The sequence below is a fragment of the Ruditapes philippinarum genome, unplaced genomic scaffold (genome assembly GCF_026571515.1).
Source record: "Ruditapes philippinarum isolate M1 unplaced genomic scaffold, ASM2657151v2 ctg2957_1_1_1_1, whole genome shotgun sequence".
NCBI lineage: Eukaryota > Metazoa > Mollusca > Bivalvia > Venerida > Veneridae > Ruditapes > Ruditapes philippinarum.
Genome location: NW_026856989.1, coordinates 4685 through 76773, shown reverse-complemented (window position 1 = coordinate 76773; position 72089 = coordinate 4685). Strand labels below are relative to the sequence as shown.

At 34.3% G+C, this 72089-nt stretch overlaps 3 protein-coding genes and 1 long non-coding RNA gene across 6 annotated transcripts; 2 read left to right on the top strand and 2 right to left on the bottom strand.

Moving 5' to 3' along the window:
- Positions 1-7093: 7093 nt before the first annotated feature.
- On the top strand, positions 7094-8853 carry LOC132748407 (membrane progestin receptor beta-like). 2 transcript variants are annotated; one of them, XM_060738013.1, is made up of 2 exons: positions 7094-7277; positions 7631-8853. In XM_060738013.1, exon 2 carries the CDS (start codon positions 7707-7709, stop codon positions 8715-8717), a length of 1011 nt encoding a protein of 336 aa, XP_060593996.1. In that variant the 5' UTR covers positions 7094-7277; positions 7631-7706; the 3' UTR covers positions 8718-8853. The 2 variants fall into 2 exon arrangements, with proteins under 2 accessions (XP_060593996.1, XP_060593997.1); XM_060738014.1 differs by lacking the exon at positions 7094-7277 and adding an exon at positions 7322-7376.
- A 6496-nt stretch (positions 8854-15349) lies between these two features.
- On the bottom strand, positions 15350-18140 carry LOC132748406 (uncharacterized). Its single transcript, XM_060738012.1, has 3 exons — positions 17843-18140; positions 17205-17293; positions 15350-16892 (listed from the first exon to the last, which is right to left on the bottom strand). Exons 1-3 carry the CDS (start codon positions 17961-17963, stop codon positions 16719-16721), a joined length of 384 nt encoding a protein of 127 aa, XP_060593995.1. The 5' UTR covers positions 17964-18140; the 3' UTR covers positions 15350-16718.
- A 6811-nt stretch (positions 18141-24951) lies between these two features.
- On the top strand, positions 24952-41689 carry LOC132748405 (uncharacterized). Of its 2 annotated transcripts, XM_060738010.1 has the most exons (6): positions 24952-25148; positions 30827-30978; positions 31584-31771; positions 36722-36749; positions 37125-37383; positions 37616-41689. In XM_060738010.1, the coding sequence occupies exons 1-6, from the start codon at positions 25103-25105 to the stop codon at positions 38131-38133; spliced, it is 1191 nt and encodes a 396-aa protein (XP_060593993.1). In that variant the 5' UTR covers positions 24952-25102; the 3' UTR covers positions 38134-41689. The 2 variants fall into 2 exon arrangements, with proteins under 2 accessions (XP_060593993.1, XP_060593994.1); XM_060738011.1 differs by lacking the exons at positions 24952-25148; positions 30827-30978 and adding an exon at positions 30988-31067.
- A 15312-nt stretch (positions 41690-57001) lies between these two features.
- On the bottom strand, positions 57002-58304 carry LOC132748404 (uncharacterized). The gene is made up of 3 exons (XR_009628251.1): positions 57832-58304; positions 57481-57581; positions 57002-57063 (listed from the first exon to the last, which is right to left on the bottom strand). It is a non-coding gene; the product is annotated as an uncharacterized LOC132748404 (long non-coding RNA).
- Between the last annotated feature and the right edge of the window lie 13785 nt (positions 58305-72089).

Sequence of the window (72089 nt, the reverse complement as noted above, 5' to 3'; positions counted from 1 at the left end):
TTTTAGATGATTTGGTTTTGGGATAGCTAATATTTCTTGGTAATGACCACTCCTTCCATTGCTTCCAAAGTAATAGGATCACTTAAACGTTTATAATATCTTCATTGTCTCAGTTATTTCTTGATAAGAAATACTTGATATTTATATTTAATTTATTACATAAGATTTCTTCTATTTCAAAGCCTGGTATGTATATATATTTATTATTTGAGATATTGTTTTTATTGTAATTTGAATTGTTGTATACTATTTTGTATTATAAAATTATATTTGTGAAATGTATTTGTCTTGTAGAATATTTGTTTTGTAATGTGATGTCTTATTGTTATTTTATTTGTTACAGTTTTTTTTTATAGAATAAACATATAAACATCACCAAGTGTTTATTGTTGAAAAACCCAACCACTACAATGATGATAAAAAGATTTTCAGATTGGCTAGACCATGTTGTTTTTAAATTAATGTCCTTGTGTCAGAATTGGTCCCGCGGTAGAAGAATTAGGGTTTCCTTATTTGTACTTTGTACAAACTTCAAAAATCCTCTCCTTTAAAACAGCAACAGCATGTTAGAGTTTGAACTTAAAATTTATCTTGTTATTTTCACCGGGGTATAACCACCTAAATAGATGTATCTTTAGCATAAGTAGCACTACAAATAAGTTCAGTGTAACTAATTCATTCATTCTATAGTTAGTCTGACTAATAATTATCTTATTTTGTTAAAAATAACCAATAATAATCCTTGTAACAACGAGAAATATAGAGTTTTCCAGTGGTAGATAACATGCGAAAATGGAAGACTGCATATAAAAAAGATATGCACCAAGTTAAACACCGAAAATATTATCCAATCTATTTACACATTACATTTTCGGAAAGAATGATATTTAAAATACAATAATAAAAAGCTTTATTAAGTTATTAAAATATGTGACCAAAAAAATAAAAAGCTTACCTGTCAATGTTTACACGTTATCCAAAAATATATAGTGTAAAAACGTTCCCTTTCAGTATACATTACATATAGATCTATATGATTTAAAAATATCGATTTTCGGCGACTGATTTGTAAAGTAAATTTTATTTGCATTAAACATTAATACCATTAATACAAGAAGTTTGAATTTAGTTTAGATTTGTTTAGGATATGACTTATAAACAAATGGTAGATAAGAAGATTTCTTCGCTGTTCCATGATTTTCTTAATATGTATGAAGTTTGAACTTGGGCGAGCAGTGAGCATAAAAGTAGCATGTCTCATGTATGCTATTTGCAGTGCATAAACATGACAGCCACGTTAATGTTGCAACGCACGCTCAACGTATAACCTCCCCCCCCCCCAAACAAAAGAACAAAAGGCCTAAATGGGTCGTAACCGTACCTCAAATCTTGTCATTTAAAACATAAAAAGCAGACAAATCAATTTCAGAAAACGTTTTGTTTATTATTTATGTGAAGTTTAAAAACAATTAGATCTATAACGCCTCTAAATGTTTTTGTCTGAAATTGATTTCAATTTGTAAATAGTTTTTGTTTCTTTTTGTCAAAAAGGAGGCATTTTTCGACTAAAGGGTAGTTTTAATAGCCTCCATTTTGAAGTTGCATGCCGTTTTCTATGGTCGCATGAAATTTGCGAAGACAACCAATCAAATCAGTGTAAGGAATTTGTCATTGCTCATAATCGATAGAAGTGGACGTGTACACGATCAAATGAAATAAATAACTCAACAAAAAGCAACATGTGTCTTTTCCTTACCTAAAATAAAAACAAACAAACACCATTCTAGTTTGACCAGACTGGGTACGTATATAGATAACTATCAAAAGAACAGGCTAAATGCCGAAAGGCACACTTAAATACTTTTTGTTATAAACCTAGCTGTTTGGTGACCACTAACCTTCTGTCTAAAGAATCGGCAACATAGCCGTCAATTTCAACGATTGTGACGATTCCGACAACGATCGCTGACGGAAGTATTTGCAGCAACCGTTGTAACACTGCTTCTTAAAAAATGTAGCCCGAAATCAACATTGCCTGCGATTTTACGTAATCTATGTAAAAGCGTGTCTAGATAAAGTATGGTTGCGTTCACCGCGCTTTCATGTTTTTCTATGGGATACTGAAGATTGTTTAAAGAATGTACCCATTTGATTCCATAAACAGTTGAGGATATCATGTGGTTAGAACAATCTCTGTTCATCAAGTGTTAGTCAGTTAGATACAAAGCTTTAATACACTTGTTACTATATATAGTAACAAAATCGCCTATGATTTCAACTGATTCAGAGTGTCACGTGCCCTGTTATCAGTTTGCGGTCCGAGAACTAGTTATCAGCACGCTGAACATATGCACGTGCACAAACTGAAACAATGACGTCATATTTTACGTCATCAAACAGTTAACTGTGAAAGTGAAAGTAGGTTTTAAGCACGAATCGCTTGATTTTGTTATGAGAGCTTAAGCGTATTTCGTACAAACACAGTTTTATTGGATCTACTATTGAAATTTAAAGAAATTATTGGACAAATTCATTCCGAAAAAAAAATGAAAATGAAACTTGCTTCTAGGTTCTACACGCAAAGGGAGCTACTGTACTGTACAGTAGAAATGCAGACGGGAATTTCAACGAAAGAAGTTTCAAAGTATTATTTTTTTTAGAAAAAAATGCTACAATTTGATCTACCAAGTGTATTAAAGACATAAATAGACGTCATAGTTGTGCCAGAAGGTGATAATCGGCCCTGAAATGAATAATGCCCTCGGGCTAAAGCTCTCGGGGGCCATTATTCATTTTGCGGGCCGATTATCACTTTCCGGCCCTACTCTGCCGTGTATTAATCTCATAATACAAACTGGTGAAGCAGGTAAAGCACTACAACATTTAGACGTAATGAATGCTTTCCATTTCATGAAATATGAGAAATATTTATTGACAGTAGTGTCACATTTAGAGTCTAACAGTTTATCAGCCATTTGAGATGCAAGATTCTACAAAATTGTGACATCAATCCGGGTCCTCTATCTGCGTCAATCTCAAGTCTGAATAAGAAGTATACAACAATGCAGAAACATGAGGAAAGTGTTTATACAATTCTTAAAGCTATAAAACCAAACTTCAATGGTCTACCGTCAAATATTCCGTTTCTCCTCCTGCGCCTTTTGTACAAAATCGGCTTGATAATTTCCATCAGGAAACAAAACGGGCCAGTACGGTGCCGACCGAAACATGAGTACAACTAAAGTGCATGTTCATTTTTCCTCTTCAAATTTGTTCAAAGTAATTAGAACTAATCTTGGGGGCGGAAAGACCGGATATTTTCACTACCCCATTCTTGTGAATTTCAAACATTTACTATAATCGTAAGTGAAAATAATGAGGACCCCTATTTCGACTCAAGTATATCGAACACCTAGTCTGTAACTGTCAAGTCGTCACTTGGAAAATCAGCCTCAAAGTTATCTGCCCTTGGAATCCAGTTAGGAAACAAAAATATGTCATGCTTCATGCAAACATCATAAATGTGCAAAGATATATACCTTTCAAATTAGGCTTTTGCTCCTTACCTCTTGTTCTTGTTGCTGGATCATGAGGTGGTTGCGTTCATTGAACGCGTCTTTCCTTGTTGATCTTGCTTTTTCATATTTTCAAAATTGAACAAACATTTCTGTTGTCTGAATTTATTAAAACTTTATTTTCCAGCTGATATTGCACAGAAGAATAAAAAGACTTCGGTACAACCTCTAGCTCTCGCCACGTGGAGTTAAAAATCTGCTCAGATTCTGACTACATACCAAAAACTATTGTCAATACCATCAACATAACTACCGAATTCAGATTCATTGGCGTCAACAAAGACGTTTTTTTTTACTTCACAGACGTCAAAGGAGACGCTTGTGTCAAGTACCGTGTGGCATCTGTAAAATGTTGCCCCGTACTTCACTTCAGTGTTGTTATATTTTTTTCTGCTTCGGGATGACCGATGCCAGCACTATTAAGTGTTGAGAATTAAGTACCGCTCAAGCCGGTGCTAGGGGCGTGAAGGATGTTGCACTTATTCATATGTTCAGACTCAATCAAACCACCGAGTCTGAAATTTCCATGTAATTTTGTTGTGATTAATGCTTCCGAGAGATCACTTTGTTTCCAGATTGTTTTAAACTTAAACGGACAACTGGACCTAATACACATTGCTTAGACAATAATTGACCTGTTAAACATGTGAGCATACTGTCTGGAATGGAATGAAAACTTATAATAAGCTTAACAGCTCTCTCTAATCTATCCTCCGTTACTCTCAAAATTCCTGTTCCATGTCCCAGAGGTAATCTAACCATGTTAAAAATAAACAAGGTTGCCAAATGCATCCGCTTTTAAGAACCCAAACTGCATCAAGTCCTGTCTAACGATTCATAGGTTCAGCAAAAGTGTGATTGCCACTAAGGCCGTCATCTAAAAATAAAACGACTTTGAAACCCAAGCTACGCCATTGTTCTACAAGTACCCTAAAAACCTTTGTAATAATATAACCTGCTGTGGACATCACCAAAGGCAAGACGTTGAACACATAATACTTTTTGTGAACATTTTGTGTCCAATGAAAACCTAGCTATAGGTTTGTTCTATGTGACCGACCAATTATTATGTGGTGGTATGCGCTTTGAATGTCAATCGGAAACATTGTCAAACGGAAACATATAATTGCGTTAAAAAGTTGCCTTCGTACCAACTTTCTGATTTCAATAAAACAGGTTTGACATGTCTGAATCAAGTATCAGTTTGGCTTTATTTGAAGTATGTAAAGCTACAGTCAAAGGGTTAACAACTAATGGAACCGACTTTACCTTTAGCTAACAAATTTTGTATTTCAACAGTAACAAAGGTAGAATTCGCTTAAGCAGAACTTTCATTCTTTATTTCAGTAGTAGCAGAAAAATTCATGAAAGGCAGTGTATAGCCTTGGTCGATAACATCAATAATATAATCATTAGAACATACTTCCTTCCAATGTTTAAAATTTCTCCTTAATCTACCTGCCGGAGTGACTAACGCTGCTAGACCGTAATTATTATTTTCGTAGGTTTTATTCCATATCTCAAGTTTATTAGTATTTTCAATATTTTCATTAATCCGACAAAATGAAATTTTACTTATCTGATCAGATTTCTCAGTTCTAGTACTCTCAACCATCCCGCGTGCTCTACAATCAGCACGCCAGTGACCAGGCCTTCCACACTTGAAGCAGGAACCGGGTTTCCTAGAGGTCGTCCATGTTGGTCTGCCCTACTGCTGCGCTGAATGTCCGGAAACGGTAGAATAAGAAAACTGGTTCATACCTGAAAACGGAGAAGAACCAAAACGTGCGGTTAGAAGACTGCCTAACCTTTCTGACTGCCTGTATTAACGCACGTGCGATTATCTTCTCATCTTCGTTGTCGTCTGCTAACAGGTGAGATTCATACTCTTGTACCACCTTCCACCCGTGCTCAGAAGAATTAGTAAGTTTAAAATAATTCATTTTTGCTGATAATTTAATGTGTTCATACCTTCTGCACTTTCTGCAGCGCCCTCCGAATAATCATTGAGTAGTCGTCTGCTTGCTGCATTTTATCAAGCACGTATATTATAGTCGGAAACCAAGTCTCTCGGATAGCCTAAATTTGCGCTTGCGACAATTCACGCTGAGTAGAATTTATGTTTTAACGCTCAAATCTTAACGCTCAAATGTCTGAAACTTTGCATTGATAAGCTCTTCCATTCGCGAAAAACGTTCATTTTCTTCAGACATGGCTGCCCAACTAACACGTGGTCGGATACATTATGAGATTGGAGATGTTAACTGCTGCATAATGACTGCGAATACCATGACAAATCACTATATAGAAAGCGATACGCAAAGACAAACATTTTACGATATACAGTAAAAACCCTCAGTTAAGAGCACCATCGGGACTAGTCCAAAGTGGTCTTAATTGATGGGTGGTCTTAATTGTGAAAATTCTTATTGCTTACATATACTTTATGACCATTGTCTATTTAAGTCATGTTGTATGAACAAACAATATGTATCTTACAATATAAAAGTATGTTATAATATTTAATCTGATGAGAGGTAAATATATTCTGAAAAAAATAAATATTAAATTTTCTTTGGTCTGATTTCAATATTATGATGTACATAATTCACATATCAAATAAGAAATTAATTTCTTCACAAAATAAAACTGAAAACAACATTAAACTACTCTAAAATTTACTTTCCCACCTTATTTTATATAATACCCCCCCCCCCCAAAAAAAAAAAAAAAAAAAACAACAACAAAAAACAACAACAATAAATAAAAAATAAAAAAAGTTTTTGACACATTGTGAAATCAAGTATCATACCTAAAAGCATTCAAGCAGATGAAAACAACAAATTTAAGAATTAGGTAGGTGTTGACTTTAATAATTATCTGGGGTCAAATAAAGAATATAAAGATAGATTGGGACTGAATCTGGTGGTCTTAAAAGTGGATAAGCGGGTCGTCTTAATTCTGGATCATGTAACCATTGATATAAAGAACAGAAAATTCTGTTCTTTTAAAATATGATATTAATAGCGGGGTGGTCTTAATTCCGGCCGGGGTGGTCTTAAGTAGGAATTCTACTGTACTAGCGAAACGCGTTAAATTTCAGTAATATCCTATTTGCCTAAATGCTTTATTATTAAGCGTAGGTATTATCTTTGTTGATTTAATATATATTATACATCTGTTTTATTGTTTAACCTGCCCTTATCCGAAAATTGACGGAAAGAGCCGAATAGTTGCGATTGCCGTGTAAAATTGGTTATGTTTAAACTTTTCATATTTTTAATTTGTGATAAATAAAATATCAGATTGGTATTACAAGTTAGAAATAAATATCTCTCCAGGGCTTTCTTATTTTTATTGCACCCTATTTTACCTGCTTTTCCTATATTTATTTGTAAACATTTGTAAAAATGTACATTGAAAATGCTCACACAAGGTTTAAACCTAAACGCTTCTTGATTTCAGTAAAGTAATTCGAATCTTCCATTTAAAACGTTTCATAATTGCATAAAATCGTAAGTTAAGTAATAAAATCCATTCATCATAAACAACACTAAATGCAACAAAATACACGTGGTGGTATCCTAACATAAATTTAGACTTTTACGCCTGGATGCACATAAACATATTAATAGTAAGGATATTACGAACAAGTTTACAAGTTTATACTTAAGTTACTTCAATCCGAGTGTGATATTTCCGGTATGTATGTTTTTATTTTTTTATTTTATTTCAGTTAGCATTTTTGCATGTCCACGTATTAAGAGAGCAGTTATTATTCTGATATCTACCAAATGTCATGTAAGGAAACAATTTGGTTGCTAGGGTCATTTTATCATGTCATGAAATATATTGATAACGTGTTATTTGCCTGTTTCAAAGTAAGAAAGACAAACGATTTAAATCACACGCTTCCTTGTTTATTACACTCACCCTAAGGGTAACATATCAACAATAAATACCACTGTATCTATAAAGTGATCTACGACAGGATTTAAGTAAACTATAACTTCAAATACACTGAAGTAAGCAAGCGTTTCTTATTTGTATTTCAGTTGTTGAAATTTTATGAAAAACCGCACGTTTGATATATGTGCGGAGTCGGATGTGTGATGACATTTTGAGTCACGGATGTACATTTGGGATACATTAAATAAAACAATAATGGTGACATACAGATTAAAAACATTAGAAGCAGGGAAGGTCCCCCTGGAAATGAGAGTTCCATATGTGAATACCGGTTATCGGAAGCTGTATCAGCCTTGGGAATATTACCTACACAGTTTATTTCACCTTCATAATGAAACTATAAACGTGTGGACGCATTTAATCGGCTGTGTTGTGATAATATTTCAAACATACACTTACTATAGGATATACGCAGACGAGGACGCTGCAATTAAAGGAACCGTTCTAGGGTTTGGACTGTGCTGTTTTATAACGTTATTTAATAGTGCAACAGCTCACTTGCTCCACTCCAAATCTTGCCACACCAATTTTCTCGTGTTTATGTTTGATTATATCGGAGTAGTGAGCTGGGGTTACGGAACTGCTATATTGTCACTGTACGGTGTTTCAAGTAAATCTATGTATGACTGGTTGGGATCGAACTTTGTCGTTATTCAAATTGTTTGGACATATCTGAATTTTATAAATATTTGCTTGGCAAAGCTTTGGTATGGACACGATTTATCACTTAGCCAACGAAAAATCATGATTGTCGTCGGTATATCTATTCAAGGTCTCTGGAACTTCATTCCATTCTTTCCACGTTATATAAATTGCTATAAAAGCCAAGTCTGTGAGTTGAGCTCACTAAATCACGTGACTATTGTTTGCGTTTCATTTGCATTTATGACTTTAACCTTTGTTCTTCATCAGCCAGAGAGATTGAAGCCAGGCATGTTTGATATTGTTGGACAAAGTCACCAGATCTTTCATGTTTTTGTTATCCTAACAATGACACTTCAATTCAGAGCACTTTATGTCGATTTTGAGACAAAATCCAACTTACACTGCAAACCAAATGTAACGGAGCTTTTATTTTGCATTTTCTTATTAAATTCTTCTTGTCTTGTAACTCTGTGTTATTTCAGAGAAAGAGTAAAGAGAAAACTGGATAACAACAATAAAGAGAAATGAAGATAAACTTAAGGAAATATAGTTTTGTATTGTATGCTTTACATAAATATGCTTACCACGGACAACAATTACTGATAATATACCATGTTTAATGGTTTAACAATTAACTTTGAAATTAGTAAAAAAATAAAATCAGCTTGTTCAAATTGTTTCATTTTTTTTAAAGTTACTGTGTACAATTGTCAAATTGCTATGCCCTGGGAAATATGTTTTGTGTGGGTGTGCGGGGACATGTATATCACTCGTTGAACTCCCGCACTCCACCACCACCCGTTTTCTTAAAGGTGGAAATCCTATTGATGGTCGGACAAACTCCCTCAGGTAGCACTTCGCACTAAATTTCAAGTTTTTGCCGTTAATGTCCGACAAGCAATATGTCTGATAAATCTGATCCCAAACTACAAAACCTGGAAAAAGAAAACACATTTTGTTAAGGACATATATGTCATACATTGCAAATCTATATTTTCAATAGTCAGGCACTTAAAGAAAATCCAATTTATTCCGTTAAAGCCCAAAATCTACAGTGGTCCGAGACCCAAAACACCACATTTCGTCCCTCTGCAAATATACGGGCTACAGAAACACTGTCACTACTTTTGCTACTCCCTATACATGCAAAATATCACTAAGAAATAGGTGCTTGGCCTAATTTTTGCTATTGCTTTATGTTTGTACCACCCTGTAAAATTGTACTTGTTTTTTTACCGAGCATGCTGTTTAAAAGCAATGATTACAAAAAAAATGGCGGCCTTGACATCTATAATTCACAACCATGTTTTCGTATTAGCCAATGATTATATTAGATGTCACAAAAACAAATTTCATGCTGACAATGCACTTTAAAGACAACCAGTCATTTAAATCAAGAATAGTCATTATATTCGAGAAATCATCCCTGGCCATCCGAAGTTAAGGCTTACATTACTGTGATGTGCTACCTCAGCAAAACAGACTAAATTCATTAGTGATAGTATTATCAATACATGACAATAAATACATCATGTGGTAATTTACAAAGAATATTGTGTGAAAAAATGATAGTTTCTAGTTTTTTATCAGATGTACTGTTATTGCACATCTTTCATAATTCTTATCTTATATAGGAAAAAATAGAAGTTGAAAATATTTCTAAAATGAATTTTCTAAACCAAAAAAATCTGTCTTTTTAAAAAAAAAATAAAAAAAATAGAGGATTGGATGATAGTAAGTTCAATACTGAATTTATTGAACGAATTGAATATAACTATATTTTGCGAGCTTCTTGGGAGTATAATATTATTTTATTGAACGAGTTCAATAAATTCAGTAATGAACCTATACGAATATAATATTTTATTTATCACATACCCAAAAGTGGAAGGTGCGGTTCTAACGCGCTTCTTACTACTCCCATATGAAGTTACGGTGGCACAAAGGTGACATGTGTGTGTTTTTATCTATCTCGTGGCCACGAGATACTATGTCGTGGCCACGAGTTACTAAGTCGTGGCCACGAGATAGCTAAGTCGTGGCCACGAGATACTATGTCGTGGCCACGAGTTACTAAGTCGTGGCCACGAGATCGCTAAGTCTTGGCCACGAGATACTATCTCGTGGCCACGAGTTACTATGTCGTGGCCACGAGTTACTAAGTCGTGGCCACGAGATAGCTATAAGTCGTGGCCACGAGTTACTATGTCGTTGCCACGAGTTACTAAGTCGTGGCCACGAGATAGCTAAGTCGTGGCCACGAGATACTATTTCGTGGCCAAGAGATACTATGTCGTGGCCACGAGATCGCTAAGTCTTGGCCACGAGATACTATCTAGTGGCCACGAGTTACTATGTCGTGGCCACGAGTTACTAAGTCGTGGCCACGAGATAGCTAAGTCGTGGCCACGAGTTACTTTTTCGTGGCCACGAGATACTATGTCGTGGCCACGAGTTACTATGTCATGGCCACGAGATAGCTAAGTCGTGGCCACGAGTTACAAAGTCGTGGCCACGAGATAGCTAAGTCGTGGCAACGAGATACTATGTCGTGGCCACGAGTTACTAAGTCGTGGCCACGAGATAGTTAAGTCGTGGCCACGAGATAAATAACCAATCAGATTTCACCATTTATATGAATTTCCCTAATTAACTAGACATGTGCTATAGTACAAGGATGTCCCTAATTCACTAGGCTGTAAAAGTGCCATTTAAACAACTTATTGACTGGTCAATAATTTTACATTTAGCGTCACTATGACCCTGATTTTTTACCCAATGACCTAGAAATTATTAGATGTCATCTACTGATCACGTGCTATGATCATTCTGGGTTACATTAACCGTGGCGTATCCCTTCTAAATTATTCATCTGACAAGGATTTACCTGATAGGCTATCTACTGTCCATGGGAAATGTCCCTTCCAAATAAAATAAACCAGAACTTTTTCCTTCTCATGTTATCGTAAACAAGGTTAACAGGGCCGTTAGTACGTATAAACTGACCAATTCGATCACAAAATTGTCCCAACAAAGAGATATAGTCAAAATTAATGTCTGATGGGCCTTGGAAGGTGACTTTCTAATATCATTCTAAAGACAAGTTCAAAGTGAATACCTTCAGTATTTTCAAAGATTAATGTTGCATGTAAAATTAAGTTATAAAGTTAAAAAAAATCATAATATATATGTAGTGTATTCTGATTGGTTAATTATCTCGTGGCCACGACTTAGTAACTCGTGGCCACGACATAGTATCTCGTGGCCACGACTTAGCTATTTTATAGCAATGGAAGTGGTCGAGGCATTGAACTGTATAACAATGGAAGAAGTCGAGGCATTGCACTTTATAACAATGGAAGTAGTCGAGGTATTGAACTTTATAACAATTGAAGTGGTCGAGGCATTTAACTTTATAACAATGGAAGTGGTCGAGGTATTGAACTTTATAACAATGGAAGTGGTCGAGGTATTGAACTTTATAACAATGGAAGTAGTCGAGGCATTTAACTTTATAACAATGGAAGTAGTCGAGGTATTGAACTTTATAACAATGGAAGTAGTCGAGGCATTGAACTTTATAACAATGGAAGTAGTCGAGGCATTGAACTTTATAACAATGGAAGTGGTCGAGGCATTGCACTTTATAACAATGGAAGTAGTCGAGGCATTGCACTTTATAACAATGGAAGTAGTCGAGGTATTGAAGTTTATAACAATGGAAGAAGCCGAGGCATTGAACTTTATAACAATGGAAGTGGTCGAGGCATTGCACTTTATAACAATGGAAGTAGTCGAGGTATTGAACTTTATAACAATGGAAGAAGCCAAGGCATTGAATTTCATAAGAATGGAAGTGGTCGAGGCATTGAACTTTATATCAATGGAAGTAGTCGAGGCATTGAACTTTATAACAATGGAAGTGGTCGAGGTATTAACTTTATTACAATGGAAGTGGTCGAGGCATTGAACTTTATAACAATGGAAGTATTCGAGGTATTAACTTTATAACAATGGAAGTAGTCGAGGCATTGAACTTTATAACAATGGAAGTAGTCGTGGCATTGAACTTTATAACAATGGTAGTAGTCGAGGCATTGAACTTTATAACAATGGAAGTAGTCGAGGTATTAACTTCAAAACAATGGAAGTGGCCGAGGCATTGAACTTTATAACAATGGAAGTAGTCGAGGTATTAACTTCATAACAATGGAAGTGGCCGAGGCATTGAACTTTTTAACAATGGAAGTAGTCGAGGCATTGTCCTTCATAAGAATGGAAGTAGTCGAGGCATTGAACTTTATAACAATGGAAGTAGTCGAGGTATTAACTTTATAACAATGGAAGTGGTCGAGGCATTGAACTTTATAACAATGGAAGTAGTCGAGGCATTGAACTTTATAACAATGGAAGTGGTCGAGGCATTGAACTTTATAACAATGGAAGTAGTCGAGGCATTGAACTTTTTAACAATGGAAGTAGTCGAGGCATTGTCCTTCATAAGAATGGAAGTGGTCGAGGCATTGAACTTTATAACAATGGAAGTAGTCGAGGCATTGAACTTCATAACAATGGAAGTGGTCGAGGCATTGAACTTTATAACAATGGAAGAAGTCGAGGCATTGAACTTTTTAACAATGGAAGTAGTCGAGGCATTGTCCTTCATAAGAATGGAAGTGGTCGAGGCATTGAACTTTATAACAATGGAAGTAGTCGAGGTATTAACTTTATAACAATGGAAGTGGTCGAGGCATTGAACGTTATAACAATGGAAGTAGTCGAGGCATTGAACTTTATAACAACGGAAGTAGTCGAGGCATTGAACTTTATAACAATGGAAGTAGCCGAGGCATGGATCTTTTTAACAATGAAAGTAGTCGAGGCATTGAACTTTATAACAATGGAAGTAGTCGTGGCATTGAATTTCATAACAATGGAAGTGGTCGAGGCATTGAACTTTATTACAATGGAAGTAGTCGTGGCATTGAACTTTATAACAATGGAAGTAGTCGAGGCATTGAACTTTATAACAATGGAAGTAGTCGTGGCATTGAACTTTATAACAATGCAAGTAGTCGAGGTATTGAACTTTATAACAATGGAAGTAGTCGAGGCATTGAACTTTTTAACAATGGAAGTAGTCGTGGCATTGAACTTCATAACAATGGAAGTGGTCGAGGCATTGGACTTTATTACAATGGAAGTAGTCGTGGCATTGAATTTATAACACTGGAAGTAGTCGTGGCATTGAACTTTATAACAATGGAAGTAGTCGAGGTATTGAACTTTATAACAATGGAAGTAGTCGAGGCATTGAACTTTTTAACAATGGAAGTAGTCGTGGCATTGAACTTCATAACAATGGAAGTGGTCGAGGCATTGAACTTTATTACAATGGAAGTAGTCGTGGCATTGAACTTTATAACAATGGAAGTAGTCGTGGCATTGAACTTTATAACAATGGAAGTAGTCGAGGCATTGAACTTTTTAACAATGGAAGTAGTCGAGGCATTGAACTTTATAACAATGGAAGTGGTCGAGGCATTGAACTTTATAACAATGGAAGTAGTCGATGTATTAACTTTATAACAATGGAAGAAGCCGAGGCATTGAACTTCATAACAATGGAAGTAGTCGAGGCATTGAACTTTATAACAATGGAAGTGGTCGAGGCATTGAACTTTATAACAATGGAAGTAGTCGAGGCATTGAACTTTATAAAAATGGAAGTGGCCGAGGCATTGAACTTTATAACAATGGAAGTAGTCGAGGCATTGTCCTTCATAAGAATGGAAGTAGTCGAGGTATTGAACTTTTTAACAATGGAAGTAGTCGAGGCATTGTCCTTCATAAGAATGGAAGTGGTCGAGGCATTGAACTTTATAACAATGGAAGTAGTCGAGGTATTAACTTTATAACAATGGAAGTGGTCGAGGCATTGAACTTTATAACAATGGTAGTAGTCGAGGTATTAACTTTATAACAATGGAAGTGGCCGAGGTATTAACTTTATAACAATGGAAGTAGTCGAGGTATTAACTTTATAACAATGGAAGTAGTCGAGGCATTGAACTTTATAACAATGGAAGTAGTCGAGGCATTGAACTTTATAACAATGGAAGTAGTCGAGGCATTGAACTTTATAACAATGGAAGTAGTCGTGGCATTGAACTTTATAACAATGGAAGTGGCTCACATAGAACTTGATAAAATCAAATCTCTTCTCAGTGACACATTTCTTATGACATCATCGTATCCTTGATTCCAAGTTGTTACAATAATAAAAATATGTGATAGAATATCACCCAATACCAACGTTACAACCCGAGTCATGCGATACTATAACCATAATATGAGAAAAACCTTTAAACGAGAGAATCAGTCGTCATTAACACGACACATGTAATTGTTTCAACTATATTTATGTATAATTTATACATTACCAGGAAGCTTTTGACATTTAACTACGTAGCCAGTTATACTTTAACACCAATTATGTTAACTGTAAAACATATTTTTAACATTTAAACGAAAGGAATGAAAGAAGAAAGAAAAAAGAACATGCTCAACAAAGGTATAAAATGGTGAATTATAGATAACATGCCTGACTCTGTTACGGGAAACGCTCATATCTGAAAAATATAATATTTGACATTAACTAAAACGTTAGCTTGGTATATGTAGTCTGTACAATGTAATATATAGTTATATACGTCCAGGCTTGTAACACCGCACTTTGGGGTCAAAATCGAGAAATTGACCTCAAAGTGCGTTAATATGCTAGATATCAACGCACTTTGGGTTTCCAGAGGTCTAAAGGTGTCATTTGAGTTCTGCTAAAATACTGAGTACTGACTAAATTTTCCGATCAGCGACATTGAAATATTTGAGGTGGAGTTCAAGATGGCGGTAGATACTTTGTTTTACTTAAGTGATAAAAGTTTCATTAATTTTACCACTTGAAATATCTAAATATTGTGTTCATATAACAAAGTACTCTAGTACATAAATTGTGAATGTAACTTGATAACTTTTGGTGCTATATTGAGCTCCATTTTAAATATGATGGGGATGTTATAAAATGCAGTTAATATGTTTTTCCAAAAACTGTAAATATGCTCTATTGCAATGTTCTGGCGAAATATCAAGTTTTTCGACCAGACTATAAATAGTGATTTTTTTTACAAATACAGTGAACTCGACAGTTCCGGGTCAGTAACGAAATTACCGAAGCGTGACGCTTTGAAACGAAAGTTGAGAGAAACTAAACTGCATAAATTGTGCAACAAATACTTCCCCCTTACTATGATATAATTCAACAATTCTAATAATTTGGTAAACTTATTTTTCAGAGTCTACATCTGCCCGCTGTATATTTGACAGTTTCGGGTCGCACTTGCCATTTCCGGGTCACGTGATAAAATGTTTATATTTGTCTTCGGGGGACATCTCAAACGATGTAACGATTCAACAAAACAGCTGTCATAATAACAACACTTTTATTGAGCATTTTTTTGTTCAATATAAAAAATAAAATGTAAATGAAAGAGGTAGAATATATCACAGGCAAAGAAAGAACAAAAATCACCTGCAATTACTTATTGCATATAAAAACATAAAATATTGCATATAAAAACATGGAAAAAAATAGACTGCAAGACATCAAATCAAATCAAATCAAATCAAAATTTATTTATTGTCGGTATACATATATAACACTTTACAAAACATAAGCTATGTATAGCTTATGACCGACATACATGCATATAAACATAAAACTCATAAAAGAAGCACATTAAGATAAACTTTGAAAGACAAATGATAAAAAAAGTTAAATTACTGTAATGTGGGATGTAGACACTAAATGTAATAATTTAAAGTAAAATAATAATAATAAATAAATAGTAATGATATGCTAAGGATAACATTTAATTACTGTATCATAAGTGAATAAAATAATATATATCTACATAAAAATGCGGAACATATTAGACCATACATAAAATAAGATTACAGTGGGTGGATTACAGTGGGTATTGGTTCTCCTGTGGCCTCGGCAAATATATATTACCGCCTTCATCTAATACAGAACGACACAACCCTGCCAAAGACCTAGGAACATGCCCTACAGGCAGATCAGCAATATCAAATAATTTTAAAAAAATATTTGGCATCTGTTACCATTGAGTGCATATTTTCATTGCACTGGTCTAATGGTGGTACACACACCAAACAAGCATTAATGTCTTTAATATTTGTGTATTCTTTATGTAATAGAAAGAGCACCGACACAATATAAAACCTCACTAAAAAGTAACCAATGAACTAGCATCTGAATAGGATATTTCCATCGCGTCGTCACAATATGACTGTAAACCCCGGACGAAATGAACCAATCAATGGGCATGCTCTGGAGTGCGGGTAACTAATACCTGCACTCAAGTTAACGCACTGTGCATGTATATGTAAACGATTTAACTCTGTCACATTTTCAACAGAAAGGTCCCCAAACTATGATACAACAACTCTTTAGCACATTGGAGGTACTGTATATGGTGGCCGAATCTTGTAAGCATGGTACCCCTTGATAACTGATTTCTGTATCTCAATGACTGAAATAGCTGGTCTATCATCATCATTACTGATACAAACACTCTCTGAACATCTTGTCTGTTGATCGTGTTCAACTGGATCGTTTATCGGCTGAAATAAAAAAAGTAATACAGTGCTATACTATTTTTTCTACTAAGAGCTGTCACATTCATTTTACAAATGCTGCACTTTGCACCACCGAAGTTATAACTCTATTATTTTTTATAATCCAATTAAAGTAAATACACAGCTGAGAAAAAGAGTAACATGCTGACAGATGGACAAGCTAGTGTAAGTATACTAAGAGTGCAACTACTTTATTTCCAATTACAGAACATACAGAATATATATTATAATCTTGTGAAAAACTTTATCTCAGTTCAGAAATATGTTTTAAAACAAATATTAATATCTTCGGTGTACAATCAGGACACTGGAATGGTTCATCTTCTCTAACAGGGTCTGCAATGTGAACAACAGGTATGTTCCGTTTTCTCTTCGGAGCCATATTCCTAAAAAAAGATCAATTTAATATTTATTCATACAGTAAATATAAAATGAAGCCAGCCCCAAACCCCCCCCCCCCCCCCCCAAAAAAAAAAAGAAATTCAAACAAACAACATCAACAAGTAAAACCGTACAAAAATCACTTGAAAAACACACACAAAAAATACATTTTGTTATCTAAGTACTGTAACAATATCAAAAACATACAACTTTTTAAGACTGGTTGAAACCATTGTAATAGTTCTATACAGAGGACACCATCCACATTTAAAGCATATCAAAATATATGTAGACACAAGTTTAAATGGATTAGTAACAAGGATTTACCTTAGATATATCAATATATACATTCAATTACTCTTCAAAAGTTACCAAAAACGTTTTTGAAAGACATCCCTAATTTTGAGAATTTCCCTCTGGCTGACCCGAAATTGGCATATGTAAACTAGGTCATATTGTCTGCTAGTTCTTCATAAAGACGTTTGACAAAAGCGATGAAAGTTTTAAATCTTGTTCAGTGATAAATAATCTTCAAATAATTGTGCAAAACATACCTGTATTACTTAAATTATTGATACAAATAACAGTTTTTGCGGTGGCATGTAAACAAATAATATCTGCTTTCACTTTCGTGGGAAATGATGCCGTCAAGCGTTTCGTGATTGCGACATCCATTCTTCAAATGACAACATCCGAAATCAACGTGAAAGTATCCTAGTTATTAGTCAGTATGATTTGATTATAAAATTTATGAAAACCTAAATCATTTCCAAATAATAAACATATTTTTCTGAATTTGACCCGGAATTGTCGACGACCCGGAACTGTCGAGTTCACTGTACAGCGAGTTAGCCAATAGCGGATCATAGCCAATAACGGGTCAGTCAGTAATTTAATAAATTATTTTACTTAATGCTTTAAACTTAAAAGTGTTATAACCTAACAGTCATGTGCATTTGGATGTTAGCTCCTCGACAGCGAAAAACAAATGTAAACATCCGGATAATTCTAATCAGATTCATTCAGATGCTTTACCAAGCGTTTCCGCTTGTCGCGAAATATTGCGCCAGTAACAACACAAATTCGCAGTCGCTGCTTTATTGCTGAAAAACCCCAAAAGATATAAGATCAAAGCTGGTAGGTATTTGATGACCAATATGTTAACTATCTGCAGCAGCAGTCGTTTAAAAAATGCATGAGGAATTATAGTGATAGCGCTGGTGAATTAAATTGCATCACGTTGCCCAATAGCGGGTCATGTAATTTTCCAGGAAGGGACCGCCTCAAAGTTATTCAACAGGTTTTAGAAAATATTTTTTAAAGCAAATTTTGGTTTGTATACAAATAAATATAAAATTTAATTTATTTATGTTATTATTGCAATTGAATTATGCAGTCCATGCTAAAATATGGTGTTTTATGTAGTATAAACTGCTGCAACATTGAAATTGTTCTAGACTAGATTCTAAAATATTATTTTTAACTGTACAGTAACTTCTTTATTTTTAAGTTATCCATTTTAAACTTCAAATACATGTTTTTTATCATCACCCACAGGATGTGTGACAAAATTTATTACTTTAGCACACATTTTTTTACAGAATTATTTCCCAATTGAGCTTAGAATTTTGTTTAAAATTTAAAACAAATTTATTATTATTATTATTTTTATTACTTCTTCATTTCTTGTGGTATCTACTTTTATCTTCAAATGTTTGTTACTTATTATCACACACATCACATGTGATAGATTTATCACTCTAGCATGAATATTTTTGTAATCACCCCCCCCCGGACTTTTGGTTATTGTTCTTTGTCATTACTCACATCATGACATGACAAGCTCATTTGTTTACTTGTTTTATTGTTTCAGATTCTAATGCCTAAGGGAAAGAGAAAAAGTGTTCAATGTAGTCCAGCCCAGAATGCAGCCTCCGCAGTGGTAAAAAAATACAGAGGGAAGCGAATGAGTCCTGGGAAAGTGCAGAGAGTGAGACGAGCCCTATACAGGTTGTAACAAGAGTATGTCACTAAGAAAAGCTGCATGTGACCATGTACTGTCATACGGGTTTTTGCAAAGGAGATACAGTGGGGAAACAGACATCAACACTATGAAAGGTCCTGCTACAGTTTTCACTGAACAGGAAGAAACATCTATGGCTGAGTGGTTAAGTGAGATGGCCCAGAGAGGCTTTGGCCACAGAATGTCTAACTGTAGAGCCTGAATATACAAATATCCATGATACTGATGCCTGCTTGGTGTGGTTGCCGCCACTTGAGTCATTCCAAACATTGTTACATGATAGTGTCACTGACCAAAAACGCCAGCTACGGTTGCGAGATGTAGCAGGACTTCCAATTAGCCATGTTCCACGAGGGATAGCTGGTTTTTTTCGTACCATTATGGACAAAGGACATATCGAAGCTGAAGTTACCGGTGAGCCCACTCAGAGTTTCCAACCATGGCCGGCTCCAAGTTCTGAAGGTGGTGGGGTTGTGTTGCCATGCAACTATATTATATTTCACCCAGATATTGAGAGTAATTTTCAAAAACTTTCTGTAATGTTAGATAAAATCCCAGAAGGCCCTGCTATGACACTGAACAAGGAATAAACATGTGTAAATTTTCAACTCTGTAAAAGCCAATTAAGCCTAACAATTCTATCATTATTTTTTTCAAAGTCTTGTTATTTTAAGGCTATCACTTTATTTTTTCAAAGCTTAGTTATTTTTAATGTCCATTTTGCACTTTCCAAAAGTTACTTATTGGTCATATTTCTGAACCATTTTTAGTTTCCTTTTTGCTTAGGTTTAGTACAGTAAAAGTTAATTAGTATTTTGTATTAATTTACTTGCTTTATTACAATGATTTTATATTCAAAGGTATTTTTATCAGATGATAAGCATCTCATATGATATAAATCCATATTACAACATATTTAAACTCATTTTTGCACTTTCGACAGAATTATTAATCTTTCATACACATAATGTGCCTGTAAGTGACTGAAAATTCATAATTTTTTGAACCAATCAAGTATTGTTTAATAATCTAGTCAATATTGTTTTACATCATTACATGTATTTTTTTAGGTTTGACATTGAACCAAGTCAATATTGTTTTACATAATTAAATGTTTTTTTTTTTAGGTTTGACGTTGAACCAAGTCAGTATTGTTTAATGATCGAGTCAATTTTGTTTTACATGATTACATGGGTTTTTCTTTAGGTTTGACTTTGAACCAAGTCAGTATTGTTTAATGATCTAGTCAATATTGTTTAACATTATTCACATGTGTTTTTTTAGGTTTGACGTTGAACCAAGTCAGTATTGTTAAATGATGTAGTCAATATTGTTTTACACCATTACATGTTTTTTGTTATAATTTTATTTGTTTATATCACAGAGTGTACTAAATAAGAGAAAATCAGTTGACACTTTTGTTTGTTTGTTATTCTTAGAAAGTGTTTCCTCATAATGACCACATAGAAGAACATGCAAATTTCTTGAGACTGCATTTTAACCTTTTGATTCACAACAAGAGACTTGTGTTACAGTTAATTAAATGGAATTTTACATAGAATGTGCACAAAATTGCTTCGATGAGCTGCTTTGTCCCCTGTAACCCTGAAAATGAAATAAATATGTTATCTACACAATTAACAATACATTGAGCAGATATCTAGATTAGCATTATTACAATCATTATTGTTTTTACCACAATCATGCAGCTGCCACTTGGATTCTTTACTTATTGGTACCCTTTTCACTTTAATACTCAGCGGTAACACATAGTTGTGTAATATTATCCTGGTTAAGGGAAGAATTTGACAGATAATTAATGTTTTGAGAAAACCCCACGTTCGTTTATCACGTGACCCGCTAATGGCCGATTTGACCCGCTATTGGCATGTTTACAAAGGGTTTGGAAACGGTAAATACACCACGATGCATTCAAAATATGAATTCACACGAAGTATACAGTAAAAGGGGAATAAAAATACTTCTTATCATCATACATTTATATATGAATCTAAAAATCGTTCGTTCATAAACACTAAAAGTATCGCTAGTGACCCGTTATCGGCCAACTCACTGTACATTATAAAGCTTATCAACAAACTTAAGTTTTTTTTTGTACGCTCCGTAACAATCGTTCGCCAGAGGCTGCTTTAATGGGAAATCTTGCATACTTCTTTAGAAAAAGCAAACATGTTAAAATAATGGTATCAGAGAAATGTTAGATGCTTGTAACCTGAAGTAGCGATAAAAGTGAAAAAATTTGTCATAAAAGTAGTCAAAACAATGTAGTATTTGACTTCCATATAAAATACTAAGTCACTATATATAACTGTACTCATCATTGCCAAAAAGCAACAGATGAAAAAAGGTAATAGGTCAATTTGATTTTTTGATATTATAGAAGAACACCAAAATAAATAAAAAAGCTTTCAAGAAAACAAATAAAAGCATAATGGGCCTTTAAAACGTTATTTTTAATTTATTTATTTTTGGCGAACAGATATAGCACGGAAAGAAGTTATGCTGATTAATGAAGGAAAATTGGCTAACAGGATATAGCTCGGACAGTAGTTATGCTGATTAAGCAAGGACAATTGGCGAACACATATAGCACGGACAGTAGTTATGCTGATTAAGCAAGGACAATTGGCGAACAGATATAGCACGGACAGTAGTTATGCTGATTAAGCAAGGACAATTGGCGAACAGATATAGCACGGACAGTAGTTATGCTGATTAAGCAAGGACAATTGGCGAACAGATATAGCACGGACAGTAGTTATGCTGATTAAGCAAGGACAATTGGCGAACAGATATAGCACGGACAGTAGTTATGCTGATTAAGCAAGGACAACTGGCGAACAGATATATCACGGACAGTAGTTATGCTGATAAAGCAAGGATAATTGGCGAACAGATATATCACGGACAATATTGAGAATTGTTGTATAGAATTATTATGGACACCAGTCGCATCTATATATGTACAACGGGCAAACGTGTTATTTAACCCTTTCCTTCATGAGCATATTGTAAAAAATGGCCGTTTTCATTGAAAAGCCTCCTGTTACAAGTTCAAACTGCTATAAAAAAAATGCTTCAATACTGATGAAACTTGTCACAAATGTTGACTGGAACATGGCCTCTCTAACAGCATGTTCAATCTTAAATTTCCTGTAACATTGGCAATGAGGGGAAGTCTCAAAATTGCCAAAAATCACAATTTTTAGCCTGTCTCATGTCCAAAATTTTCTTGGAGATGAGGGGGTCTGCCGCCCCCTTCAAACCCCCCGAAACAGAAGGGGGCACATCCCCTGGCAACCCCCTGATGTACCTTTTTGATGGGGAGGGGGGGGGGGGGGGGCGGCGCCGCAAAAGTGGTCACTTTTTTATCAACATTTCTCAAACGAAAAAAAAACAGTGTTTGGGGCCTAATTAATAGGGCATTTTTCATAGAATAGACAGTTTTTAGACAGGTATAGCACGGACAGTTGTTGGAATGGTATAGAATGGACAGTTGTTGGTCTGGTAAAGCACGGACAGTTGCTGGACTGGTATAGAATGGACAGTTGCTGGACTGGTATAGAATGGACAGTTGTTGGACTGATATAGAATGGACAGTTAAATTGTTGGACTGGTATAGCATGGACAGTTGTTGGACTGGTATAGAATGGACAGTTGCTGGACTGGTATAGAATGGAAAGTTGCTGGACTGGTATAGAATGGACAGTTGTTGGACTGGTATAGAATGGACAGTTGTTGGACTGGTATAGAATGGACAGTTGCTGGACTGGTATAGCACGGACAGTTGATGGACTGGTATAGAGTGGACAGTTGTTGGACTAGTATAGCACGGACAGTTGTTGGACTGGTAAAGCACGGATAGTTGTTGGACTGGTATAGAATGGACAGTTTTTGGACTGGTATAGCACGGACAGTTGCATGACTGGTATAGAATGGACAGTTGATGGACTGGTATAGAATGGACAGTTTTTGGACTGGTATAGCACGGACAGTTGCATGACTGGTATAGAATGGACAGTTGATGGACTGGTATAGAATGGACAGTTGATGGACTGGTATAGAATTGACAGTTGTTGGACTGGTATAGCAAGGATAGTTGCTGGACTGGTATAGAATGGACAGATGCTGGACTGGTATAGAATGGACAGTTGTTGGACTGATATAGAATGGACAGTTGCTGGACTGGGATAGAATGGACAGTTGTTGGACTGGTATAGAATGGACAGTTGTTGGGGACTGGTATAGCACGGACAGTTGTTGGACTGGTACAGCACGGATAGTTGTTGGACTGGTATAGAATGGACAGTTGCTGGACAGGTATAGAATGGACAGTTGATGGACTGGTATAGAATCGACAGTTGTTGGACTGCTATAGAATGGACAGTTGTTGGACTGGTATAGCACGGATAGTTGTTGGACTTGTATAGAATGGACAGTTGCTAGACTGGTATAGCACGGACAGTTGATGGACTGGTATAGAGTGGACAGTTGTTGGACTGGTATAGAATGGACTGTTGCTGGACTGGTATAGCACGGACAGTTGTTGACTGGTATAAAAATGAACAGTTGCTGGACTGGTATAGAATGGACAGTTTTTTTGGACTGGTATAGCACGGACAGTTGCATGACTGGTATAGAATGGACAGTTGTTGGACTGGTATAGAATGGACTGTTGCTGGACTGGTATAGCACGGACAGTTGTTGGACTGGTATAAAATGAACAGTTGCTGGACTGGTATAGAATGGACAGTCGTTGGACTGGTATAGCACGGACAGTCGTTGGACTGGTATAGAATGGACAGGTGTTGGACTGGTATAGAATAGACAGTTGTTGGTTCAGATAAAATGAACCAATACCATCTAATGCTGTCGTAAACTACCTTACAGCTTTTCATAATAAGGCAGTTTCGCTGCCACCAAAAAAAAAAAGAAAAAAGAAAAAGAAAGAAAAAAAAACCGAATTAAAACAACAAGATGTGCAACCCTTGAACATTTAAAGAGACGGATTGTAAACTGGTATCTTGTGGAGAAATTAATATTGATTCAAGATTTAAGGACTTTTCAAGCGCAAATTATTTATTCAGCGGATGTACGTTTTTATTTTAGCAGTTGTATATATGAGAATAAATTTTATTTCATTGATATTATTCGGAATGTTCGTTACCGATGCCCCATTTGAGCCTAGCAGGTGCTAAAATGCAGTGTTGAAGTGTACTGAGTATAATGGGCAGTTCGAAACCATGCGATAATATGTTATGTAATGCCCATTGACAGTGATAAAGACTGACCACATGTTAAATATTCCAGAACGTGAGAGAACATAACATACCTGATTTATTCGTGACGCAAAAGATCAACTTTACATTGTTTACTTAATAAGGATGTGTTTACAAGTTTACCGCTTAAGTCAGAAGAAAAAAAATACATATTGAAAGCCAGAAATTAAATAATGTTTGAGATGTAAGTGTGATATCTGAGGTTATTTTGTAATAAGATCACAGAATTGATTATGAATAATTTGACCACTCAATAAGTCGTACCCTCCGACAAATACGCTCCTGTACTTGGATACGCATACCTAAAAATCGATACCCGTGTACGGTAGATCTATACAAGATATATATTTAATGTAGCTATAAATAGAATAATTTAACAGATCATTTATAAGTTGAAGCAAAAACAAAATTTCATGTTTGACGCATACGGAATGAGGACACATCGGTCACCTGTTTTATACTTATTTACTTACATGTGATTTTAATCGAAAATGGGATGCGTATCTAGCACGGAGGTGAGGTCGCCACCCTTTAGACGTGAGTAATTGTTTATTGTTATATATGTAACCTATAGTTACTGTAATTTGTTTTGGTTTATTTTCTACAGAACAGACCCTGCTTCCTAACATGCGCCACCACGCCCTGACAATCTCCGTTATTTACATTATATAACACGAATGTGGGGTATCCGTACAGCATACAGAATATATATCATTAAACTTTTTCGTGCCCTCAAAAACATTATTTATCCCCAAAAATACAGTGTATCGTACAAGTCTTTTGGAGAACGCATGCTCTACTAGAAAACATATAATATGTTCGTATCACTGAAGTTAGTGGGAAAACAACAAAACATATAAATCGTTGTTATGATCAGTTAAACGGGGGCGTAGCAAGCAACGAAATTACGCAGGCGTAACTCCGCTTGACAGTTTCACGGTATGTATCCAGGTCTAGAAGGCTTGATCGTAATGATAAAATAACAGGCTCGAAGTCTTGAGAATAGTCTCGAGAATAGTGAAAATACCGGAAGTATTTCTACTTTTGTCTGTATATACACGCTGATTTCCATCTCAACTGTTGTTTTTTGTTTTTTTTTTAAGAAAGCCCCAGCATCATGGTGAAAATAACAAAGACAGTAGAAATATTGACCCACCACACAAATTTTGACATTTTTCCACCTCTTTTAAGGAAGTTATGTAAATAAACTATAACCTGTCTGGTCCTTTATTGTGCACCTCTGTTGCTTAACGGTTACGTTACTTTAAATCAAAAAGCGAGACGGATAATCGCTGGCTCCCTTGAAATATATGAAAGATAATACACAATGTAGAAGGCTCAAACTGAAAAATGACATGAAATTATTTTTTATCTTCAAGAAAATGTATCAATAATGATTTTTAATCAATTTTCAACTGTGAAATTACATTTTTATTTGTTTGGGTCGTCAGACCAAACAAATAATGGTAGCGAAATTTCAGAGTCTAATGTTGCTAATTGCAAATGCCGAAAGTAGTCCACTTTTTTTGGAGCGGTTACTTCCCTTTTGTATGTACACTAAAGCCGAAAAATTCAGGGGAGATCACTGCGTAAAGATGGTCAAAGACAGGCTCATCAATTTTCAAGCAAAGTAATTCCCGAATGGTCAAAGATTTCTAATATTGTTTTATTGTATTTTCTGATCGAAAATAACTAAATACAAAGCGGACATTCAATCTCTGACACAGAAGTTTACTACAAACCTAACAACAAGTAGTTCTCAAAACAGCTTAAAACTAGCGATTTAAAAGAAAGAAATATTTTATTTTGTTACAAGTATCCAACAAATTACAACGCATTTAAAGTTAAGCAATAGCGTTGGCTTATAGAATTGTCAATAAATGCACAATCACAAATTACGCGGATGAATATGATTTTATCAATGAAAATACTATTTTTAGCCATGTAGATTACCGAATACTACACAAACCGAGTAGTGGAATATATCACGGACTTTAATTGACATTTAATTTAAATCCGTGAATATATAGATTCTACATGCCGGACTGTTTGGGCGAGAGGATTTTCGCTACAATATTTACTTCAATTATAAACAACAGGTTTACCCTGAACAAAATACCACGAAATTAATAAGGATTACAAACCCGAACTGCAATGGAAGTTCTAAATTTAGAATGACTTGATATTATTCAGCCTTACTGTGTATAACTTCTCCGTAGTACAGTGGTAAAGCGCTCGCTTCGTGAGTGAGAGGTCTCGAGTTCGAATCCCACTCCAAGAAACTTTTTTTTTTTTGTTAAATTCTTTTTTTTAAGTGTTTTTGTTAAGGAAGTAGCCATGATATACAAAGATAAAGTGTGGCTGTCGTAAAAATAAGAACATAAATGATTTTTTGACGCAACTCTAGTTATGCAGAATTCCGTATGTTTCAAACTCTGGTGCCTTACAAAAGGAATTATAATACATAAAAATAAACTTATACAGGAAAATGCATACAGATATACAGTACGATTTAGATTGCAAAGATCAGAAAATACCACAGAACTTGCAGCCGTTTGATTCTTTATAAATATACATGCTTATAGTAAGCTGCAGGATTATTTACATCTGTGTTAAACAACAGTTAAAAGTCGTTACAAGCCCTAATTTAGAATAATATGGTTTTCTTCAGGCCGTTCACATATTAATTCACCGTGGCTGAAGGGTTTTCGGGCTCGCTTAGGAAGCGAGAGGTCTGGAGTTCAAATCCTAGTAAAGGTAACTTATTTTTTTTAATTGTTAAAGTCAAATAAACATTGGATTGAATATCAGTGTTGCAAATAGTCTTATAGCCAATTTACTACAATTAAAACGCTGGAAAGCATTGGTGGCACTAAACATATAATCTCACAACCTGCACCTTTCTTACATTCTGAGACCCAAACAAATGCAGCGCCTTCTGTGCTTTGATTTTCTAACCCTTTGTCTGTACGGCACGGTGCGTGAGTATGTTAACAATTTCTGAGGACGACACTTCATCGATGGACTAATTGTATAAAAGTGTTAAAAGCATTTATTTTCATGAATTTAATACTTTTAGAACCTTGCAGGTTTTTTTCAAAATGCCCTACGAAAGATGCAAAATTTGGAGATTTAGCTCAAGTTCACGCATATATTCTGAAGAAAATAAATACTGTCAGAATATTCAAATACATGCACCGAAATAATTGTTCTATGCTAAAGATTTATTCCAATTTTCAAAGCAAAAAACATGTTAAACCGTGGTAATATTACGCCCGTATGATTATTACGCGACACCGGTCCATACTACACGTAGTTTGTGCTTTGCTTGTAAGGAACTGGATCCGGTATCTAGTCATATACTTCTTCCGACCCTTGCATCGCAGTATTATCTCTATATTGTCTCATAAATGTGCTGATTTGACAGATTGAAAATTCGAATCGAGAGACCAACGCATTTTCCCCCCATTCTATCATTATTTAAGCATGCCTACAAAAGTAAGCCTACAAAACGTTAGTGTTTAGAAACGTTAATAAAAGTAAATTACCAGTTGAACCTATTTTCCTGTTCGTCAAATGCGATTGAAAAAATAAACAATGTTACAGTATAGAGCTATGTGAATTGTGGAGGGTTACAGCATAGATTTTTATCCGATTTTGTTACAGTTTATAACCAGATTTCGGTTACAGATACATCTCTACTCAGCTGTTTATTGGCCCGATGGCTATTCGTCCGTCTGTCATACACAAGTGTGTCCAATCTCATCCGCTCAGAAACTACTTGACCGAATTTGATGAAATTTACATGAATTTCTACCAAAGTTGTTCAAATGGTTTCGGTTGCAATCTGGGATACGAAAACCAAAAATCTGGATTTCAAAAAAGGGAATGTTTAAAAATCCTACTGTCGAACCAAAAAGCATTCAAATCAAATCATGACCCAGGCGTCATTTCGGAATGCTTCTTTGTTGAAGTGAAGATTATTTTGTCATTATTAGATTAAAAGTCGTTTTTTATTTATTTCAGACATCCTATATAGAAGTTTTCATGTTTCTGAAAAGAAAAAAAAATATTGAAATATATAGAGTATAAAGGTCAGACAATTACAATATCTTTTCCATAGAGTCTGGTGGAGGTACATAATAGTGGCAGAGTCAGGATAAGGTCGCCGACTTTAAATCATCTTTCCTTTACTGCGGTGGTTGAAATCCAATCATGACTTTGGATTCTTTGTATGTGAGGAATCTATCAAGCTAGTTTAGGAAGGTCAGTGGTTCTAGTCAGATGCCCGCTCGTGTCTGAAATATTTCACAAAGGGATATCTGTGGGGTCTTTCTTTACAGTAAAGCATGAATATGTTTACATGACCTCAATGTCGGCGAAACTTAAAATCCAAGAAAACCAAAAGTAACAAACCCTTTTTAAATACTTACAAAATACATAATTGTTGATGGAAATTCCAACTTAAAACAAGGTTGCATTATTTCTCACTTGAATACTGTTTAATCATCATTAGGGTATGCTGCCTGCTTTTTAATTGTGTCTTTTGACAGCTTATCTGTGGTATGCAGGCTTCATAACCTCGGATCCCCTTTCAAAATTCCATTTTATTTAGTTTCACCCATTGTATTCTCACAAAAACTTCTTTTAGAAACTAAACTACTTGTAGTATGGACCGGAATAACAATCACCTACCTGTCTTCCTCATCTAAGCGCGATGCTGTAGCACGTTCCCTACGGTGTTTACCATAATGTGATTGTTTACCAACGAGGAAGACAGTAAAAATGGTGAAAATCTATCGAAATTTATGAAGTAGGTCAAAATGGTGATTTTCACCATGTTTGCAAAAACCGATAGCAGTTTTATATTGCTAATGTTCACTTCGGGAAAAAAACGGGATGGAAATCAACTTAAATAAAAAATACACACGATATTTTCACTATTCACACGACTTGGAGCCTGTTATTATCATAAGAGTCTGACATTATCATCAAACCCTGATGATCTGGATACATACCCTGGTGTATATTATCAAGGATAAGTCTTCCATAAACATATTCAAAAATTTTAGGAAAAATGGACTAAATGAAAATATTAGTTTTCGTTTATGTTTCTTTCCGAAATAGGTTTTATACGGTATGTTATATATCAAACATTGGCTGACGTGATAAACGGGAATCTCTAGCTCTCGGGTAACTGTGTTTAGCCGAAACTCGACAAAGCCACGTTACAGTAAACAGTTACCCTCGAGCTGAGCTAGATATTCCGACGGACAGTCGATGTAAGATTCTTACAACATAATTATGCCGTTTTAAAAAATATGCACTGACCTATGTTGGCTGATTTCTACGGTGGAAAAGATGTGACATTTGCAGTATATTTTAATCTCGTGGCCACGACTTATTATCTTGTGGCCATGACTTATTTTCTTGTGACCTCACGATGTTATCTTGTGGCCGCGACTTATTATATAGAGTCCTTGAGCAAGATATTATCTCGCGGCCACGACTTATTTTCTTGTGGCCTCACGATGTTATCTTGTGGCCGTGACTTATTATATTGTGTCCTCAAGATGTTATCTTGTGGCCGCGACTTATTTTTTGTGTGTCCTCAAGATATTATCTTGTGGCCACGACTTATTATATTTAATATATTATCTCGTGACCAGATTTATTATCGTGTGACCACAACTTATTATTTTGCGGTCACAACTCATTTTAGCCAATGAAAATAATCGTTTCATCTTAAACGAAAGTTAATATCACACTGGTAATAGCTTTCGCAAAAACGTTGAGTTAAACGCTGTGGCAGTGGTGCATTCGCCACAGAAGCAGTGAAAAGATATTGCTTACAGTTCACTTCCCCCCCTATCTAGATAATTATTATTAAATAACTGCATCATTATCTTGTGGCATTGAGATAATATCTTGAGGCAACACGTTAATAACTCGTGGCCACGAGATAATATCTTGAGGCCTTGAGGTAATAAGTCGCTGCCACGAGATAAAAATACTGCAAATGCCAACTCTATGCCACCGTAGATTTCTGCCATATTGTGTCGTCGTGTCTTCACCCCGACACAAAGACACAATATGTTTTAGGCTAAATAACGATATAGTTAGTAAAGTGCAGTAGTATATTTTTAGATTTTAATGTTGTTTTATGGATCAAGGAGAACTGCTTTACTTTTGTGTATTCTTATTTTAATTTAAAGCACAATCACAGCCGTGTAAGTCCGGGTACTTGTTATACAGTGATGGCTATACAAAATGGAAGAAAGTATTTGTGGTGTTATTTCAAGATTCAATGATGGCATGGTTCCGGAAACCTAAAGAACGTATGCCTATTTGTCACGTCACGTTAAAGGTAAACATAAAGAGCGTATGCTTATTTGTCACGTCACCGTTAAAGGTAAACATGAAGAGCGTATGCTTATTTGTCACGTCACGTTAAAGGTAAACCTAAAGAACGTATGCTTATTTGTCACGTCACGTTAATGATAAACATAAAGAGCGTTTGCCTATTTGCCACGTCACGTTCAAGGTAAACCTACGTGTGTATGCATATTTGTCACACGTCACGTTAAGAGTATATTCCTATTTGTCATGTCACGTATTAGTAAAGCTAAAGTGTGTATGCCTTTTTGTCACGTCACGTTAAAATTTATCAATTTGTACCCGTTTTTTATTAAAATGTTTTTACTAACAATATATCAGTATGTTCCTGTTTATTGTTAAAAGCTTTATATTTACAATTTATCAATTTGTTCCCGTTTGTTTTTAAAATATTTATGCTTACAATTTATCAATAATTATCGTTATTTTGTATGAAAAATTGAAAATGTTTATTTTCTTTACTCTGAGCTTCCATACATAACTTTATACAGTTTCTAGATCACTATTGTTTCAAAAATATACCTTATAACCACATTTTATATAACCTGAATATATACCAAAATCAATATGTTTCAGAACGTCTGTAATATGTTAGCAGTTGGTCCTATTTGCAAGAAGATCCCAAACTGCCCGAAGAAAATCCCGAAGAAAACGAGCTATAGTTATATGATAGCCTTCCCACAGTGGGCAACACCCGGGACAACCGGCAGCAACTTGTCTAGTCCAGTCTGTTTCTTTCTGTGTCCTAACGGAAGTGCAATGGGGTATGTTTTAGTACTTCTATCATAAAAATAAATATACTATAACACCTTACCCAAGGCAAATGATTGCTGTAGATGAGGATATACAAGTGTTGTACATTGACAAAGTGTAGGTGAGGATATACAAGTGTTGTAGATTGTCAAAGTGTAGGTGAGGATATACAAGTATGGTAGATTGACAAAGTGTAGATGAGGATATACAAGTGTTGTAGATTGTCAAAGTGTAGATGAGGATATACAAGTGTTGTAGATTGTCAAAGTGTAGGTGAGGATATACAAGTATTGTAGATTGACAAAGTGTAGATGAGGATATACAAGTATGGTAGATTGACAAAGTGTAGATGAGGATATACAAGTGTTGTAGATTGACAAAGTGTAGGTGAGGATATACAAGTATTGTAGATTGTCAAAGTGTAGATGAGGATATACAAGTATGGTAGATTGACAAAGTGTAGATGAGGATATACAAGTGTTGTAGATTGACAAAGTGTAGATGAGGATATACAAGTGTTGTAGATTGACAAAGTGTAGATGAGGATATACAAGTGTTGTAGATTGTCAAAGTGTAGGTGAGGATATACAAGTATTGTAGATTGACAAAGTGTAGATGAGGATATACAAGTATCGTAGATTGACAAAGTGTAGGTGAGGATATACAAGTGTTGTAGATTGACAAAGTGTAGATGAGGATATACAAGTATTGTAGATTGACAAAGTGTAGGTAAGGATATACAAATGTTGTAGATTGACAAAGTGTAGATGAGAATATACAAGTATTGTAGATTGACAAAGTGTAGGTGAGGATATACAAGTATTGTACGATTGACAAAGTGTAGATGAGGATATACAAGTGTTGTAGATTGACAAAGTGTAGATGAGGATATACAAGTATTGTAGATTGACAAAGTGTAGATGAGGATATACAAGTGTTGTAGATTGACAAAGTGTTTGATGAGGATATACAAGTGTTGTAGAATGACAAAGTGTAGATGAGGATATACAAGTGTTGTAGATTGACAAAGTGTAGGTGAGGATATACAAGTATTGTAGATTGACAAAGTGTAGATGAGGATATACAAGTATTGTAGATTGACAAAAGTGTAGATGGGGATAAACAAGTGGTTGTAGATTGACAAAGTGTAGGTGAGGATATACAAGTGTTGTAGATTGACAAAGTGTAGGTGAGGATAAACAAGTGTTGTAGATTGACAAAGTGTAGATGAGGATATATAAATGTTGTAGATTGACAAAGTGTAGATGAGGATATACAAGTATGGAAGATTGACAAAGTGTAGGTGAGGATATACAAGTATTGTAGATTGACAAAGTGTAGGTGAGGATATACAAGTATGGAAGATTGACAAAGTGTAGGTGAGGATATACAAGTATTGTAGATTGACAAAGTGTAGGTGAGGATATACAAGTATTGTAGATTGACAAAATGTAGGTGAGGATAAGCAAGTATTGTAGATTGACAAAGTGTAGGTGAGGATATACAAGTATTGTAGATTGACAAAGTGTAGGTGAGGATATACAAAGTATTGTAGATTGACAAAGTGTAGGTGAGGATATACAAGTATTGTAGATTGACAAAGTGTAGGTGAGGATATACAAGTATTGTAGATTGACAAAGTGTAGATGAGGATATACAAGTGTTGTAGATTGGTGAAGTGTAGATGAGGATATACAAGTGTTGTAGATTGACAAAGTGTTGATGAGGATATACAAGTGTTGTTGATTGACAAAGTGTAGGTGAGGATATACAAGTGTTGTAGATTGACAAAGTGTAGATGAGGATAACAAGTGTTGTATATTGACAAAGTGTAGATGAGGATATACAAGTATGGTAGATTGACAAAGTGTAGATGAGGATATACAAGTGTTGTAGATTGACAAAGTGCAGATGAGGATATACAAGTGTTTGTAGATTGACAAAAGTGTAGGTGAGGATATACAAGTATGGTAGATTGACAAAGTGTAGATGAGGATATACAAGTATTGTAGATTGACAAAGTGTAGATGAGGATATACAAGTGTTGTAGATTGTCAAAGTGTAGGTGAGGATATACAAGTATGGTAGATTGACAAAGTGTAGATGAGGATATACAAGTATTGTAGATTGACAAAGTGTAGATGAGGATATACAAGTGTTGTTGATTGACAAAGTGTAGGTGAGGATATACAAGTATGGTAGATTGACAAAGTGTAGATGAGGATATACAAGTATTGTAGATTGACAAAGTGTAGGTGAGGATATACAAGTGTTGTAGATTGACAAAGTGTAGGTGAGGATATACAAGTATTGTAGATTGACAAAGTGTAGGTGAGGATATACAAGTGTTGTAGATTGACAAAGTGTAGGTGAGGATATACAAGTATGGTAGATTGACAAAGTGTAGATGAGGATATACAAGTATTGTAGATTGACAAAGTGTAGATGAGGATAACCAAGTATTGTATAGGTTCGGATACTTAGGTAGAGAAATGTGTCGCACGTCTTGCAGATAATTTACTGACAAACCACATTAATGAATTAACAAATCAGCTGTAGCGTTCTAAATTTCATATATGCACAGCATTTGTGTAAATACTAACTAACAAAGTAACTATAGTTGTTTATCGCTGTGCATATCTCACGTTACGTTGTTTGGACGCTCATTAAGCATAGAATATGTACATGTAACTAGGGATAAATATTGACTATTTTCTAGTTGTTTATTATCTTATTATCGTGAGTCATACAAAACGAGCATACAAACAAAATACAAGGAAACAAAAATTATCAAAACAATAAGATAACAAGTCCGTCAGTTGAAAGGAATATGATATTAAAAATATGTTAATGAAATAGATAAATTCTTACTATAATCATTATACAAGATTAATTTATAAAGTAACTATTTTTGCACAACAACTATACTGCAAAGTTCGTCGTACAAATTGAGTGAAGTCGTTGAAGGGAAATATCTTACTTAAGGCAGATGTTTCGCGGAGATTTTAGAGTTATGCACCTGAAATATTTGTGAACACATTCATACAATATTTCAACTTATGTGTACAGTGTCCTCTCTTACGAGACTATACAGTAACATTACTATAGTTAGGCACACAAACGAAGACACAACAGTTAGGCAAATACAAACCAGAAAAGCACAGTAACACGGAGGATACAATATACATTTGTACTAGTGATCACACGTGTTACATTACACATACATACAATGTTAGTAATGAAAATTGTAGACATGAATGTAACATATTTTGGGTATCTGCAGTTAGTTGTTAGCTGTAACAATGCTACTTTTGTTATGTGTTTCTCCAATGTAAGACTGATCTGGTTAGATGGGTATCACATGACTATCAAACCTATAAATAAAGGGGGGTAATTATTACACATTTTACGTATGTTCGAATAACTTAGATATCTGACACCAAGCATTTGCCCTGTGGACATCCACAAAAGTGATACAAGTCATGCCCCTGAGGTCAATATTGACCCAACCCCAGTGTTCACTTAGATAGGAAAACATATATACATGTATGTTTTACTTATTTCACATGTATAGCAAAAAACCCATACATAGATTTACATGTATATAGTAAACATGTCTTAGAAGTCTCTGTGGGTATTGATGTTACTGACGTAAATAGAGGTAAAAAAAGAAAATTATTTGTTACCATATCATTTAGATTCCACTAACAGTTACACAAAATAAGCATGCACATACGGTTATATATGTCCCTACCCTTGGCGTCTTTTAGTATCATAATGAGAATTAAAATAAGACATGTTCCATACAAGTGGGCGACTCTTAAGTTAAGTTTTTTCTTTTTATTTTATTTCTTAACACAAATTTGCATTTGGGCGTATATGCGCTGCTCTTTTACTAAATTCACCACATTCGTCAGAAAGACCCCCCCCCTACCCCCCCCCCCCCCCCCCACACAAACACACACACTAGAATACATTGTTATCGCCGTTCCTGGAAGGCGATATATACAATTGACAAGATTTGAAAACAGTTCTACCTGTACACCGCCTGCCTTTAGCCAATCAAAGCGAATAATTCAGTATCACATGATAACAAAATGGACGTGAAAAAAATCAATTAGGGATGCTTAAATGGACTCGCTCAACCGCCATGCTTTGCCAGGTTACTTATTCGTACAACTGAAAAATACCATTATCAATGCACCAACTCAGTACCAGTCTTTTGTCTCTTGCAGGATAAACACAGACAATTGCAATCTTTTTTGCTACATGATCTTTTCTGATTAGAGAATGTAGTCTAAAAAAGAGTATATCCAAAACTTGCACTATATAAATAGCATGTTCGCAGAAATCAATTTTACTGTGTAGTAAGTAACTGTTGTTAATTAGCTTATTCTTTTTGCCGATGGATGCACGTACTAATTAAGTAGCGCATGTAGTCTAACTTATTGTACTATGTTATCTATGAGTCAAGTTATTATGATGGGCAATACTGGGTATCTGCTACATTCTGACCTAGCAGAATCTAACTGAACGCGTCAAAATAGTTTGACAAGAACGGAATAGTAGAGTAAATCAACTTTTTTGTTGGCTTTATGTGTTGACAACATACAATAATAATATATTAAGGCAAGAAAGGAAATATTATTTAGATCTATATTCATGGCTGAACGGCGATTCCAAGTATTTTTGGAAATGCTAATACTTGTAGAGTACTTGCTATCATCAGAGTAGTAACATACAAAAAGTAAACACGATATACATGTAGGTGTTTCTCAAATTAATTAAGAATGGTTGTATTGTCACCAGAAATGTTAAATGTATAAAATAAATATATTAATTATCAATCTGACTAAAGTTCAGATTTACTTCAGTTTGCATGTATGCGTAGAGTTAATAAGGAGCTGATTTTATTCAGATTAATTAATTTCTAAGTTATTATTGTTTTTCTTTTTTTACAGAACATGGATGTCATCGATAGCAGAAATTGTAAGTTTCAAATGTACAGGAAATATTTATTGCATAAGTGTATTATTTTGATGGGTGGTATTTCCACCTTACATAGTCCAAGAGAATAGAGCACTCGTGTAATTTTTTGTTATTTTATGACTGCGTAAAGAATAGCCTTTGACTATATAAGCTTGTACACAACACAAGTTATAGTACAAGACTGTTACATACATAAATCCATATATTTATGTGCATTGATGAAGAATGAATGATTATACTGTCGTAGAAATTTATTTTCTTCAAATTATTTAACCATAAATGATTACAACAAATAATTGTTAAATCACATTGTGAATTAATTTTCATATATATAAAGATCTACATTATATATATCGGTTTTTTGTATGGTTTTAGCTTCCACCGCCAAATGTACCTGCAGCTTCACAAAATGGCGCTAATCCAGGGGCTTATCCTCCACCGATGAACGGGCAGCCTGCATTCCCGCCACCTCCGGGGTACGGTCAACCATCACCAGGATACGGCCAACAACCGCCTGCATACGGACAACAACCGCCGGGATATGGACAACAACTTCCGGGTCAACAAACAGTCGTAGTCCAACAGAGACATCGGCAAAGAAGAGGATCTCGAAGTTCTGGTGATTTCTCAAAAGGTATGTACACGTAATTATAAGTTTTTAATTTCAAAATAACTTTTAAAGATATTTTGCAAAGATAACTAGCTAATTGGCTACATTTGTTATATTAAGAAGACTACTTCAGTTGTCTATTTGTATTTATTTCAGCAACTTTATTGACGAATTGTAATTAAATTAACGTTATTTTTAAATGATAAAATCTTATCCGATGATCTTTCTGTTTTAAAAGAAAATTAATAATTTTCAGGATTCCTAGCTGGTGCGGCTTTAGGTTATGGTTTTGGACGGCCCTGGGGTTGGGGTTGGGGCTGGGGTTGGGGTTATGATCCATGTTATGGTTGGGGCTATGCTGACTATGATATGGATGTAGATGTAGATATTGATGTTGACGTTGATGTTAATTATGACGGAGATCTTGCCTCGGTGAATGATTTCGGAGGAAGCGATTTTCAAGACTACGGCGATACTGCTGATGCCGGCGGGGATGCAGACTTCGGACTTGCTGATTACGATACTGGTGGCGGGGATGGAGACTGGGGAGGACATTACGGGGAAGGAGATTACGGAGGAGGGGGTGATGGTGATTATGGTGGTGCGGATTATGGAGGCGGAGACTTTGGTGGTGGTGGTGACTTTGGTGGTGGTGGTGACTTTGGGGGCGGAGACGGTGGTGGAGGGGGATGTGGGGGCGGAGACGGAGGTGGGGGTGGATGTGGGGGCGGAGGATGCGGGGGTGGAGGTTGCGGCGGGGGCTGTGGAGGATAGTTTGAATGGTATCCACAATTTCATTTTATAAAGTTGCGCAATCAAGAAGGCATAAAGAATTTGACAAACTCAAATCTCATTGTGACATTTATCAGATATTTTTCTTATCAGTGATCCTGCCTTAATATTATCACAATATTTTACTGCAGAGATCGTTTGTTGTTTAACTGTTAAAGAATCGGGAGGTAGTAAAAAGACAATTTACCTGATGCGGCATAACATGAAGTAAATGAAAACATAGCATATATTTACATGTAAACATTATCAGTTATTATGTAAACATTACAAACAATTTTGTGTACAACATTACTCAGGATTATATGTTAACACTATTCTTCCTCCTCATGTAAAGGAAGGACTGTGTTTGTTGAAACTAACTGAGAAATGACAATTTAAACTCATCTAGAAGTCTAAAGCCTTCCGATTGTATGTACTGCGCCATTTTGATATTAGAAAGTTTTACTCTGACAGTAAACGACAGTAAAAAGCAGTATATTATAGTGACCATTGAACAAACGCAATAAAGTTTAGTAACAAAAAAAAAAAACAAATATGTTATGCCGGTTTGCCACGGCGAATTGGTATTACGTAATGATTTTACTGAGGACACAATAGACCAAATGCTTGCCTACCAGCTTTTTATATGATTCACCTAAGCTTATTTGGCCAATCAAATTTAATCTTACATATCGGCTAAAAATCTTCAATTTTAACGCCATTTTTAAAAGTAGCAAGTATTGCTTTGAGGATGATTTAACATGTAAGTTTTCGCGATTTCTTTTTAATTAATCACACTTACACTGACGTTTGATTTACTTTATCTCTAAAATTAGATTTTGTTTGGTTAAATAACATAAGTGTCCATCTGCTTACAAATATATTACTATATCATATTCCTCTATCATTCGTGTTTGTAGTAGACCACCTATAGTATAATTATTTTGTTGACAAATTATCATTTTCGTTTTGTCATTTTGTCATCTATTTCATACATGTATGCTCAGATATAGCCTAATGTTTGATATTATTTTTACATGTTTATTTTCAATTCACTTTTTTGATAAATTCCTTAAAACAACCACAAGGATTTCTTTGTCTCCTTGCAATACAGTTGAGAATCAATCCATAAGACTGTAAGTTAACTGCAGTGAAGGGCAAGTTTAAAAGCTGTAAAAAAACAAAAACAGAACAATTAGCTGGACTATTTGAAGACTAATGAGAGCTGTCCCAGACCCCGAGCGTCAGTATAACCATTATGTTAGTTTGCGTACCACCTCAAATATTTTCAAAGCTCATTGACATACAACTTTGAAATTTTGCACACTTGTTTACCATCATGTTTCCAACTTGTAACCAGGAGGAGGTAACTATATCAAGCACTTTCACAGAATTATAGCCCTTTTTAACTTAATATTTACGTTAAAGTTTGCGTACTACCTCAACTATTTTCAAATTACATTGGCATTTAGCTTTAGCAAACTTCAATGCCTGGAGCATGTAGCATTGCCTTGTAAACTTTCAAAACAAATGTTAATATTGACCCATGAGTCAACTTTCGCCCTACACAAGGGGTACTTGATTTATATAGAAGGTTGTAACGTGCACGAGCTAGCTGTTATATATATGGGGGTATATAGGATCACCCGGTGGTCGGTCGGTCCTGCGGTCCGTTGCATTTTCCTTGCCCGGAGCATAACTTGAAGACTAATGGTTGGAATTCAATACAACTTCATACAATGGTCAAACACATTGAGAGGAAGTGCAGTGCACAAGAACCATAACTCCATCTTGACTAATTACAGTTATTGCCCTTTGATAGAAGCATAACTTGAAAAGTACTGGTTGTAATTCAAAACAACTTCATACAATGGTCAAGCACTATAAGAGGAAGTGCAGTGCACAATAACTCCATTGTGACTAATTACAGAGTTATTGCCCTTTAATAGTTTTCCTTGTCTGAAGTATAACTTTAAAAGTACTCGTTGGAATTCAAAACAACTTCATACAATGGTCAAACACAATAAAAGGAAGTGCAGTGCACAAGAACAATAACTCCATTTTGACTAATTACAGAGTTATTACCCTTTGTTACTTTTCGTTGTCCGAAGCATAACTTGAAAAGTACTGGTTGGAATTCGAAACAACTTCATACAATGGTCAAGCATAATAAGAGAAAGTACAGTGCACAAGAACCATAATTCTATCCAGAATAATTATAGACTTATTGCCCTTTGTTACTTTTCCATTGTTTTTTTCTTGTCCAGAGCATAACTTGAAAAACACTAGTTGGAATTCAATACAATTTCATATAATGGTCAATCACATTGAGAGAAAGTGCAGTGCAAAAGAAACATTACTCCATCTTGACTAATTATAGAGTAATTGCTCTTTGATACTTTTCCTTTTCCGAAGCATAACTTGAAAAGTACTGGTTGGAATTCAAGTAATTCAATAAAACTTCATCAATGGTTAACCACAGTGGAAGGAAATGCAACATACAAGAACCACAGCTTTCTTTAATTGCTCACAACCATAACTCTATTTCAATTTTTTGACAAGGTATTCTGTTTCTAGTAACTACCTCATTTCCGAAGCAGTCTTGCGGGGGTATTAATCACATATAGTGATAGTTCTTGTTTAATATTAGGCTAGGCATTTAAGCCAAAAATAAGACACAACCTCAAACAAATTCCTTCAGAAAAGATATTTGCATGTTTGTTATCTACTATATATGTGTTGCTACAGGAAAAAAGTCCTCAAAAAAAAATGCGAAGTATAAAATGCTAAAAATGTCATGTATTAAAATCATATGAATTTTCAATAAGAAAAATATGTGAAATTAAAAACCCTTGTATTTCTTACAGTTACTCTACGCAAATATTCGTCATTAACAAAGTAACACATTAATACACAAAATTATTTAATCTAAAACACTTTAAATAACAAAAGTTCATTACATTCAAAAAGTCGCAACACTGCATAATCAATTAATAATCATTCAGACTGGTATAAAACATTACCCCGCCCACTAATGATAAATCATTTTTTTCCATTTCAAGTCAGATTCCATTAAATATTCTTATAATTTAGCTCTACCAAGAAAAGAGTTGTATGAATCTTTCTAAATTGATAATATAAGTCAAAATTCCAATGCATTTTACACAATAATTGTGATTTATATACATTGTGTTTGCATTTCTGTTCTGAAAATCAATCCGTCGCAAAGGGTAAATATCTTGCCAATGTTAAATTGCACTTACTTTACAAGGAAAATTTTGTATACCATTTATTATAAAAAGACATTTTAAAAGAGAAAGAATCTTCTAACGTTAAGATACAGAAAATAACAACACAATGTTATTTCATCATTTTTGTCACCGAGGCCCGACAATCCATATAGTCGGACAACAGTCCATGTACAATGCTGAAATTATATCTCCTGTAACTTTTGTGGCCGGTGCTGTTCATCCCATTAGCCCTTCTTACAAATACACATTGTTTGTATCTGTAAGAAAATGACTTATAACATAATATGATAATAAAAAAGCGAATTTTGCATTCTGCCTTTTAAATGAAACAATTTTATGACAAACTGAAAATGTAGGGTTTTTTTGTTTTGTTTTGGGTTTTACGTCACATCGACACAGTATAGGTCATATCGCGACGTTCCAGCTTTACTGGTGGAGGAAGACCTCAGGTGCCCTTCCGTGCATTATTTCAGGCACGAACGGGTACCTGAGTAGAACCACCGACGTTCCGTAAGCTAGCTGGATAGCTTCCTCACATGAAAGAATCCAAAGTTCTTGTCGGGATTCGAACCCACAGAGGTGAGGGGCAAGTGGTTTGAAGTCAACGACCTTAACCACTCGGCCACGGACGCCCCGAAAATGTAGGTACTAAAGTGTAAAGCAAGCTATAATTGTGTTTTCAGCTGTATACTTCTGTAATGAATTATCTACAAATAATTCTTACATTAATGAGGCATGTTTAGCCCAAGCAATGAATACATTTTTCTTCTTTAGAAAACATATATATATATATATCACGTAATATTGTTATAACGAATTTAAAGCGTGTAAATTATCGCCGTTTTCCTCCATCTATAAATTCAATAAACCAGTCGGCTATGAACAAAGCAATCCGATTATGTTGGTTCCCAAACTTAAAAGCGCTGCGCATTTTGCACACGGCAAAGCTGGGGCCACGTTTGAATTTATCGAAAGATTTTGTAGATGGAGGAAAACGGCGATAATCTTGATGTTTATTTCGGCTGTTGCGTTGTTTATATTACCGTTGAAGTTTAAAATTGACCATCATCGTGAAGAATTATATCTTCTGTGTCGATGGACCAAAGGATTATGTGAAAATATTGGAAATGGAATAAAATACATGGTGATTATGACGGTAGGGGTGCGGATTTTTTCCGGTATTATTATAGATGTTGAATTATGAATTTTTTTCAAAACGGCTTATATTAAGTTTTTTTGATATATATGATCAGTACATGTGCTGGGATTGACAAATATGCATTTTATTTGGATTTTAAAGGCGTTTTGAGCTCCAAACCCCAAGTGTCTGTGGGTTTTGGAATCTATTATGTGACGTACATTTTGTAGCTATCCTCAACTAGATTATTGAATATTATCAAGAAGTTTCTCTGACATCACGTTTGTTATATTCTGACCAGAGTACGCTTTCTACGCCTCATCAACAGCCCTAAACAATAACTGTACAATGATCACCTCGTCTGTCCCAATACCTGCATATAAATGTAAGATATTCTAGATATTTATGATAACTTGACATATAAGGTATTTTAGACATATATGATCACTTTACATAAATATAAGATATTCTAGATATGCATGATAACTCTATATAAATATAATATGTAATAATTTTATATAAATGCTAGGTATTCTAGATATTTATGATTAACTTTACATAAATATAAGGTATTCTAGAAATTTATGATAACTTTACATACATATAATGTATTCTAGATATTTATGATAACTTTACATAAATATAATGTTTTCTAGATATTTATGATAACTTTACATAAATATAATGTATTCTAGAAATTTATGATAACTTTACATATATATATTGATTTCTAGATATTTATGATATCTTTACATAAATATAATGTATTCTAGAAATTTATGATAACTTTACATAAATATAAGGTATTCTAGATATGAATGATAACTTTACATAAATATAAGATATTTTAGATATTTATGATGACTTTAAATTCATATAAGACAATCTTCATATTTATGATTATAACTTTACATGAATATAAGGTTTTCTAGATATTTATGATAACTTTTCATAAGTATTCGTGACAGTTTTACGTACATATATTTATGACTGATGTACATAAAAACATTAATATTTTTTAATAAGGTATTCATGATAATTTTACATAAATATAAAATATTCATGATATTTACATATTAAATATATACAATATTCATTTTACAATATATTTACAGGTACAAAATATTCATGATAAGTTTACATAGATACAAAATATTTTATATAAAATATTCATGATTATTATACATATTTATACGATATTCATGATGATTGAATGTAACACGCATGGACCCTGTTTTATTATGTAAGATTTTAAACGTGTTTTCAAACAATGAAGCTCTTCTAAATTCATTACCCCATACGAGCATACACTGATGAACAGCACAATGCAATACAGCACATAGTACGGACAGCTTATATGCGAACAACACAGCACAGAGTATTACAACACAGTACAGAGTACAGACAACACAATACAGAGTACGTACAACACAGTACATAGTACGGACAACACAGCACAGTTTTCGGACAACACTGTACAGAGTATGGACAACACAGCACAGAGTATGGACAACACAGCACAGGGTACGGACAACACAGCACAGAGTACGGACAACGCCGCACAGAGTATGGACAACACAGTACAGAATACGGACAACACAGTACATAACGTTTAACGCATTACAACAACGTAATACTTGATAAAACCATAGTACTTAGCATTTATGTTCTTTTTTTCTTCAAAGTCATTTTAAAATATTACTGATATTTTCCTTGTAGTACGTGTTGTTAAGGTACAAAGTGAACTCGCCAGGAATGCTTAAATCATGGTCAACTTTCAAACTATATATCATTGGTCGGAGATGCTCCTTGTATACCCAGATTGCTGTCTTTCGTTTTAATGACAACTGTTCCGCTATGTCAGTCGACAACTGTTCCGCTATGTCAGTCTGTGTGGGTGAAAAACACAAATTTATGTAAGATTTTATAAAGAAAATTGTTTGTTTTACGTCACACCGACACAGTTTATGTCATATGGCGACTTCCAGCTTTACTTCAGTTGCACTTCAGTGCATTATTTCAGGCACGAACAGGGCCCTTAGTAGAACCACCGACGTTCCGTAAGCTAGCTGGATAACTTCTTCACATGAAAGAATCCAGTCCCTGTCGGGATATGAAACCGCATCGTTGAGGGCAAGTGATTTAAAGTCAACGTCCTTAACCACTTGGCCATGGACACCCTTTATATAGAAAAAAAGAACAGTACAAGAGGTTATTACATTAACAATATAAGGAAAGTTCTCTGGATTTCAACTCTAATTAAGAAGGCATCCTATTTCTTTACATTAATAATAATACGAAGTTATTTTACATTGTAAGGTATAATACTGAATTCTATTGCTCGAGTACACAGCCGAGTCTGATAAAGGTTTTGCAGCTGTGTACGAGTCCAATAGAATCAGTATTGTTCTCAATAATGTACACGTTTAAATGACCTCTTTACTTCATACCACCGTTCTTTTTACAGAACTCTTACTTCGAGTACAATTAAGGATTTGATATGATTTCTGTACATGAAAGCGAGGCTAGATGGAGTACGATATGCATTTGATATAAATATTTTGGATTTTGAAAATGAAAACGAGGCTATATAGGGTACGATATGCCTTTAATATGGATTATATGGACTCTGGAAATCGAATTAATGCTAAATTGATAAAATTGGATCCATTATTGAATTCTATTGGAAAATCACGTGGTTCAAAGACTGAACGTTCTTTGGTTGTATTTTATAAGGTGTAAAATCATAAGGTACATATTTGGACAGGATTACATGTAGTTTGTAAACCTATATTGGACGAGTCGCCTGGTGATTCCAAATTGATTTTTCTGTGTACAGACATCATTCGGATACTTTTGCGTTATCGGCTTTTATCCTTAATGGTACATACAAATTCATATTGGATAGTGTCCAATACAGAAAATACAATTATATTGGACGATAAAGAGGTTCATTTCGAAAGCAAATAATCGGTGTGGAAATAATATAAGATAAATATTTACAAACAACAAGCTAACATGTAAAGAGAACACCTGTATTCAATAACGCACTGGCATTTATTCACCAAAATAGTAACAAATATCTTTACAGTTTAGTGAACGGCTAAATATTTGACAATATAAACACTGCTCACAGATTCTAGATAAAATGTTAACCTTTGTTATTAGTTTGTTTTCTTCTTCTTTTTAAATATGAATTGCAATTGTTATTAGTTTTGGAATGTCCGTATGCTATCCGGTTTCTAATAGTTTCTACCTAAAGCCATTTTAAAAGGAGAACACTTAAATACCCATTAGAATTAAAAAGTTAAACGTTACGTACGCTATAACATAAAACCGTTACATACATGTATTTCAAAGCATACATTTTAAAAATGTAGGCAAGAACTTTACATTAATCTTGCGTTTATTTCTGCATGTCAATGAAAATAAAACTTAAATAATTTAGGTATTTATGCGGACACCTCTAAAACACACATTTATCTACTTCAGGAATTTATAAAATGTGAAATTCATTTATAAAACTAATGGCTTATCACTGTATAGAATTTTTTCTATCCGCTAATCGTAATGTTGTTAAAGGGACTCCACTAAGATTTAAAAGCCTTAAAACATAAAATTTGAATTTCTTACATAAATGAGCTGGGGCACTTTAAACAGAAATATAAATTATGCAAAGATAGTTAAGAAAAATACTTTAAAAATAAAATGGAAAATCGTGTTTATGCTTTTCTAAGCCCGATTTGAGTGTTTGAACGCTTATCATTTTGGGTCTTTTTTTACAATTTGAATAATTATTCTGAAAAAAAAAAACGAAGTGCGCGAATGATCTGAATTTTTGCGCAGAGATTACTGGTCTAAACCTACATCAAGTAGTTCATTTATCAGGAATAAATATTTTCAGTACCATCATGTCAAAAAATGAGCGTCAATTTGGTAGGTAGTTGATATTCGAATAACCAACTACCTACTAGCTGATAGTTGGTTATTCGTAATTCCCAACTATTCAACAGCTGGTAGTTGGCAATTCAATCCACTATCACCAGCATGAAATGTTAGAACACATCATACATTTTTAAAGAATTCCAAACTATCTAACAGCAGAAGTTCGAATTACCAACTACCTTGTGGTAAGTAGTTGGGGATTCACACAAATAACCAACTGGGTCCCCTGGTCGACGTATGAAGACGGGGTGATACCATTTGGTAGAATTCCTCTATCTTGCCATATATCTGTAACTTTTTTGTGATTTTTCTATTTTTAGAGAGTACCTACATGAAGTTCGAATAACCAACTACCTTCAGGTTGGCAGTTTGGGATTCAAACTAATAACCAGCTGAGTTCCCAGGTCGATTTATAGTGAAGGGTGTGTTACCATATTATACATATAGAAAACACATATTTAGTTATATAACGGTAACATTTGTTTCAGAAAAAAATACTTTGTTTTCCGGAGGAATATATGCAATATCCGAATTACCAACTACCTTCCAGTATGTAGTTTTGTATACAAGCAAAAAACCAACTGAGTCCCCTGGAGGACATAGGGAGACGGGGTTTTTCAATGTTGAAGAATACATCTATTTCTTGCTATATACCCGTCATATTTATTCTGGAAAAAACACTTTCTGTTATCATGGGTAGACATGCAAAGTTAGAGTTGCCAACTACCTTCTGTTATTAGGGACAACAACAAAACAATAACATACTTTAACTAATTTTATTTTATAGTCATACACAGTGGCATATGTAATTTATCTCACTGAGTAATGTCTTAGTTTATCTTTGGCATTTTATGGGCACGACTCCATTAATAAAAGCCAAAAGGTTTGGATACCGGGCATACAAAACCCTGTTAGGGCATCCATAGCAAAGCAAACAAATGACACAAAATCACAACAAGCAAATGGAACAAACTGTATAGCTTTTTGGAACAGTATGTTCTAGAAAATAATTGATCAAAGCAATACTAGTCTTTCAATTCTTCATTCACAAAAATAGTCAATTTTCACAAATGTATATGAGCAACAACACAGCATTGACACTGTTGCGCGAAATTGGTTCTGGGAAGCAGAAACCAGTATCGCCAGTATCACAAAATGTCTATTCGCCGGTCGCAAAATGCAAATTTAGCAGACACAACATGTGAAATCTAGTATTTGAAAGTTCATAGAACACATCTCTGGAGTCGCACCGTTGTCGAATTCTCTCTGCTGGTGGTTTTGGCCCAAGCAGTTTTCCTAAAAGATACCTCTTCTATGGTATTTAGTAGGGCTAGCTGTCTTGAAACACGTCGCTTATGTTGGCTAATCTGAAAACATATCAAAAGAGGACAGAGACAACAAAACAAGCATGACACTAGTATTAAATTTAAGCTCAAATCTTTGACACTTCACACTCATAATTGACGAGGAGGGCGGGTGGGTTTTTTCAACAACTCATTTCTTCCTTGTTACAATATTCGACGCCAGCGTTAAAAGGATATGACGTAGATACAGTACCTACGTCATAACCAGGGCAGGGTATAAGTTGTTCCCCAAATAACAGAGACTATTCTATAGAAATAGTCATCAATGATCATTATTAGGGACAACAACAAAACAATAACATACTTTAACTAATTTTATTTTATAGTCATACACAGTGGCATATGTAATTTATCTCACTGAGTAATGTCTTAGTTTATCTTTGGCATTTTATGGGCACGACTCCATTAATAAAAGCCAAAAGGTTTGGATACCGGGCATACAAAACCCTGTTAGGGCATCCATAGCAAAGCAAACAAATGACACAAAATCACAACAAGCAAATGGAACAAACTGTATATAGCTTTTTGGAACAGTATGTTCTAGAAAATAATTGATCAAAGCAATACTAGTCTTTCAATTCTTCATTCACAAAATAGTCAATTTTCACAATGTATATGAGCAACAACACAGCATTGACACTGTTGCGCGAAATTGGTTCTGGAAGCAGAAAACCAGTATCGCCAGTATCACAAAATGTCTATTCGCCGGCCGCCACTAGACTTCGGATGGTGAACGGGAGATTTCCCGTTTTCCAGTCGAAGGCTCCGCCAATAACATACAATATTGGCTTCGCCAATATCATACTATTATTGGCTCCGGCGAATTGAATAACTTAAAAAAAAAATTAGTCGTGCCCAGCCATTCTATGATTTATTATACAACACTGCCATGTAGGTAATTCAACTTGGAAAATAAAGCAGCATTCCAACAAATATGCATATACTAGCGCTCATAAATCAAATATGACACCATCTAAGACACAAAAATTTGGGTAGTAACCATCAAGATCTCGAGTTCAGTGCCATTTTCTTGACATGAATTAAGCAAAAGCATTCAAACTGCTCCAAATATGTGCTAGCTAAATGTATATACATTTGACAGTGCATGTTTTCGAGATATCATTTAGCAATAACGTTCAAACTGCTTCAAATATGTGCTAGATACATGTATACAATAAGTGCATTCAATCAACTGAACTATAAATTATGCATCAACACATCATATTTTCATACCTTTCCTGAACCACTCTATGCCATAGGTGTTCGGCGCGCTGGATCAGCCACCCACCCCACAACCCTCCCACCCCCCAAAACCATTTAAACTGCAGTATTTTTCATTTGAAACATGTTTTTAATATTTGGTATATGCTTTTAATTCAATTACCTTCATTTCCCACAAAAAATAAAAAATTGATTTATAAATATACATATTTAGTAAAGGTATGCAAACTTGCTGCACATTTTTAAGCACTCATCTTAATAATAATTGAACTCCATAACCCCAACTTTTTTTACCAATTTTCAATATTATGGTTCTAAAGGGTTGGAGGGCCGCAAAGTGGGCGAGGGTCCCCCGGGGGCAGCCACCAACCAACGCGCCGAAAAACATATGCCCAATACAATAGTGACCATCAAGATCGTGAGACCTGCATGACTCTGAGAGCAGATATTTCCAATTGCATTCCATGGGTTCGAATCCTTCCAATTCAACCAACATGTTTAATAATGTTACAATAATCAGGTTTCCATTTGTTTTTAAATCGCATGATGTAAACACTTACACTCCATGCGGTAAAGTAAACTAGCAACACTTTAATGCATCATATCGTCGACAAGGCAGAACACTTGTATTACATTTTAGTATGCTTAGCACCTATTGTCATTAGAATAGCATGCAATATTAACGTGTTAGAAATTGTCCTAATTTTTTACCCCACAATTGTACATAGGTTGCCACAATTGAACATAGGTTCGAGCTATATTTTTCAATTTGCAGCATTTCACACCACCCATCCTGGTCAGTCCTGGACTGTCTTTCATACAACTGTGTGAAGCGCTTATTTAAAATAGGTACTTATACTAATATACTAAACTGAGCTGTAAAAAGATTTGAAACAATTAATAGATTTCATGGAATATTTACTAATAAAATATCTTTATTGACCAAAAAACATACTAAATTCCAAAACTCCAAGAATAATGGTTTAAGCTTTTTGTTGGACATAAATTCTACTGCCAGTGTTATCAGCAATTACACAAAATATTCTTTCACTGGTCAGTTTGCAGCATCCAGCTATACTGTCAGTTAAAAGTTGTTTGATTCTGTATTGGTTATTAGTCAATTCAACCAATTAATAGAGTAGACTTAAATAAACATTGATTATAATAATACACATGTATTTACATTTTATTTTAATTGAAAGCCACTTTCATTAATCTATCTTCAATACAGAAAGCATTTGCTGATTTTCAGCCAAGACATTTTTGATTATCAAATTAAGTAGCTGCTAAAAAACAATAATAGCCTAATAATATGGTGATTTAAGTTTTGAACAAAAGTGAAACCTTAGAACATTGCCAAAAGTATTTGCATCATTTTTATTTAAACATTGTAAAGTTAGTGTTTTTTATGTGCCTTATTATGTTTATTGTTAATAAAATAATCCAGACAGAAATCAACAAAGTTTAATATTATGAAGATAAAAAGGCAATCATTTTAAGAACAAAAATTATATAAATATCATTATAATCAAGAGCTTAGATGGACTCTGAAGTGCATAATAATTTATTACAAAATTATAAAAATATTTGTACATTTTATTGACACTAATAGAATGTAAACAGTATTAAACAGTATGTAATAGATATTTTTGACATAATGCATAATGCCCATCCAAGGCTTCAATTATAATGAGTGAACAGGTGAAAGTCAAATAAGTTTAAATCTTGCCATAATTCCTTTCAATTTTTATAATGATTATGTACTTTCCATTTATGAACGATAAATCAATGCCATTGGAAATTACCAAAATGTTCAATTTATAAAAAGTTTGGGACAGTCTTTTTATATTTATGCATACTTATATTTTATCCTCAACATTTTAAAATATCAGCTGTAGGTCAATAACCTTTTTTCAGTCAATTATTTGAAACATAAAGTCAATTCAGCATAACTTGACCATGACAAAATAGGCACAATGTCATTTTAATATCATATTAACCATGTTATTTTGAAATTTAATAGGGTGTACTTTTCACAATAAAATATTGTTTCAACACCGAAATTAAAGTAAGACGATTTTATTAACTTTTTAAATATCAAACCTCACATTCTCTATTAGTTTACATAAAAATTGGTCTTGCAATTCAACCAAAGTTGGGTATTATACTAAAGCCAAGAGAAAATTGTCTTGAATGATTTTCCTTTTGAACAACATTCAACAAAGAAAAGTTAAACGTTGAATGCATGATTTTGTGTAAATATTATCAAACAGTGTTTTAACACTAAACTTTAAGAAGCGTGTTCACTTTTATCACTAGCTTAGGGGAATGAGTACCTATCATATAGCATGAGATTATAAGAAATCCTAACGAAATGGAAAACTTTTAACCTCTAAATTTAAAACTTCTACCCTCTAAATTAAAGTTTTAAGTTTAATTATGTGTAGATCTATTTGTCAAACTATAAGAAAAATAAAAAAAGTAAATGATATACTTTCAAATTTAAAGTTTTATATTTGGATGGTGTTCACTATGACTAAATCATCAAAAGAGGTTCACAATCATTTAATAAATTAGCTATTCATTTATTGTATTAAAATATTTATCTTTTTATGCTGTGTAAAGTAAATAAAAAGTGCAATGGAAAATAAATTTTACAATGAAAAGTGAACTACAACTTGTCAACTCAAAATTGCAATAAATTGTGTGACAAATATAATTTGTTATAAATCTGTACTGTAATGTAGCCTACACCATGAATTATAAACAACATAGTCTATTTAAAATTATTATTATTATTATTATTATTAATTTATTATTATTATTATTATAATTATGAATTCATGATTGTCTTATTATTATCATTACTTAGATCACATCATTATTATTATTATTATTACTATTATCAACTCATTATTATTATTACTAATTTATTATTATTATTATCATCATCATTAATAATTTATTATTATTATTATTATCAATTCATTATTATTACTATTAATTTATTGTTATTATTTTATTTTTATATAATGTTTATTAATAATAAAATTTACTTAACTATAATTATTATCTAATATCTTACTCATGTGATTGATGTTGCATTGAAGTCTGCATCTTTAAATTATTTGTGCATTATTAATTTATCAATTTCTATTTAGAATCTACTGTGATTTTAACCCCTTCAAGAACATAATTTGCTTATTATGCATAGTTAATTTTACCATGAAAACAATAGGCCCTAAAATAAGGCAATGTATTCACATCTATGATAACAAATACTGAAATATAACTGAATAATTAATTTGTTCAACTTGTAGATCTAAACCTAGGTTTCACATTGTAAAATAATGTATAAAATAAAAATTTAAACAGGAAATACCTCACCTAATACTGTAAGGAACTAAACTACTAGCTCTACTAACATCAGTCACCAATTTATCTCATACAACAATTCATCAAATGTCAGGAGTCCTCACAAGACGCTGCTGATCACCATCGCATTTATATCCACATTTCCCATACAGACCAGTAGTGTATTGTCTTTAATCACATTCTTCCAATCTCGTCCAGTTCTCTGTCCATATAATATCCTGCTTGATTCAGTGTTCCATGTAAAAGGCATGTTCCCACCAAAGACATCAAGAACAAATCCGCTTCAATCGTGGAAAATATCAACAATAATGCTGCTTATAGGGCACACAGAAAATCACCGACGTCTTATCGATTCATATCTAGAAGATATTACTATCGATTGCTGTTTTGATCAGCGATTTTTTCCATTTTTTTCAACAACTCATTTCTTCCTTGTTACAATATTCGACGCCAGCGTTAAAAGGATATGACGTAGATACAGTACCTACGTCATAACCAGGGCAGGGTATAAGTTGTTCCCCAAATAACAGAGACTATTCTATAGAAATAGTCATCAATAGGTAGTAGTGGATTCACTAGAATAACCATCTGTGTGCCTTGGTCGATGTATGGTGAAGGGTTGGCACCATATTATGGAAACACATATCTTGTTATATAACCGTAAGTAATAGTTACCGTACGAGGAATAGGTCTGCATAGTATTTACAGACCCGGGTGACGATTTGAAGACCGAGAGAGCGTAGCGATCGAGGTTTTTAAAAGGCCACCGGGTCTGTAAATACTATGCAGACCTATTCCGAGTGCGGTAACTATCTTACCTACATGCCCTTTTGTTTTTCTATCCATACATCAGTTTTTAGCTCAGTATTTATTAATATTACTCACAAGAAACATATTACTTATGTACTTTATCATGTTTAAGAAAGCATTCCAAAGCCAAGCAAAGATACCATCCGCTACGCTCTTGTAATTCATTCGTTCACAAATCAGGTGTTATTTGAATATTCTCGTGATTTTCGTGGGGTTTCATTAGGTAATGTACTTGTTGAGTTGAGTCACAGAAAATGAAAACAGAACTTGTCGAGTAGGGAAAGGTAAGATCATTATTTTTGATATGTGAATACATAACATATTAATAATATAAACACATACTGAGGAAGATAAAAATGTTTTCTAATCATAAAAAACGGAACACTTTATCTTTATATATAATCATGGTAAATAGATGATCAGGCTATTTCTTATATACATGTAATTAAAATATACGATTTTTTCAAAGGAAAGTACAAGATGGGGTTCTATGAATAAATATTAGTAATACATGTAGTTACACCGTTATGTAAGTTGAGTTTTGTTGTTGTTGTTTTTTATGATGGCTGTTTTTAAATGTTCTTAGAATTTCATCCATGTTTGGAAGAATTTTCTTTCCGTGTATTATTAATTAGCATCATCCGTTATTAGACCGCATGTGTAGCAACGCTATATGTCGCAACAACGCTATATGTCGCAACTAACGCTAAATGTCGCAACGCTGACGCTATATGTCGCAATCAACGCTATATGTCGCAATCGCATACCGCTAAATGTCGCAACGTTGCCGCTATATGTCGCACAAAAATCGATTGCCGCTAAATGTCGCAACGTTGACGCTAAATGTCGCACTTGGTAGGAAAGTAACAGATGGAACTAAAACAAAAAGTAAGTGTTAAAACATTTAAAGTTTATACCATTTACACATGAAAACATATCCTAGTAAGCAAACAAAAGTTGTATTTTGCGGTCTATGGCAAAAACTTTGTATGGCCATAGAAACGGCTTTTGATAAAAGGGATGGATTTGGTTCTCAACCACGGACCAGGTGTGAGATCAAACTTTCTCTTTGAGGATGTCTTTCTCACAAAATGCATCAACAAAAACGTTTGGATATACATGTATATTTGTTATATTATTTGACATAACTGAGCAAACCGCTTGTTAATGCTAAGGGTGGGCTATATCTTAATATATATTTTATAATTTTATTATACATGTTCATAATCTGACTAGATAGGCTTTACTGCATGTAAGTATTAAATAATATCCAATTGGTATGTTGATCGATATTCGTAACTATGCGGTGTATTGATTTAGGTTTATGACAGAATTGTTATACTTTCATAACTTTTTATATCTATCTCAATATTTCTTTGGGAACATTAATGAATCAATATACTATGGAATTGCCAAATGTTGACTGCCTACTGCTTACTGTCAACTGCTTACTGTCAACTGCTTACGGCTTACTACTTATTATTCACCGCTAATAGCATTAAAATAAAAATGGACGACCTATTACAACTATGTTGGTCAAAAAATTATTCAGTTGCCGAAATAGTTGCCGTTCTGGAGGTCAAACACAATATAGTGCAGTGGTATGTAGGCCACTTCCAACAGCCTTGATGTTGGGTAAACCCTTTAGCGATGTGGTTGAGGTGTCCGCCTACGGACCAAGAGGTCTGTTGTTCAAAACCCGGTTGGACCCTTGGTATTTTTCTGCATTCTAATTTACTTTAATGGTGTCAGAAGTGTTTGACGGACTCATGCGGTAAGCAGGGAGTGTCATTCAGGAGAGCTGGCTAGCTCTGAAAAGTAAAGAGGGGGGGGGGGGGGTGTAGTGGTTGTAGGTATATAGGCCACTTCCATCAGCCTTGATGTTTGATTAACCCTTTAACGACGTGGTTGAGGTGTCCGTCTACGGACAAAGAGGTCTGTGGTTCAAAACCCGGTTGGACCCTTGGTATTTTTCTGCCTCCTAATTTACTTTAATAGTTTACAGGTACATATATATTCTTAGATCAACATTTAAAAGAATTCACTGATAAATTAATAAATGCATGGACTATAACATGGAATTCCATAAACGACAGCCAACTGTTGACTGCTTACTGTCTACTTCTGACTAACTACTGCCTACTGTTAACTGCCTACTGCTTACTGTCAACTGCTTACTGTCAATTGCCTACTGTCAACTGCTTACGGCTTACTGCTCATTGTTCACTGCTTATAGCATTAAATATACCAAAACCTAAATAATTATGCTTGTCTGTGCAATAAATCGTTGATAACTCGGTCGGAATCCTTTGGCTGATACATTGCAGTAAGCAATAGTGTAAGCAGCGCGCAGTAAGCAGTCAACAGTTGGCTGTCGTTTATGGAATTCGAGAATATACTGTATTATAATCAGGAGACTGCTTATGAATTTTGGACGATTTAGTGGCCTAATTCTCGAAATAAGACGTATAATTAGAGAATCTCGTTGGGCAAATGCCTGGTTACACCTTCGCCTTTGCGTTGATGCCATATGTTGGTTTGAAATTGTAGATATATGGTATGGAAGGCCGTAAACGTTTGTAGGTCATATAATAATGTTTTAAAATATATGAGATAGGTGAAAGCTGAAACTGATATAACGTTGGATTTCATTTTTTTTTAAATATCACAATTAGTACTAAGAATTTGTTTTCGTCATTGTACTTCGTTTATATTTGAAAGTTTGCTTTCCAAAAGTTTTGTTCTATTTCTTTGATTACAAATGGGAGATTTGTACATAATATTTATCATAACATTTACATTAAGTTTATAATTTACTACTCTTAAAATGATAACTAAAACTCTAATGCTATATCATGTTTTATGTACACTGTAAATGTAAATGTTCAAGAATAGAACACATCTTGAACGCCTATTTGCAACAGATATTGAACGCCAAGACGCGTTCCATTTCTTAATACTAGTGTTCAACTTTTGTCTCCAACCGTTCATATACTAACGCCTTATGAACATCTAGGGTTCAAATTTTAACGTTGACGTTAAAATCTTAACACCAAACCATTCCATTATAGAACATGTTATGAACACTCAGGTGTTCTACTTTTAAATGCCAGACGCGTTCAATTTCGATGCAACAGATATTGAACGCATAGAACATGTTCAAAATTAGGTATGTTAAAAGTTAGAACACTGATGAACACTTATGTTAACATTTGAACACCTGATAAAACAACAGATCTAAGTCATAAAACAAAGAATCATATTGAGATTTTTTAATTATTCTTTAGTTATTCACAATAACAAAATGAATAATGTTATCCAAAATTTCTTATTATTTTCTAACTCTAAGCCTGATAAGCAGTTATAAAGTAAAAAATGAAAAGATTTTAAGATTAACAATTATGATCAAAATGTAAAAAATTAAATACTGTTTTACAAAGTTCTTTCAGTAATTTGTTTGTACATGATAACATGAATCTTGCGTTTCATTTCAGACCACAAAAATACGAGTAATCACACAGCAACATAACCTGTCTCTCAATATCCTAGCATTGTTTCACTTATTGTTATTACATGTTGTATTTTTATGTGTTATATTCTTGTGTGCATGAATGCAGTCTTCTTAACATATTAACACAAGAATTAAGGATAATTTCCTAAATTTCTTCGCAAATACAAACTGCTGCGAGAGTACATAAACAATAATCAATATTCTATGTCGAAACACAAAAAAAAACAGTTGCTCCCATCTGTAGTGTATGTTATCAAGTTTGTACGGGGTATTTTCATTTGTCTCCAATTTAGCAGGAAAATCATATTCTTCACTATCCTGGAAAACATTAATGAAATTTATTAACATGCTTGTGATTTAAAGGCTTATAGTTGCTTCCTATGAAAGAAATCATTCTGTACAGTTCTGATATAGAGAATAACAGCCTAAGTGCTTGACATACATGTATATAATATATATATTATGTTTAAGCATTATCTAACAATTTATCAGACACCACATTCAAGTCAGATTATCTTAATACAATTCTGACATCACCAGGGCCATGCACATTCTCACAAAGTCGATTTGAATCCGTAGCTACGACTCTTGTACGACACAATTTATTTGTGACACAATGTCAGGCCATCTTTGTAACAGTTATGGAATGTAAAATGATTTGATTAACAATAAAAGCTCATTTGGAAATGTTAGAATTTAAATATTATCAACCTAATATTGTTTAAGGAAACAAACCTCAAAGATCTGTATGGAAGTCTGGAACAGTTTCTGTAGATCTACAGTCTATAGTTCAAATCTTTCATCACTGCTTGAAACAACACTACTTACTCGCTATCCTATTAAAATATAAAGCAACACAATATATCATACAAAGATCTATACATAATTTCTAAATAATTCATTAATCTTTGCATTTAAATAGATCTAACCCCGACTACTCAGAAAAAATCTACAATATCACATAGATCTTCTCCTTGTATATAAGGAGACACGTTAATAACTACAACAATATGACGACTTAGTTCTTTTCAGAAAAATAAAATAATTATGGATAAAAAAGAATGCTAAAGAAGTAAAAGTTAATACCGTTTTTTTCTTCAATTTTAGTCATTGTTACTGTAAAGTGTTCAGCTTGCGTTTCGCCAACGCTTACTTGTTGTTGTTGTTGTTGTTGTTGTTGTGGTACTTGAATGACGTCAGAAATTGTCACAAATCTATTTTTAGAAACGTTCTCAATTAGAACATTCGATGAACGCTACTGTTCATATCATGTTCCACTTTAAAATGTTTTAATTATTAAAGCACCATTACTTGTTAAATTGCGTAAATGTAACCCCAACTGACAATATATTGACCAAAAAACTTACCCAAGTAGTCAAAAACTCAAATTCTTTCATGTTGTCTAGTCAGAAGGACTACCATTGAACACTGACGTTCAAATGATAAGTGTTCAACTCGTAAATAGAACTCCTTTTCTGAACACAGGCATTAAAAATATAAACGCGCAATGTTCCAAAATTGAACAAGTGTGAACGCGTCCGGTGTTCTCCTCATTTACAGTGTAGTTTTACGGTTACACTAGTCGTTTATGAATATTATTGTTCACTTAATCATTACAGTATCAATTAGCATTATTTGATTTCAATATACTTGTTCTTGTTGGAAAATATGGATTAAAATGATTTGCACAAACTTGAGTTTATTTTTTTGATTTGACTTTGTAATCATGGTACCTTACCACATTATTAACTGTATAACATTAACGTGTATTTTATTTCTTGCGGTGCCTTGTGCCGCCGCATTGCGGCCTTGCCGCATAAACTGGTTCAAAGTTGTTTATGCGGTGATTTTCTCCGCATTAAAGAAATACTTTTTATGCGACACAAAGGTTCCCTGTCACCGCATAAAAACAATTAAAATGTTTAAGACTTTTTTGTATTAGTGACGGGGTGTTTTTTGACGTTAAAAAATAAAATAAAGATAAAAAAAAAACATTTATCTCCTGCTAAAGTTATGTAAATGTGCATCAATCAAAATTGAATCGGCGTATGACATATTTTTTACCATTTATTGGACTGACGGACATTTATGATCATTCGTAACGTCATTTTAAACATTTTTAAGAGATAATTGTTAATGACAGGCCACGCAAGTTTGCTCGGTTGTGTACTAAATTTTTATTATGTCGTGAAATTGATTTCGCTAAATCGTGAAAATTTGCCGCCGCATTTGTCGGAACAGGCGCGCAAGTTTTAGAGGCATATCTAGGCATACCAGTAACTCGATTTTGTAAATGAAAGAAAATTATAAAATAAGATTATTTTACTTTAATGTATTAGAACCGTTCTACGGTAGTCTACAATGGAATCCCTGTTTAAGGGATAAATTATTATCGAAAGTTGTTGAAATATTAATACTTTACTTTGTTTGGCTTGAAAATATATAAACTCAGGTTCAACGTCTTTATGTGGCAAAAAGGCACTGTTGCGCCGCATAAAAGCAATTTTCGCTTTATGCATTGCGCCTAGCCGCATAAACGTGTTCACCACTATTATGCAAGGAAAATCACCGCATCAATGACTTTGAACCCGTTTATGCGGCAGGGCTTCTATGCGGCGTCACAGTGCCTTTATTCGGCTGCGAAGCATCCAAGTCTTATATGATTTTATATAACACACATGATTTACTGCGGCACTACACGATTTATTTTACGAGTTCCCAATAAAATCACAAGTAAATAAAAAATGTCTCGTACATAATTTTAACACTTTGGGGCACATTTTAAATTTCTCGCATTGTTGCAAAACATTTTTATTTTTCATTTTTGTCAAATGAAAAGAAAGTATTTTCTCATATCCGTAAACATCCAATGGACTGGACGATTTCAGATTTTCATGTATAGGGGGTAGGTAATCGAGACTAAATATCATGGAACTAGACAATAAAGCTCAGGTAATGATGACGCATAGAATCTTGTTACCTGACCTGTCTGGATCTAAAGGGGCACTGTTATGTATTGGACAAACACGCAAACTGTGTTACATTCTCATAATACAAAATGTATATCTGAAACTATCCATCTAACCTTTTTGCCTTAAAACTAGAAAATAAGTTCGTTATGAAGAAATGTATATTTTTTTATATTTAACGCATTAAAGTTTTTGCAATCAAATAAACCGTGTGATAAGGAAATATTTTACTATTATAATTATACTTTAGTAACGATTCCCCTTTAACCCAGTAAAATGTTAAGATCAGATTGTAATTTATAACTTCGTGGTGTAACATAGTAATACATTTTTTTTTGTTTTTTACATGCTGTTAAGCAATTTGGTAAAACTCAACAGCTGCCTTTTAAATAACAGTTTTTCATGCCTTTCCATCAAACAATTGTTTCGCAGCCATTTTACGCTTGTATAGTTATATATATTATATTAAAGTATCACGGTTCTGTTATACCTAGTTGATGTTATTGTGACGTGTGTGCTTTTCATTGGTCAGAAAACTGTTTGTGGTGCTAAGGACAATGCTTCAACGGAATGCCTGGGTTACATACAAGTTGTTTGAAATTTGTTCAAATTCGCATAATAAATGATAACGTTATGGAGCGGACAAGAATTTGACCTTCAAGTGTGACCTTGACCTTGACGCGGTAGGGACCTTGATGCTGCATGGGACACAATATCTAATGCCGGTGAACATTTGTGTGAAGTTTGATCAAATTAGCATAATAAATTAAAACGTTATGGAGCGGACACGAATTTAACCTTTGACCTTCAAGTGTCCCGCTACCAACTATTTTGATGTTTGGTATTAAATAGTAATAAGACACATCACGCAGTAATGATATGAATTCACGCGGCTTATATTTAATTTCATTTTGTTACCGATATAACCTCTGTTAATGCGATATATGTATTTGTGAAAGGTAGTTTTGTTACAAATATAAATGGAAACCAATCGGTCAATGTGCCTGATCTGATTTGACTTTTCCACCAAGTGCGACATATAGCGGCGTTGCGACATATAGCGTTGCTACACGCATGTAAGCACGCGGTCTAGAATGGAAGCGCAAGTCGTATTCTTGGTACTGGTATACAAAATCCAAATTGTAATGTAAAAATAACTGGGAAAAATGAGAAAAAAGGTCTTATACTTAAGATGAACTATACAGTACTCTCACTGAAAGTAATATTTTGGAAAAAGGAAAGATGCAGAAGTTGACTTTGATTCGATATGCACCAATAATATAATCGTCGTATATATCCTATAATGCAGAATTGTTAAAATAATGCAGGATTGTGCAAATTCAGACATAGTTGTGGAAATAAATACCGAAAACTAGTATCTTATGAATATATATAGTTCGGCAAATGTGTTAGGTATACCGAAAAGCAAACTTTAAAGAAAGGCTTAATGTGCGTTGTTATACTGTACTCATTAATATCGGCGAAACACAAAACTTTAACGCCAGAACAGTAGCCAGTTCGTTTTTCTCACAAATAATCTGGAATATTAGTTATGAGGGTACTTACAGCCGTATACGCTAATTTATTTCGATTAATCTTTGAAATATATATCGACCCTTTTTCCTATTCAAAGTGGTCATTATCCCCCCCTATCCCCCACAATTTAGAGTTATTTTACGGTGAATATTGTGTACTGTAATGCACGAGTTTCTCGGCTTCACATAGTTTCTATTGTATAGAGAACAATAGAACAATAACCGGTCGGTATCTATTTGCAGACCTGTTAACCGGTCGGTAAGTGATTTACTAGACCGCTTTTAACAAAGGAGCCGGTAGGTAACATTTGTTAACCGTTAATATCCATGCAATATCCGAATTACCAACTACATTCTGGTAGGTAGCTGAGGATTCACGCGAATAACCAACTGTGTGCCTTGGTCGACGTAGAGTGCGGGGTAATACCATTTGGTAGAATTCATCTAACGTGTCATATATTTGTTTTTTTTTTGTTTGTTTGTTTATTTGTTTTGTTTGTTTTATTTTTTTTTTTGCTGTTTCGAAATTTATTTGCTAATTTACGCGGATTGAAAGTGTTCTTTGCGATATGTAAATTAGTTTCTTTGTTCCCTCGAAAATGTTTTACCTTTAATTTACATTAAATTTTTAAAATTTTCATAAAAATTAGTATGAGGCTGGAGTTTTGCTGCTTTAACATACTTTTTTCACCTAATTTCCACTAACAGTGTTATCTTTAACATGTGAAAATTAGATTAAAAAGACTTGTCTCAAACCATCATTTATCATTAACAACAAGTATTACTAGTAATTTTGCTTACTTACTGTCAATATTAGAACTGCGATTCTATTTTACGAAACATGTTCTTTCTGGCATTTTTTATTGCCTGTCAACAGTCTTACTTATTTTCTTTTTTACTACTCGTTTTTGTAAAGTCCTTTTCATAACCCCTCGAGCAAGGATACGAATGTTAGCCATTGTAAAACACTTTAGAGCTAACAGCTATATTAACTATTTAGGTGTGAACATTAAATTGCATTACTCAATTTCAAGTTTGTATAAAGGGACTTCCAAAATAGTTATAAATCAGAGCGGGCGCTGTAGTGCAGTGGTAACACTGTCTGACTACAAATCTAGGGGTTGCGAGTTCGATCCCCCGCTACTCCACTAAAATACTAACAATCTTTCTACATCACTAAAATACTAACAATCTTTCGTAAATTAATTAATAAAAACTACTCACACACTACTCAAATGTTTATAACACTATACCCACAACACGAACTCAAGAGACACAACTCACATACTGACACACAGGATTCTACTGCAACACTGACACACAGGACATTACTGACACACAGGACACTACTGACACACAGGACACTACTGCAACACTGACACACAGGACACTACTGACACACACTGACACACAGGACATTACTGACACACAGGACACTACTGCAACACTGACACACAGGACACAACTGCATCACTGACACACATGACATTACTGACACATCACTACTGCAACACTGACACACAGGACAGAACTGCAATCACTGACACACAGGACATTACTGACACATCACTACTGCAACACTTACACACAGGTCACTACTGACACCACAGGACACTACACAGGACAGAACTGCATCACTGACACACAGGACACTACTGCAACACTGACACACAGGTCACTACTGACACACAGGACACTACTGCAACACTGACACACAGGACACAACTGCATCACTGACACACAGGATATTACTGACACATCACTACTGCAACACTTACACACAGGACACTAATGACACACAGTCCATTACTAACAACACTACTGCAACACTGACACACAGGACACAACTGCATCACTGACACACATGACATTACTGACACATCACTACTGCAACACTTACACACAGGACACTACTGACACACAGGACACTACTGCAACACTGACATACAGGACACTAACATACAGGACATTACTGACACACAGGACACTACTGCAACACTGACACACACGATACTACTCAAACACTGACACACAGAACACTTCTCAAACACTGAAACACAGAACACTTCTCAAACACTAACACAGGGTACTCAAACACTGACACGCAGGACATTACTAAAACACTGAAACACAGCACTACTCACACTGACACGCAGATGCAGCGCTGATACACAGGACACTTCTCAAACACTGAAACACAGGTCTACTCATACCCTGATACGCACGACATTATTAAAACACTAACACACAGGGCACTACTAAAATACTGATACCAAGAGGATACTTCTCAAACACTGACACGCAGGGCACTACTAAAACACTGATACGCAGGGAACTGAAAAGGACACAACTCATACACTGAAACACAGGAAACTTCTTACGCACTAGGAAATTGGAACACATGGACTTTTTGAAAGGCTGCCTTACAAATGTCTGTCATTGCTTATCAAGTTATTAGGCAGTAGGATGCTTAAATATGCCCAAATGTCAGCAAGAGCAGTTCTGTATGTGGAAGGAATTGTATTTTTCAGACTGTAAAATGAAACAAAAATTTATAGACGATATTTGGTGATTGGTAATTTCACTAATTTTTATGAATTGAAGTAAGTTTTCTTCTTTTTTATTACTTTTGAAATTTCAGTTATTCATCAATTTCAGCTTGCTTTTCTCTAAACAGCCCTGATACCAGAGGTATCTCAAACTTGATCACGCAGCCTACTAAAACACTGATACGCAGGGAACTTGAAAAGGACAACTCATACCTGATTGGAAAATTGAAACATGTGACTTTTTTGAAGCTGCTTCAATTTGTCATTGTTAAAGTTATCAAATATATAAATTTTCACGGATAAATCAGTAATCCACTGAAAAGCATAAAATAAATAGAGGATATTGTATGAGTGTAGTTTGATACTAAATTTATTGAACGAGTTGAATAAAATCATATTATGCGAGCCTCTGGCGAGCATAAAATTGTTTTATTCAACGAGTTCAATAAATTTAGTATTGAATCTACACGAATATAATATTCTATTTATCACATGATATATAAAATGAGAACAGTAAACTGTTAAAATGAGTAATTTTTCAATGACGCGCCTAAAGTGTAACGCTAACAATAGCGCGCGCTTTAACGCAGCGCAAATGACGTAACGTCATAGAGGATATTCAAGTTTTTTTCTATAAATACATGATTTATTTTCATCGAGTGGTATGAAAATAAATATTTCATGAGTGGCGGAAGCCACAAGTGAAATATGGTAATTTTCATGCCACAAGATGAAAATAAATCATGTATTTATAGAAAAAAACTTGAATTTTCTGTTTATTATATACATTTTTCTCTTTTTTTTTGCGATAAAATTTGAAAGACTTTTCCTTAAATTTTGTGTACTGGCGGAATTTAAAAGAAAGTAGTCCGGCAAGACACCAGTGAAAATACGGAAAATATGTTTCACTGCGGTGAAAAATAAATTTTTACAGTGAAAATACGGAAAATGAAAATACGCATTTTTATTTCATCAATATTTCTCAATATTTCATTTATAAGTATATAATAAAAAGTGTTATTACACTAGTGTAAAATCGTTTTTATTAAATGGCTTTATTACACTCCTACGGTAGGACTTTGTAACTCCTACGTAGGACTTTATAACTCCTACGTAGAAGATAAAAAAGCCTAATTAGGAGTTTATAACTCCTATGTAGGACTTTGTAAGTCCTACGTAGGACTTTCTTAGTCCTACGTAGGACTTTATAACTCCTACGTAGGAGTTATAAAAACCTAATTAGGAGTTTTAAAGTCCTACGTAGGACTTACAAACTCCTACGTAGGACTTTATAACTCCTACGCAGGACTTTAAAACTCCTAATTAGGAGTTTTAAAGTCCTACGTAGGAGTTTAAAAGTCCTACGTAGGAGTTTATAACTCCTACGTTGGACTTTATAAGTGTTCCTCTACGTAGGAGTTATAAAGTCCTATGTAGGAGTTATAAACTCCTAATTAGGCTTTTATCTCCTACGTAGGAGTTATAAACGTAGGAGTTATAAACTCCTAATTAGGCTTTTTAATCTCCTACGTAGGAGTTATAAAGTCCTATGTCGGACTTATAAACTCCTACGTAGGAGTGATAAAAACATACGTAGGACTTTCTAAGTCCTACAAACTCCTAATTAGGCTTTTTTATCTCCTACGTAGGAGTTTAATTTTTTATAGAACATTATGAATTGGCACCAGGACGCTTCCGTACACTCCTGCGCCACGGTTTATGTGATAAACATATATAGACCGGTTATGTAAAATATTTGATTATGTGACTAACGCCTGTGCATCTGCATTTTAATCGATTGGCTGGTAGCACAGGTGCTTGAAACAAACTTTTTAAAGTTTTATATGGGCTATATACTATAATAAGATATCTTAATATACATATATAGACCGGTTATGTAAAATATTTGATTATGTGACTAGCGCCTGTGGCTGGTAGTTAATTATATTTATCTACTAACATATTTTTCCCTTAAAATTTATACAGCAGAATATAAAAATGACTAAAATTAATCACCTTTGCATTAGAAATGCTGGAATTGAAGTATTCTAGATCTTTCGACGAAAATACAATAAACGTGACGTCACCGGAAGTGCATAACATTAAAGTATGGTGTAATTTAAGAGAAAATTTTTAATATTGACTTTTTTCTAAACTTTATGATCGATTTTTCAGGATTCTGCAAGGAGATTTTTTGAGGACTTTTTTTCTCAAAATGTAGATAATGTTTATCATTTATTTAAGCATGAAAACATTTGTGAAGGAATTAGTTTAACCATATTCTTTATTATGACTGGCCTATATATATAAGCCACTTGGATATCGTGTTCTCAATACACCTAATGCAATGTTAAAGTGATGCAATTGATATACTTCGTAAATAGTGCAGGATTCCAAGTAATTAAATGTAAAATATTACTTAATTATTTTTGTGATGTTGATACTTCGGCAGCTTGGATGTCTATTTATCAATCGCAACTACTCGGCTCTTTCCGTCAGTCTTCGGATAAGGTTATTATAGATATTAGCCGAGGCAGTTCCGAATTGTCTATTTATACGCAATAATATAGTTACATTAAAAAATATATTGATATCGGGTCGAATATTGGTACGAATGCTATTGAGTTCGAATGATTTTAAGGAAGAATTGTTCTGATATTTTACAAATAATAAAAATATGGCAGTTACATCAAATAAATTATAATGGTTATGAATAAATTGTTAAATCTGATCAGGTATTTTTATGTATTTTTTTTACTTATTAATAAAAAACCAAACTGTACTTTTAAACACAAGATAACATATTTGTTTACAATTTAACTTACCGCTAATTAAGGTGTCAAACCACTAGGCCTAAATATCATAAAAGAATCTAGGCAGGAGAGAGCAATCGTCACAAGGTCAAGGTTACTGGGACCTGGTATATAAAACAAGAGGGCCAAGATGGCCCTAGATCGCTCACCTGACCCGTCAAACTCATCCGAACAATTACCTAGACAAGCGTTCTGACCAAGTTTCATGACAGGTCTGTCAAAAATGTGACCACTAGTGTTAACAAGGATTATCAATATTTGAGCAGTGTGACCTAGTTTTTGACCCCAGGTGACCCATATTCGAGCTTGACATTCGAGCAATTACCTAGACAAGCATCCTGACCAAGTTTGATGATAATTGAGTCAAAAATGTGACACTAGAGTGTTCACAAGGTTTTTCTATTTTTAGCTCCTGTGACCTAGTTTTCCATCCGAGATAAATCATGTTCGAACTCATCCAAACAATTGACTAAACAAGCATCCGGACAAGGTTTCTTAATAATTGGGTCAAAAATGTGACCACTAGAGTGTTCACAAGGTTTTTCTATTTATAGCTCCTGTGACCTAGTTTTTCATCGGAGATAAACCATGTGCAATCTCATCAAAGCAATTATCTAAACAAGCATCCTGACAAAGTTTGATCATGATTATGTAAAACAAGAGGGTCATGATGGCCCTGAGGTCGCTCACCTGTATATGGGCCCCCAACACCCCCCCCCCCCCAACGTTGCAGGGCCAATTTAACCCAGGGGCTTTTATTTGCACAAACTTGGTAGACACCCATAAGAAGATGTTTCATGCTAAACAACTAAGCTCTAGCTCATTGGGCTTTTTAAAAGAAGATTTTTTTAAAGTTTTTACTATACATATATAGTTAAAAACAATGAAACCCCTGGGGCCGGGCCAGTTTTGACCCCAGGGCTTTTATTTGAACAAACTTTGTAGACACTTACTAGAAGATGTTTCATGCTTAATATCTTTACTCTAGCTATTTGGGTTTTTTCAAAGAAGGTTTTAAGTTTTTGCTATACACATATAAAGAAAATCAATGACCCCCGGGGCGGGGCCAATTTTGACCCCAGGTCTTTTATTTGAACAAACTTTGTAGACACTTACTTAAAGATGTTTCATGCTTAATATCTTTACTCTAGCTATTTGGGTTTTTTCAAAGAAGATTTTTTAAGTTTTTGTTATACACATATAAGGAAAATCAATGACTCCCGGGGCGGTGCCAATTTTGACCCCAGGGCTTTTATTTGAACAAACTTGGTAGACACCTATTAGAACATGTTTGATGCTAAATATCTTAGCCATAGCTCTTTGAGTTCTTTAAAAGAAGATTTTTAAGTTTTTACTATATGCATATAGGGAAAATCAATGACCCCCTGGGGCGGGGCCAATTTTGACCCCAGGGCTTTTATTTGAACAAACTTGGTAGACACTTATTAGAACATGTTAAAAAAGCGATCACAAAAGCTCACCCTGTCACTTTGTGACAGGTGAGCTAAAAATGTGACCACTAGAGTGTTCAAAAGGTTTTTCTATTTTTAGCTCCTGTGACCTAGTTTTTCATCAGAGATGACCCATATTCAAACTCATCCGAGCAATTGACTAGACAAGCATCCACACTGAGTTTGATGATGATTGGGTAAAAAATGTGACCACTAGAGTGTTCACAAGGTTTTTCTATTTATAGCTCCTGTGACCTAGTTTTTCATCAGATATGACCCATATTCGAAATCATCTGCGCAATTATCTAAACAAGCATCCTGACAAAGTTTGATGATGATTGGGTCAAAAAAGTGACCACTAGAGTGTTCACAAGGTTTTTCTATTTTTAGCTCCTGTGACCTAGTTTTTCATCGGAGATGACCCATGTTCGAAGTCATCCAAGCAATTGACTAGACAAGCATTCTGACCAAGTTTGATGATGATTGGGTAAAAAATGTGACCACTAGAGTGTTCACAAGGTTTTTCTATTTATAGCTCCTGTGACCTAGTTTTTCATCAGATATGACCCATATTCGAAATCATCTGCGCAATTATCTAAACAAGCATCCTGACAAAGTTTGATGATGATTGGGTCAAAAAAGTGACCACTAGAGTGTTCACAAGCAATTGTGGACGTTCGACGGACGACAGACATTCACCGATCCTAATAGCTCACCTTGAGCAAGCTCAGGTGAGCTAAAAATCAACGGGTCCTCATCTGGAATTGTATCTCAACTTTACTATAATATTTTATCATTCTTGCTTGTTTTAATTATTTCTCTTTTTTTCCGTAAATGCGTTAATTGTGTCCCGCCCCCACCGAGCCCATATGTTTTATTGCATCATAAAACATTTTATAGTCTTCATATGTTACATTGTCTAAATGGATGCCGCCAGCAATCATTCTCAACACAATCAATACACGGCAAAGAGTGGGGCACAGATAAAAATAACCTTATGTAAGATTTATCAATCATTTATAATATGAAAAAGGCAAAGCCTCAAAGCGAGCTCGATGTATTTTTAACGTGAAATAGTATGAAATAATAGCTCATTTTTATTTCAAAAGCAGTGACGAGTGCGTGTGACGTCACACGTACTGTGTTAAATATGGCTCCGCCCCAATCGTTAAATGAATAACGAGTTTTGAAAACGTTGATAAAACTTTGTTTGTTTATTTTATTTCACTCTATAATTTTTCAAGCAAAATAAAGATTATTAAAAGTGAAATAAATGTAAAACTTAAAACGTTTGCGACATTAAAATAGCGTACTTGATTTGATTGTTTTGCACGTGCTGTTTGGCGCTACATTGTGACGTCACGTAAACAATACTTTAAACGTCTGTACAGCGTTAACGACTGAATAAAAGATATTGGTGTTCGGATTCATTTTCTTAGTTAGACCATTTTATTTTATGCTTTTCAGTGGATTACTGATTTATCCGTGAAAATTATATTTGATAATTTCACAGTGAAAATTATCAAAATATAATTTCACACTTTTCATTGACGAAACTACTTTTTTAAGATTTTTCCCATGTGGTACCTCAATTTTATTTTTGGTGACTATTCCGACAATGTCAGGCTTTTTAAAGAAAAGCAAAGGTGAAATTGATAAATAACTTATATGTCAAAAGTAATAAAAAGAAGAAAACTTACAGTAAGTTACTTATATTCATTCAAATTACCAATCACCAAATATCGTCTCTTTAATTTTTTGTTTCATTTTTACAGTCTTAAAATACATTCCTTCCACATGCAAAACTGCTCTTGATGACATTTGGGAATATTTAAGTATCCTACAAGCAATAACTGCCGTATGCTTTATGAAAACTTGAATAGCAATGGCAGCTTTCAGTCGAAGAATATGTAAACAACCCAGCGGTCGTAAGGCTTCCAAGTTTTCTAATTTCCTATCCACTTTTTTGAATGTTTACACATCTGTCAACACTTATTTATTGTCTGTTACAATCCTCAAATAAGTTTTCTTTCTTTTAAAAAGGTGTATGACTAACAAATCCAAATGATATCCCTCTGAATCAATCACAATTATTTTCATCCAGTGAAATACACAACTTTAAAAATGGCGGCCGCTTACATTTAACATAGCCAGGACTTATATAAATTCGCAGTCAGTAATAGAAATATGGATGGATGGTTGGACTTTTACTCCTACTAGAATTGTTTGTTTTTATTATTTAAACAAGCGATCAGACATATTTTTTTTAAAAAGATGAATACAATCACCACCATTTAACGTTGACTGTGGAACTTATTTTTCAGCCCATGACTTCTTGTCATTTAATGAGAAATTCGACTTTTTTGAGGCTCTAAATGGGGAAAACAGATTTTAATATTAACGTTAATATTAAGGAAATTTCGTTTTAACTTGTTTTTAAGCATAAAATAAAAAGAAAATTTGTTTGTTTGTTGTGTAAGATGTAATTTTAATTCATCTCGTGAACTTTAAAAACAGTATTCTCACTCGTGGCTACGCCACTCGTGAAAATACTGTTTTTAAAGCCCACTCGATGAAATAAAATTTCATCTTACACACAAACAAACAAATATCCTCTATTTCTTTCGTTCTAGATAGTTTTCACAACAAAATTCGACAAAAAAATTGTTTTTATTTATCATATTTTTCAAACAAAATGGCGCCTTCAATTTTCATTTTCCGTTTTAAAACTGTCATTCGATATTTTATACACAGCTACCTATATTTTGGTTCCCTGTCCAATTATGGTTCCCATAGACGTGCGCGGGTGACCAGTCTACACATCCGTTTTCAATCAGAATTCCTCAGTTTTTATCGTTTTCTTTAAATTCGAAAAGTTGCGATGTGTCCAATTCGGTACTTCGGACGAAAGTTTTCAAAACCATCACTTAGCAGGTACTCGCGTTACCGTAAAGCTCGCTTTGCGAGCAGGCCCTTCGGGCCAGCTCGTCGAGCTCGCTATTAAGTCAAATTAAGTATGGTAGCATTATGCAAAAGTTATGCACAATAAAGCACTGACAATAGTAACAGGCATGCGCAAAGAAAAGAGTATGAGCTTGGAATTATGTATTTGTTAGTTTTCTTTGAGTTTTTGGAGCTAAAGAGTTGTTGCTGTTAAGTTGAGATGTTGCAGTTTAAGTATTTATAATTTGCGTTTAGACTGTTGCTAGAATATAATGATGCCTGATTTTAGTTTGATGATTTTATTACATAGAGTTCTAAATGATAGACATTTTCAGCAAAAAATGTGTTAAGACAGATTTCTGTTTTAAAAAACAGAGTAATTTTATAACACTATCACAAAGCACTTTTAAATGACCGAGTGAAGCGTGTATTGAAATTTTGCTGCTCCTTTAATTTCGGGACGCCTCGCCGATTCTTCCTTATTTGAGCTTATCCGGAGACTAACGGAAATAGCTGGTATGTTGAAATTTGAACAAAGTTCAACAGCTGCAAAATGACCTCTCGCATGCTTCTTTTTAAAGAAGCAAATTTGTTTCATTACATTTAAATCATTTTGGCACCGTATCATATTAATTTAACAATATGGGCTGTCCATTTCTTTCATCAATAACCGCATTTTCTAAATTGCTAAATGTTTGCATCCAGTAATTATCCAATCAGCAGAAACAAATGTGATATTTGTCAATTTATCGTTTTAATCTGTGTATTAAATGAGTCTATTGTTTCGCTGAAGATATTCATAATTACTTGTAGACTAATTATTATTGGACTTAATACACTTAATATATGGGCAGCCATTTACCGTTTCGTATGGACCTTTAAATTCAAATTTAATGGATTTTGTAGCAACAAAATTTAATATCAATCGAAGCATTTCTAAGTAATCAATAGCACCTCCAATCCGTAACTTATCAAATGCATTACTTAAATCAAGAAATATGGCTTATTTATAATTTTTGTTATTATTAAATGCCCTACAACCTCCGCTTCCATTTTGTGAATATTGATGTAAATGATATAGGAC

What these genes read in the sequence shown, in the direction of transcription:
- LOC132748407 (XM_060738013.1), top strand. Translation starts at nt 7,707, where the DNA reads ATGTACATTTGGGATACATTAAATAAAACAATAATGGTGACATACAGA.
- LOC132748406 (XM_060738012.1), bottom strand. Translation starts at nt 17,963, where the DNA reads ATGGATGTCGCAATCACGAAACGCTTGACGGCATCATTTCCCACGAAA. An exon ending in CAATAATTTAAGTAATACAG is followed by an intron (nt 17,294 to 17,842) that starts GTATGTTTTGCA and finishes ATCTTTTTTTAG; the next exon opens with GAATATGGCTCCGAAGAGAA. An exon ending in ACCATTCCAGTGTCCTGATT is followed by an intron (nt 16,893 to 17,204) that starts GTACACCGAAGA and finishes TTTTTATTTCAG; the next exon opens with CCGATAAACGATCCAGTTGA.
- LOC132748405 (XM_060738010.1), top strand. Translation starts at nt 25,103, where the DNA reads ATGGGATGCGTATCTAGCACGGAGGTGAGGTCGCCACCCTTTAGAC. An exon ending in TTTGTCACGTCACGTTAAAG is followed by an intron (nt 30,979 to 31,583) that starts GTAAACATAAAG and finishes AATATGTTTCAG; the next exon opens with AACGTCTGTAATATGTTAGC. An exon ending in TGTCATCGATAGCAGAAATT is followed by an intron (nt 36,750 to 37,124) that starts GTAAGTTTCAAA and finishes GTATGGTTTTAG; the next exon opens with CTTCCACCGCCAAATGTACC.